This window comes from Hordeum vulgare, chromosome 5H (genome assembly GCF_904849725.1).
Source record: "Hordeum vulgare subsp. vulgare chromosome 5H, MorexV3_pseudomolecules_assembly, whole genome shotgun sequence".
Classification (NCBI taxonomy): Eukaryota; Viridiplantae; Streptophyta; class Magnoliopsida; order Poales; family Poaceae; genus Hordeum; species Hordeum vulgare.
The window spans coordinates 13,975,996-14,048,084 of NC_058522.1; the positions used below are offsets into that span (position 1 = coordinate 13,975,996).

Consider the following 72,089-nt stretch of genomic DNA (forward strand, 5'->3'; position numbering starts at 1 on the left):
CGATTTGAGTAGATATGGTTATGTCTACTTAATGAAACAACAAGTCTGAAACATTTGAAAAGTTCAAGCAATTTCAGAGTGAAGTTGAAAATCATCGTAACAAGAAGATCAAGTTCCTACGGTTTGATCGTGGGGGTGAATATCTGAGTTTTGAGTTTGGTGCTCACTTAAGACAATGTGGAATTGTTTCACAGTTGAAACCGCCTGGAACACCACAGCGTAATGGTGTGTCCGAACGTTGTAATCATACTTTACTAGAGATGGTGCGATCTATGATGTCTCTTACCGATTTGCCGTTATCGTTTTGGGGTTATGCATTAGAAACAGCTGGATTCACTTTAAATAGGGCACCATCAAAATCCGTTGAGACGACACCATACGAACTGTGGTATGGCAAAAGGCCAAAGTTGTCGTTTCTTAAAGTTTGGGGATGTGATGCTGATGTCAAAAAGCTTCAGCCTGAAAAGATGGAACCCAAAGCGGAAAAGTGCATCTTCATAGGTTACCCAAAAGAGATAGTTGGTTACAACTTCTATCTCAAATCCAAGGGCAAAGTGTTTGTTGCTAAAAACCGGAGCTTTTCTCAAGAAGGAGTTTCTCTCGAGAGAATTGAGTGGGAGGAAGATAGGACTTGATGAGGTTGTCGAACCTCTCATCCCTCTAGATGGTGGCGCAGGGCAAGGGGAAACCTCTGTCGTTGCGACGCCGGTTGAGGAGGAAGTTAATGATGATGATCATGAAACTCCGGTTCAAGTTTCTGTCAAACCACGCAGGTCGACGAGACCACGTGCTGCTCCAGAGTGGTACGGTAATCCCGTCTTGTCAATCATGTTGTTAGACAACGATGAACCTGCAAATTATGAAGAAGCAATGGTGGGCCCAGATTCCAACAAATGGCTAGAAGCCATGAAGTCCGAGATAGGATCCATGTATGAGAACAAAGTGTGGACTTTGGAAGTACTACCTGAGGGCCGCAAGGCTATTCATGACAAATGGATCTTTAAGAGGAAGACGGACGCTGACGGCAATGTGACCGTTTATAAAGCTCGACTTGTGGCAAAGGGTTTTTCACAAGTTCAAGGAGTTGACTACGATGAGACATTCTCACCCGTAGCGATGCTTAAGTCCGTCAGAATCATGTTAGCAATAGCTGCATTTTTCGATTATGAAATCTGGCAGATGCATGTCAAAACGGCGTTCCTTAACGGTTTCCTTAAGGAAGATTTGTATATGATGCAACCCGAAGGTTTTGTCGATCCTAAGAATGCTAACAAGGTGTGCAAGCTCCAGCGATCCATTTATGGACTGGTGCAAGCATCTCGGAGTTGGAACAAACGCTTTGATGAGGTGATCAAAGCATTTGGGTTTATACAAGTGGTTGGAGAATCTTGTATTTACAAGAAAGTGAGTGGGAGCTCTGTGGAGTTTCTAATATTATATGTGGATGACATATTGCTGATTGGAAACAACGTAGAGTTTTTGGAGAGCATAAAGGATTACTTGAATAAAAGTTTCTCTATGAAGGACCTAGGAGAAGCTGCTTACATTCTAGGCATTAAGATCTACAGGGATAGATCAAAACGCCTGATAGGACTTTCACAAAGCGCATACCGTGATAATGTTTTGAAGAGGTTCAAAATGGAACAGTCCAAGAAAGGGTTCTTGCCAGTTTTACAAGGTACAAGATTCAGTAAGACTCAGTGCCCAGCAACTGATGAGGATAGAGAGCATATGAGCACCGTCCCCTATGCTTCAGCCATAGGTTCTATCATGTATGCAATGTTGTGCACTAGACCGGACGTTAGCCTGGCCATAAGTATGGCAGGTAGGTTCCAGAGTAATCCAGGAGTGGATCACTGGACGGCAGTCAAGAATATCCTGAAGTACCTGAAAAGGACTAAGGAGATGTTTCTCATGTATGGAGGTGACAAAGAGCTCGCCGTAAAAGGTTACGTCGATGCAAGCTTTGACACAGATCCGGACGACTCTAAGTCGCAGACCGGATACGTATTTATTCTTAATGGGGGTGCGGTAAGCTGGTGCAGTTCCAAGCAGAGCGTCGTAGCAGATTCTACATGTGAAGCGGAGTACATGGCTGCCTCGGAGGCGGCTAAGGAGGGTGTCTGGATGAAGCAGTTCATGACAGATCTTGGAGTGGTGCCAAGCGCACTGAATCCAATAACCTTGTTCTGTGACAACACGTGTGCCATTGCCCTAGCAAAGGAACCACGGTTTCACAAGAACTCCAGACACATCAAACGACGCTTCAACCTCATCCGTGACTACGTCGAAGGGGAGGACGTAAATATATGCAAAGTGCACACGGATCTGAATGTAGTAGACCTACTGACTAAACCTCTTCCACGGGCAAAGCATGATCAACACCAGAACTCTATGGGTGTTAGATTTATTACAATGTAATTCACATGATGATGTGGTGGCTACATTATTGACTCTAGTGCAAGTGGGAGACTGTTGGAATTATACCCTACAGGCAATAATAAATATAGTTATTATTATAATTCCTGTATCAAGATAATCGTTTATTATCCATGCTATAATTGTATTGAATGAAGACTTATATACATGTGTGGATACATAGACAAAACACTGTCCCTAGCAAGCCTCTAGTTGGCTAGCCAGTTGATCAAAGATAGTCAGTGTCTTCTGATTATGAACAAGGTGTTGTTGCTTGATAACTGGATCACGTCATTAGGAGAATCACGTGATGGACTAGACCCAAACTAATAGACGTAGCATGTTGATCGTGTCATTTTGTTGCTACTGTTTTCTGCGTGTCAAGTATTTGTTCCTATGACCATGAGATCATATAACTCACTAACACCGGAGGAATACTTTGTGTGTATCAAACGTCGCAACGTAACTGGGTGACTATAAAGATGCTCTACAGGTATCTCCGAAGGTGTTCGTTGAGTTAGTATGGATCGAGACTGGGATTTGTCACTCCGTGTGACGGAGAGGTATCTCGGGGCCCACTCGGTAATACAACATCACACACAAGCCTTGCAAGCAATGTGACTTAGTGTAAGTTCCGGGATCTTGTATTACGGAACGAGTAAAGAGACTTGCCGGTAAAGGAGATTGAAATAGGTATGCGGATACTGACGATCGAATCCCGGGCAAGTAACATACCGAAGGACAAAGGGAATGACATACGGGATTATATGAATCCTTGGCACTGAGGTTCAAACGATAAGATCTTCGTAGAATATGTAGGATCCAATATGGGCATCCACGTCCCGCTATTGGATATTGACCGAGGAGTCTCTCGGGTCATGTCTACATAGTTCTCGAACCCGCAGGGTCTGCACACTTAAGGTTAGATGTTGTTTTATGCGTATTTGAGTTATATGGTTGGTTACCGAATGTTGTTCGGAGTCCCGGATGATATCACGGACGTCACGAGGCTTTCCGGAATGGTCCGGAAACGAAGATTGATATATACGATGACCTCATTTGATTACCGGAAGGTTTTCGGAGTTACCGGGAATGTACCGGGAATGACGAATGGGTTCCGGGTGTTCACCGGGGGGGGCAACCCACCCCGGGGAAGCCCATAGGCCTTGGGGGTGGCGCACCAGCCCTTAGTGGACTGGTGGGACAGCCCAAGAAGGCCCTATGCGCCATAGGAAGAAAATCAAAGAGAAAAGAAAATCAAAGAGGAGGTGGGAAAAGGGGGAAGGACTCCTCCTTCCAAACCTAGTTGGACTTGGTTTGGAAGGGGAGGGTTGCCCCCCTTGGCTCGGCCGAAGTCCTTGGGGGTCCTTGGACCCCAAGGCAAGGCTCCCCCTCTTCCCCCTATATATACGGAGGTTTTAGGGCTGATTTGAAACAACTTTGCCACGGCAGCCCGACCACATATCTCCACGGTTTTACCTCTAGATCGCGTTTTTGCGGAGCTCGGGCGGAGCCCTGCTGAGATAAGATCACCACCAACCTCCAGAGCGCCGTCACGTTGCCGGAGAACTCATCTACCTCTCCGTCTCTCTTGCTGGATCAAGAAGGCCGAGATCATCGTCGAGCTGTACGTGTGCTGAACGCGGAGGTGCCGTCCGTTCGGCACTAGATCGTGGGACTGATCGCGGGACGGTTTGCGGGGCGGATCGAGGGACGTGAGGACGTTCCATTACATCAACCGCGTTTCTTAACGCTTCTGTTGTGCGGTCTACAAGGGTGCGTAGATCGAACATCCCCTCTCGTAGATGGACATCACCATGATAGGTCTTCGTGCGCATAGGAAAATTCATGTTTCCCATGCGACGTTCCCCAACAACTGTCCCTAGTGAGCCTCTAGTTGACTAGTTCGTTGATCAAAGATGGTCAAGATTTCCTGGCCATAGGCAAGTGTTGTCACTTGATAACGGGATCACATCATTAGGAGAAACGATGTGATGGACAAGACCCAAACTATAAACGTAGCATATGATCGTGTCAGTTTATTGCTACTGTTTTCTGCATGTCAATGTATCTGTTCCTATGACCATGAGATCATGCAACTCCCGGACACTGGAGGAATACCTTGTGTGTATCAAACGTTGCAACGTAACTGGGTGACTATAAAGGTGCTCTACAGGTATCTCCGAAGGTGTCTGTTGGGTTGGCATGGATCAAGACTAGGATTTGTCACTCCGTGTGACGGAGAGGTATCTCGGGGCCCACTCGATAATACAACATCACAACAAGCCTTGCAAGCAATGTGACTAATGAGTTAGTTACGGGATCTTGTATTACGTAACGAGTAAAGAGACTCGCCAGTAACGAGATTGAACTAGGTATGAAGATACCGACGATCGAATCTCGGGTAGGTAACATACCAAAGGACAAAGGGAACATCATATGGGATTAACTGAATCCTTGACATAGAGGTTCAACCGATAAGATCTTCATAGAATATGTAGGATACAGTATGGGCATCCAGGTCCCGCTATTGGATATTGATCGAAGAGTGTCTCAGGTCATGTCTGCATAGTTCTCGAACCCGCAGGGTCTGCACACTTAAGGTTCGATGACGTTTCGGTATAGTTGAGTTATAGGTGTTGGTAACCGAAAGTTGTTTGGAGTCCCGGATGAGATCTAGGACGTCACGAGGAGCTCCGGAATGGTCCGGAGGTAAAGATTAATATATAGGAAGTTCTGTTTTGGGCACCGGAAAAGTTTCGGGCTCATCGGTAGTGTACCGGGAGTGCCGGGAGGGGTGCCGAGGACCATCGGGAGGGGTGTCACGCCCCAAGGAGTCTCATGGGCTATGGGAAGAGGTAAACCAGCCCCTAGTGGGCTGGAATAAGTTCCCACTAAGGCCCATAAGGTTTGAGAAGGAAAAAACACAAGGTGGAAAGAGTTTCCAAGTGGGAAGGTGGAATCCTACTCCAAGTAGGATTGGAGTAGGACTCCTCCACCTCCAATTTCGGCCAAACCATGAGGTTTTGAGGCTGCCTCGTCCCCTCCCTCCCTCCTATATATAGTTGTGATTTAGGGCTGATTTGAGACAACTTTTTGCCACGTGCAACTCAGATCTAGACACCATAGTTCTTCCTCTAGATCGTATTTCTGCGGAGCTCGGGCGGAGCCCTGCAGGATTAGATCGTCACCACCACCGGAGTATCGTCACGCTGCCGCAGAAATCTACTACCTCTCCGCCCCCTCTTGTTTGATCAAGAAGGTGGAGATCGTCATCGAGTTGTACGTGTGCTGAATGCGGAGGTGCCGTCCGTTCGGCACTAGATCGGAACGGATCATGAGATGGATCGCGATACGGTTCGTGGAATGGATCGCGAGACGGATCGTGGGACGGATCGCGGGACGGTTCGTGGGACGGTTCGTGGGGCGGTTCGAGGGACGTGAAGACGTTCCACTACATCAACCACGTTTCTTAACGCTTCCTGCTACGCGATCTACAAGGGTACGTAGATCCAAATCTCCTCTCGTAGATGGACATCACCGTGATAGGTCTTCGTGTGCGTAGGAGATTTTTTGTTTCCCATGGAACGTTCCCCACAGTGGCATCATGAGCTAGTTTCATGCGTAGATGTTTCTCGAGTAGAAAACAAAGGGTTTTGTGGACGGTGATGTTAGATTTGCTGCCCTCCTTAGTATTTTCTCGATTCGGTGCTATTGTTGGATTGAAGCGGCCCGGACCGACATTATTCGTACGCTTACAAAAGACTGGTTTCATCGATTGACATGCAACCTCGTTGCATAAAGATGACTGGCGGGTGTCGGTTTCTTCAACTTTAGTTGAATTTGTTTTGACCGAGGCGGTCCTTGGAGAGGTTAAATAGCAATTTGCACATCTGCGTTGTGGTTTTTGTGTAAGTAACATGCGATCATACTAGATACCCATAGCAGCCACGTAAAACATGCAACAACAAATTAGAGGACGTCTAACTTGTTTTTGCAGGGTATGCTTGTGATATGATATGGCCAATGACGTGATGTAATATATTGTATGTATGATATGATCATGTTGTAATAGTTAATATCGACTTGCACGTCGATGGTACGGCAACCGGCAGGAGCCATAGGGTTGTCTTTAAACTAACGTTTGTGTTTGGAGATGCTTTTACTATATTGCTAGAACGTAGCTTTAGTAGTAATAGCATAAGTAGCACGACAACCTCGATGGCGACACGTTGATGGAGATCATGATGATGGAGATCATGGTGTGGCGTCGGTGACAAGAAGATCGTGTCGGTGCTTTGGTGATGGAGATCAAGAAGCGCATGATGATGGCCATATCATGTCACTTATGAATTGCATGTCATGTTAATCCTTTTATGCACCTTATTTTGCTTAGAACGATGGTAGCATTATGAGGTGATCTCTCACTAAAATTTCAAGACGAAATTGTGTTCTCCCCGACTGTGCACCATTGCTACAGTTCGTCGTTTCGAGACACCACGTGATGATCGGGTGTGATAGACTCAACGTTCACATACAACGGGTGCAAAACAGTTGCGCACGCGGAACACTCGGGTTAAGCTTGACGAGCCTAGCATGTGCAGACATGGCCTCGGAACACATGAGACCGAAAGTTCGAGCATGAATCATATAGTTGATATGATTAGCATAGAGATGCTTACCAGTGAAACTATTCTCAACTCACGTGATGATCGGACTTGAGGTAGTGGATTTGGATCATGTACCACTCAAATGACTAGAGAGATGTACTTTTTGAGTGGGAGTTCTTAAGTAATATGATTAATTGAACTAATTATCATGAACATAGTCTAGTGGTCTTTGCGAATTATGATGTAGCTTGCGTTATAGCTCTACTGTGTTTATATGTTCCTAGAGAAAATTTAGTTCAAAGTTGATAGTAGCAACTTTGCGGACTGAGTCCGTAAAACTGAGGATTGTCCTCATTGTTGCGCAGAAGGCTTATGTCCTTAATGCACCACTCGGTGTGCTGCACCTCGAGCGTCGTCTGTGGATGTTGCGAACATCTGACATACACGTTTTTGATGACTACATGATAGTTCAGTGCGTAATACTTAATGGCTTAGAAGCAAGGCGCTGAAGACTTTTTGAAACGTCGTGGAACATAAGAGATGTTCTAAGAGATGAAATTGAGATTTCATGCTTGTGCCCTTGTTGAGAGGTATGAGACCTCCTACAAGATTCTTTGTCTACAAAGTAAAGGAGAAAAGCTCAAATCGTTGAGCATATTCTCATATTGTGTGAGTACAAAAATCGCTTGAATCAAGTGGGAGTTAATCTTCCAGATGAGATAGTGATGGTTCTCCAAAGTCACTACCACTAAATCTACTAGAGCTTCATGATGAACTATAACATATCAAGGATAGATATGATGACCCTTGAGCGATTCGCAATGTTTGACACTGCGAAAGTAGAAATCAAGAAGGAGCATCAATTGTTGATGGTTAGTAAAACCACTAGTTTCGAGAAGGGCAAGCGCTAGAAGGGATACTTCATGAAACGGCAAACCAGTTCCTGTTCTAATGAAGAAACCCAGGATTGAACCCAAACCCAAGACTAAGTGCTTCCGTTATGAGGGGAACGGTCACTGAGGCGGAGCTACCCTAGATGCTTGGTAGATAAGAAGGCTGGCAAAATCGACAGAAGTATATTTGATATACATGAAATTGATGTGTACTTTACTAGAACTCCTAGTAGCATGAGGGTATTGGATACCGGTTCGGTTGCTAAGTGATTAGTAACTCGAAATGAAAGCTACGGTATAAATGGAGACTAGCTAAAGGCGAGGTGACGATAAGTGTTGGAAGTGTTTCCAAGGTTGATGTGATCAAACATCGCACGCTCCCTCTATCATCGGGATTGGTGGTAAAACCTAAATAATTGTTATTTGGTGCTTGCGTTGAGCATGAACATGATTGGGTCGTATTTATTGCAATATGATTATTCATTCAAAGAGAATAATAGTTGTTCTATTTGCTTGAATAATTACCCTTCAATGGTTTATTGAATATCGATCGTAGTGCTACACATGTTCATTATACTGGTGCCAAAAGATATGAAGTAATAATGATAGTACCACTTACTTGTGGCACTGCCACTTGAGTCATGTTGGTATAAATGCATGAAGAAGCTCCATAGAGATGGATCATTTGGACTCACTTGATTTTGAATCACTTGAGACATGCAAATCATGCCACATGAAACAAGAGAGTAACTTGTTGGGAGCAATACATTTTTGATGTGTGCAGTCCAATGAGTGCTGAGGCACGCAGTGGGTATCGTTATGTTCTTACTTCACTGACGATTTGAGTAGATACAGGAGTATTTACTTCATGAATCACAAGTCTGAAATATTGAAAAGTTCAAAGCTATTTCAGAGTGAAGATCGTCGTGTCAAGAGGATAAACTGTCTACGATATGATCATAGAGATGAATATATGAGTTGCGAGTTTTGGTACACAGTTAAGACAATGTGGAAATTGTTTCGCAATACATGCCACCTAGAACACCATAGTGTGATGGTGTGTCCGAACGTCATAGCCACACCCTATTTTGATATGTTGCATACTATGATGTCTCTTATCGAATTGCCACTATCGTTTATGGGTTATGCATTAGAGACAACCGCATTCACTTTAAATAGGGCACCGCGTATTTCCGTTGAGATGACACAGTATAGAATATGGTTTGGAGAAACCTGAGCTGTCGTTTCTTGAAAGTTTGGGGCTGCGACGCTTATGTGACGAAGTTTCAGTCTGATAAGCTCGAACCCAAAGCGGATAAATGCATCTTCATAGGATATCCAAAACAATTGGATACATCTCCTATCTGAGATCCGGAAGAAAAGTGTTTGTTTCTAGAAATGGGTCCTTTCTAGAGGAACGGTTTCTCTCGAAAGAATTGAGTGGGAGGGTGGTAGAACTTGATGAGGTTAGTGAACCATCACTTCAACCAGTGTGTAGCAAGGCGCAGGAAGATGTTCGTGTGGCGCCTACACCAATTGAAGTGGAAGCTGATGATAGTGATCATTAGAGCTTAGGATCAAGTTACTACAAACCTCGTAGGTCGACGAAGGTCGCGTACTACTACAGAGTGGTACAGTAACCCTGTCTTGGAGGTCATGTTGTTGAACAACAATGCACCTACGAGTTATGGAGAAGCAATGGTGGGCCCGGATTCCGACAAATGGCTGGAGGCCATGAAATCCAAGAGAGGATCCATGTATAAAACAAAGTGTAGACTTTGGAAGAACTACTTGATGGTAGTAAGACTATTAAGTAAATAAGGATCTTTAAAAGGAAGATAGGCGATGATGGTGATAAGTCACTATTAAGAAAAGCTCGACTTGTCGCAAAGATGTTTTCGACAAGATCAAAGAGTTGACTATAATGTGACTTTCTCACTCGTAGCGATGCTAAAAGTCTGTTGGAATTATCTTAGTAGTTGATGCATTATTTGTGAAATATTGCACATAGGAAGTCAAAACATTGTTTCCTCGACGGTTTCCTTGAGGAAAGATTGTATGTGATACAATCAAAAGGTTTTGTCGATCCTAAGGATACTAACAAATATGCAAGCTCCAGTGATCCTTTTATGGACTGGTGCAAGCATCTCGGAGTTGGAATATACGCTTTGATGAGATGATCAAAGCTTTTAGGTTTGTACAAGGTTTATGAGAAACTTATATTTCCAAAGAAGTGAGTGGGAGCACTATAGTATTTCTGATAAAGTATATGTGGTTGACATATTGTTGATCGGAAGTAAATGTAGAATTTCTGTAAAGCATAAAGGTTGTTTGAAAGGGGTTTTTCAAAGGACAACCTGGATTGAGATACTTGAACATTGAGCATCAAGATCTATGGAGATAGATCAAAACGCTTAATAGAAGTTTCAACAAAATGCATGCCTTGACAAGTTTTTGAAGGAGTTCAAAATAGATCAGCAAAGAAGGAGTTCTTGGCTGTGTTGTGAGGTGTGAATTTGAGTAAGACTCAAAAGCGCGACCACGGCAGAAGAAAGAGAAAGGACGAAGGTCATCCCCTATGCCTTAGCCGTAGACTCTACAGTATGCCATGATGTGTACCGCACCTGATGTGTGCCTTATCACAAGTCTGTTAAGAGGTACAGAGAGTGATCCAGGATTGAATCACTGAACAGCGGTCAAAGTTATCCTTAGTAACTAATAGACTAAGGAATTTATCTCGATTATGGAGGTGGTTAAAGAGTTCGTCGTAAAGGGTTACGTTGATGCAAGCTTTGACACTCATCCGAATAACTATGAGTAGTAAAACGGATTCGTATAGTAGAGCGGATATTTGGAGTATTTCCGAATAGCACGTAGTAGCAGCATCTATATGATGACATAAAGATTTGTAAAGCACACACGGATCTGAAAGATTCAGAACCGTTGACTAAAACCTCTCTCACGAGCAAGACGTGATCAGACACCTGAACTATATGGGTGTTGGGTTCGTTGAAATCACATGGTGATGTGAACTAGATTATTGACTCTAGTGAAAGTGGGTGACTGCTGGAAATATGCCCTAGAGGCAATAATAAATTGGTTATTATTATATTTCCTTGTTCATAATAATCATTTATTATTCATGCTAGAATTGTATTGATTGGAAACTCAAATACATGTGTGGATACATAGACAACACACTGTCCCTAGTGAGCCTCTAGTTGACTAGTTCGTTGATCAAAGATGGTCAAGATTTCCAGCCCATAGGCAAGCATTGTCACTTGATAATGGGATCACATCATTAGGAGAATGATGTGATGGACAACACTCAAACTATAAACGTAACATATGATCGTGTCAGTTTATTGCTACTGTTTTCTGCATGTCAATGTATCTGTTCCTGTGACCATGAGATCATGCAACTCCCGAACACTGGAGGAATACCTTGTGTGTATCAAACATCGCAACGTAACTGGGTGACTATAAAGGTGCTCTACAGGTATCTCCGAAGGTGTCTGTTGGGTTGGCATGGATCAAGACTAGGATTTGTCACTCCGTGTGACGGAGAGGTATCTCGGGGCCCACTCGATAATACAACATCACAACAAGCCTTGCAAGCAATGTGACTAATGAGTTAGTTACGGGATCTTGTATTACGTAACGAGTAAAGAGACTCGCCAGTAACGAGATTGAACTAGGTATGAAGATACCGACGATCGAATCTCGGGTAGGTAACATACCAAAGGACAAAGGGAACATCATATGGGATTAACTAAATCCTTGACATAGAGGTTCAACCGATAAGATCTTCATAGAATATGTAGGATACAGTATGGGCATCCAGGTCCCGCTATTGGATATTGATCGAAGAGTGTCTCAGGTCATGTCTGCATAGTTCTCGAACCCGCAGGGTCTGCACACTTAAGGTTCGATGACGTTTCGGTATAGTTGAGTTATAGGTGTTGGTAACCGAAAGTTGTTCGGAGTCCCGGATGAGATCTAGGACGTCACGAGGAGCTCCGGAATGGTACGTAGGTAAAGATTAATATATAGGAAGTCCTGTTTTGGTCACCGGAAAAGTTTCGGGCTCATCGGTAGTGTACCGGGAGTGCCGGGAGGGGTGCCGGGGACCATAGGGAGGGGTGTCACGCCCTGAGGAGTCTCATGGGCTATGGGAAGAGGTGAACCAGCCCCTAGTGGGCTGGAATAAGTTCCCACTAAGGCCCATAAGGTTTGAGAAGGAAAAGACACAAGGTGGAAAGAGTTTCCAAGTGGAAAGGTGGAATCCTACTCCAAGTAGGATTGGAGTAGGACTCCTCCACCTCCAATTTCGGCCAAACCATGAGGTTTTGAGGCTGCCTCGTCCCCTCCCTCCCTCCTATATATAGTTGTGATTTAGGGCTGATTTGAGACAACTTTTTTCCACGTGCAACTCAGATCTAGACACCATAGTTCTTCCTCTAGATCGTATTTCTGCGGAGCTCGGGCGGAGCCCTGCTGGATTAGATCGTCACCACCACCGGAGTATCGTCACGCTTCCGGAGAAATCTTCTACCTCTCCGCCCCCTCTTGCTTAATCAAGAAGGTGGAGATCGTCATCGAACTGTACGTGTGCTGAACGCGGAGGTGCCGTCCATTCGGCACTAGATCGGAACGGATCATGAGAAGGATCGTGAGACGGTTCGTGGAACGGATCGCGGGACGGATCGTGGGACGGATCGCGGGACGGTTCGTGGGACAGTTCGTGGGGCAGTTCGTGGGACGTGAAGACGTTCCACTACATCAACCGCGTTTCTTAACGCTTCCTGTTGCACGATCTACAAGGGTACGTAGATCCAAATCTCCTCTGGTAGATGGACATCACCATGATAGGTCTTCGTGTGCGTAGGAGAATTTTTGTTTCCCATGCAACGTTCCCCAACAGAAGGTGGAAGCCACGAAAATAGGACCAAAGTTGCAGAAATTCGTGGAAGTGCGCAACCGAGAAGTCTGCGGTCATCTTGATCTTGGAAATCCATGCATCACCATCTAGAGCCTCCATGATATTCCATTTCTTCCTTATCGAGGCCTTGTAAATACGTGGGGCAATGTCCTTAGGCTTCTGGTTTTGCACCCATGGTGCATCCCAAAATAAGGTGCGAGCGTCGTTGCCAATGATGATGTTGGGAGTTTAACTTTAGACAAACCTAATATGGGGAGTAAATAAAAATGGAGGGAGTACATGCTAAGGTGCTAGATGATGCCTACCATTGATAGATGATTTGGTACCTTTCACAGGTTTTGTTGTTGTTGAGAAAGTGCAAAAGCGTTTGCGTTTCATTTCATTGAACAAGAAGAGAACAACAGTACACGTACAACCTCCCAGGAGGAGGGACACACGCACACACATCATCGTCCTCACCAAACAAGCAAGTGAGGAGGTGCTGCCAACTACAGAACGCAACAACGTAAGGTCATGCCTTGTCCATCCTCCAACCATGAATGGCGAGGTAGCTAGAATCAGAGCCTCAAGGCCGCGTCACAGCCGTTGCCAGGCGCCTCCGAAGAAGACCGCATCTCCAGGGCCGTTTGGGCCAACGTACCTTCCACCCATATGTGCCTAGGAGATGACAGGTGGATGGCAGGACCCAGTCAGAAGTAGCGAAGTCATCGTCTTGGACATGCCGGCGCCGGCGTACATTGCGCCCTGGACGCCCACGCTCTATGCTGCAACCCTCATCACATCATCACAATACCAGCAAGCCTCGCTGGAAAGACCGGAGAGGCCACCATCTCCAGCTGCAGCGTCGAGGACTCCAAATGCGACCCAAGCAGTGCCTTCAAGAAGGGAACGACGCTGAGACCCCGCCGCTGCCTTGTCTAGTGAAGGACCAAGGGTTTCCCCCGATGCTCGAGAAGAGCGTCTAGTCAGGGCCATGACAGCGACTCCACGGAGGTAATTAATGGCACCCTCAGGCGTCGCCGTTGTAAGCGCATCCATCGCCGCGCAGGGACTTCGCCTCGGCCCAAGACCAGAACCCCAAATACCACCGAAGGAGAGCTGACAGGAGATGGGGGAGCAGATCACCGGAGAGGACCATCTATCATCATCGACGATGTAGGGAAGCACCGCCCAACGTAGTGTAGCAACCGCCGGATGACTGCTACACAAGGCCAAGCACCATAGGAGGCACGTCGAGCAAGGCTAGTGGCGCCGCCGAGGGGACCAACCACCTGCACCATGTTGTCACCGACCATGGCCGCCGTCGTGCTGGCCCGCGGCCTCCGCCACCCGAATCCATCCGGGCACAGCCAAGAAGCCGCAGCCGCCCCCAAATGATCGCACTGGGCCGCCCGCGTGCTTGCCATGCTAGATCCAGAGGCCCGACCCTCTAGATTTGGGGTTGTCGTCGCAAAACCCTAGGCCCAGAGAAGCACAGCTCTTTAGCCTCGTCGAGCCCCATGCTCGAGGGGTAAGGCCGCCTGGGAGAGAAGTCCCGCCGCCGCCAGATACGCCAGGGCTTTGCCCAGCGTGAAGCACCAGCGGCGGCAAGGGAAGGGGGAGGAGAAGGGGAGGGAGGGCTCGAGGGCTGCGTCGCCTCCCAGGTCGCCCGTGGGGAGCACGCGGGCGGGAAGGGGGGGTGACTCACCCAGGTTTCTTATTACCGCATGTACTAAACGAAGGCACTTTATTCCAGGGATGAAAGAGTTACATCATTTAGTACATGCAGGGGTTTCTGGAATAAAGTGCCAACAGGTTTACCCTCAAAAAAAATAGTATGAATTTTGTAGAAGATCAATGATATTTATTTTGGGACAAAGGGAGTAAAAGCTTAAGCAAAAAAATAGGACTTCAATACCTGGCGAACATTCATTGTGGAGGATGGCATTTGTGAACAATTTTTATCTTAATTTTAGTTATAGGGGTTGGCAATTCCTTCTTGGAGAAGGCATTTTCTTTTTTTGGCATCGTATGACCTCAATCAAATAGCTGCGAGGGTGTTCGCTCGGAGTTCCTTCAAAGCCCCATTTGACAAATTAGCATTACCTGATTTTTTATTCTAAAACAAAGCATTACCGGATTTGTTTTTATGTTGACTCGTCCACCTTCATATGTGGAAGACTAAAAAGGGTTGGGTGCTGTGCCAAACCTGGGTTGTTGATGGGCATCGATCGATTATATATTTTTATATATAAGCACGGTGCACGGAGCAGCTTACCAAGTGGAGGAGCAGTGTACGTATTAGTATTTTTTTTTGAGCGACTAACCAAAGGTAGCAGCCCATGTAGCTTTTTATATATTGGACCTGTGAGCAAATTAATCAAATAATCAGCATCTTGGTATATGGGCATCTACAGACAGCTATTGTGATGCTTTTGTTGGGTGCCATGAAAGAATTGGTAGAGTAGATAGCTATTGCCCCTGGTTGGTAACCTCTGCAATTTTCACCTCCTTTTCTGTTTTCTGCAGCCCTGTTTGAAATTTGACAAGTACGTACTTTGCAGGAATTTTGACAGTAGAAAGAATGTTTCACCAACGAAAAATCTTCTAATGCTAAATTGTACTGCAGCTTGTGATTCCAGCTAATTAACACTAGCAATAAAAATTATGGAAGGCGAGAAAGATTGATTTGAGCTCTTATATCATGTACACACATGATAAAACTGCATCTAATAACAATTCCACAATGGCAGCTCGCCTGTCATGCACTCTCATCAAAAGGAAAAATATATTGGTGGTGGATGAGATCAGTTCCCTGTCATGCACGCGAAAAGCAGGCGTTGACAGGGAGTGAGGGAGATGCTTGAGTTCTCACAAATCTTTGCACTGATGCTGATATAAAACCGCTAACTACCCAAGGTTACGGTCATGCACAAAAGTTGATCAACTCGGTTTGTAGTGTATTTTTATTCGACAATAGCATCAGAGATGATAAACAACTCTGTCATGCATACATAAGTCTCCTTGCAAATTATTAAGCCCGGACCCTTTGATTGATGCCTAGCTACTTCTCCGCGACCTCCTCGCCGTCCTCGGTGACCTCCGGCTCGTCCTCCTCGTAGCCCTGATCTCGTACTGGTCGATGAGGGCCCGCTCGTAGGTGAATATCTTCTTGATCGTCTTCTTCGATCGGTGGTACATGTCGCATAATTGCTTGGGATGCTTTGCGAGCTTGTCGTCTCGGATGTCATGTACGATGTCGCTGGGGCATTGCCGTCACGCTCTTGATGGCCAAGTGAGGCAGCCTCGTCTTTACCACCTTCGTCTGCTTCTTCTTCCCGACGATGGTCGGCTTGCCCTCCTCCAACAAGGGAATCATGCACAACAAGGAACCTCCAGGGTCTGCCATGATCGCCTTCTTCGCCTCCAGGATCGCAGCACCCTCCCACGCCACCACGCGCGCCATTTTGAACAAGTATATTTAAAATGTTAAACAAGTATTTTGAATGATGTTGAACAAATATTTTAAAAAATGTTGATCATGTATGTAAAATATTGAACAACTATTTTAATAATGTTGAACAAGTATTTAAAAATGTCAAATAAATTTAATAATATTGAAAAGTATTTCCCAATGTTGAATAAGTATTAAAAATATTGAACAAGTATTTGAAAATATTAAGAAAATGTTAAATGAGTATTTAAAAAATGTTGGATAAGTAGTAAAATATTAAAAAGTAATTCAAAATGTTGAAAAAGCGAATGAATAATGTTGAGTGTGTATACTACATTATTCGAAAATGGTTTTGACATATATGAAATTATAGAGTGAAACGAGAAAAGGATAAGAACAAAACAAAAAAAATAAAGAAGAAACCAAACAAAAAAAAAGAAACAAAATGCAAGAAACAAAAAAGACAAAACAAAATGCAAGAAAGAATAAAAAGAAAATAAAGAATAAAAAATATATGAAACAAAAGAAAACAGGAAAAAAACCTGGATAGAATAGCCTTAAATAGGACGCGTCCTATAGTTAGAACTTGTTTGGGACTACTCCACTCCAAGAAGATCCATCTTGAAGCAGTTTTATACTGTTTGGCTTTCATGTGACAGCCCGATGCCGACGTTCCAGAAGATTTCCCTTTCTTTCCATTTTCGTCGTGTGGGTATTTTCACTTGTCGCATCATCATCGCATCATGTGCATCATCAGCATTGCATCGACATCCCGTTGCCGCCAGTTTTCGAAAGTTGCATCCGTTGTTAGTTGCCGGTTCTTGTCGTTGTCCGTTATGAGCCCGTGTTGGAATTATGCCCTAGAGGCAATAATAAATGTATAGTTATTATTATAATTCCTGTATCAAGATAATAGTTTATTATCCATGCTATAATTGTATTGAATGAAGACTCATTTACATGTGTGGATACATAGACAAAACACCGTCCCTAGCATGCCTCTAGTTGGCTAGCCAGTTAGTCGATGATAGTCAGTGTCTTCTGATTATGAACAAGGTGTTGTTGCTTGATAACTGGATCACGTCATTGGGAGAATCACGTGATGGACTAGACCCAAACTAATAGACGTAGCATGTTGATCGTGTCATTTTGTTGCTACTGTTTTCTGCGTGTCAAGTATTTATTCCTATGACCATGAGATCATATAACTCACTGACACCGGAGGAATGCTTTGTGTGTATCAAACGTCGCAACGTAACTGGGTGACTATAAAGATGCTCTACAGGTATCTCCGAAGGTGCTAGTTGAGTTAGTATGGATCAAGACTGGAATTTGTCACTCCGTATGACGGAGAGGTATCTCGGGGCCCACTCGGTAATACAACATCACACACAAGCCTTGCAAGCAATGTAACTTAGTGTAAGTTGCGGGATCTTGTATTACGGAACGAGTAAAGAGACTTGCCGGTAAACGAGATTCAAATAGGTATGCGGATACTGACGATCGAATCTCGGGCAAGTAACATACCGAAGGACAAAGGGAATGACATACGGGATTATACGAATCCTTGGCACTGAGGTTCAAACGATAAGATCTTCGTAGAATATGTAGGATCTAATATGGGCATCCAGGTCCCGCTATTGGATATTGACCGAGGAGTCTCTCGGGTCATGTCTACATAGTTCTCGAACCCGCAGGGTCTGCACACTTAAGGTTCGACGTTGTTTTATGCGTATTTGAGTTATATGGTTGGTTACCGAATGTTGTTCGGAGTCCCGGATGAGATCACGGACGTCACGAGGGTTTCCGGAATGGTCCGGAAACGAAGATTGATATATAGGATGACCTCATTTGATTACCGGAAGGTTTTCGGAGTTACCGGGAATGTACCGGGAATGACGAATGGGTTCCGGGAGTTCACCGGGGGGGCAACCCACCCCGGGGAAGCCCATAGGCTTTGGGGAGACACACCAGCCCATAGTGGGCTGGTGGGACAGCCCCAAGGGGTCCTATGCGCCAAGAATAAAGAATCAAAGGAAAAGAAAAAAAAGAGGGAGGAAGTGGGAAGGGAGGGGGACTCCTCCCACCAAACCAAGTCCAACTCGGTTTGGGGGGGAGTCCTCCCCCCCTTGGCTCGGCCGACCCCTTGAGGGTCCCTTGGACCCCCAAGGCAAGGTCCCCCTCCCTCCTCCTATATATATGGAGCAATTAGGGCTGATTTGAGACGACTTTCTCACGGCTGCCCGACCACATATCTCCATAGTTTTTCCTCTAGATCGCGTTTCTGCGGAGCTCGGGCGGAGCCCTGCTGAGACAAGATCATCGCCAACCTCCGGAGCGCCGTCACGCTGCCGGAGAACTCATCTACCTCTCCGTCTCTCTTGCTGGATCGAGAAGGCCGAGATCATCGTCGAGCAGTACGTGTGCTGAACGCGGAGGTGCCGTCCGTTCGGTACTAGATCGTGGGACTGATCGCGGGATTGTTCGCGGGGCGGATCGAGGGACGTGAGGACGTTCCACTACATCAACGCGTTCTCTAACGCTTCTGTTGTACGATCTACAAGGGTACGTAGATCACTCATCCCCTCTCGTAGATGGACATCACCATGATAGGTCTTCGTGCGCGTAGGAAAATTTTTGTTTCCCATGCGACGTTCCCCAAAAGTGGCATGATGAGCTAGGTTCATGCGTAGATGTCTTCTCGAGTAGAACACAAAAGGTTTTGTGGGCGGTGATGTGCGTTTTGCTGCCCTCCTTAGTCTTTTCTTGATTCCGCGGTATTGTTGGATTGAAGTGGCTTGGACCGACATTACTCGTACGCTTACGAGAGACTGGTTTCTTCGTTACGAGTAACCCCCTTTGCTCAAAGATGACTGGCAAGTGACGGTTTCTCCAACTTTAGTTGAATCGGATTTGACCGAGGAGGTCCTTGGATGAGGTTAAATAGCAACTCATATATCTCCGTTGTGGTGTTTGCGTAAGTAAGATGCGATCCTACTAGATACCCTTGGTCACCACGTAAAACATGCAACAACAAAATTAGAGGACGTCTAACTTGTTTTTGCAGGGTATGATTGTGATGTGATATGGCCAACGATGTGATGTGATATATTGGATGTATGAGATGATCATGTTGTAATAGAAATATCGACTTGCACGTCGATGGTGCGGCAACCGGCAGGAGCCATAGGGTTGTCTTTATACTAACATATGTGCTTGCAGATGCGTTTACTATTTTGCTAGGATGTAGCTTTAGTAGTAATAGCATAAGTAGCACGACAACCCCGATGGCAACACGTTGATGGATGATCATGGTGTGGCGCCGGTGACAAGAAGATCGTGCCGGTGCTATGGTGATGGAGATCAAGAAGCACGTGATGATGGCCATATCATGTCACTTATGAATTGCATGTGATGTTAATCCTTTTATGCACCTTATTTTGCTTAGAACGACGGTAGCATTATGAGGTGATCTCTCACTAAAATTTCAAGACAAAATTGTGTTCTCCCCGACTATGCACCGTTGCTACAGTTCGTCGTTTCGAGACACCACGTGATGATCGGGTGTGATAGACTCAACGTTCACATACAACTGGTGCAAAACAGTTGTGCACGCGGAACACTCGGGTTAAGCTTGACGAGCCTAGCATGTGCAGACATGGCCTCGGAACACATGAGACCGAAAGGTCGATCATGAATCATATAGTTGATATGATTAGCATAGGGATGCTTACCACTCAAACTATACTCAACTCACGTGATGATCGGACTTGAGCTAGTGTAAGTGGATCATGAACCACTCAAATGACTAGAGAGATGTACTTTTTGAGTGGGAGTTTAGCAAATAATTTGATTAAGTTAAACTCTAATTATCTTGAACATAGTCTAAGTCCACTTTGAATATATTTGTGTTGTAGATCATGGCTCACGCGACTGTCAGCCTGAATTTTAATACGTTCCTAGAGAAATCTAAGTTGAAAGATGATGGAAGCAACTTTGTAGACTGGGCTCGTAATCTTAAGCTAATCTTACAAGCTGGGAAGAAGGATTATGTCCTTAATGCTGCGCTAGGAGATGAACCACCCACTACGGCTGATCAGGATGTTAAGAACGCTTGGTTAGCACGTAAGGAGGACTACTCAATAGTTCAATGTGCAGTCTTGTATGGCTTAGAATCGGGACTTCAACGTCGCTTTGAGCATCATGGAGCATTTGAGATGTTCCAGGAGTTGAAGTTTATCTTTCAGAAGAACGCCCGGATCGAGAGGTATGAGACCTCCGATAAATTCTATGCTTGCAAGATGGAGGAAAACTCGTCTGTCAGTGAACATGTGCTCAAAATGTCTGGGTACTCAAACCGTCTAGCTGAACTGGGGATTGAACTCCCGCAAGAGGCTATCACTGACAGAATCCTTCAATCACTGCCGCCAAGCTATAAAGGCTTTGTGTTGAACTACAACACGCAAGGGATGAACAAGTCTCCCGGCGAGTTGTTTGCGATGCTGAAAGTCGCAGAGTCTGAACTCCGTAAAGAGCATCAAGTGTTGATGGTGAGCAAGACCACTAGTTTCAAGAGAAACGGCAAAGGCAAGAAGGGCAATTCGAAGAAGAGCGGCAAGCCTGTTGCCAATCCACCGAAGAAACCCAAGGCTGGACCTAAGCCTGAAACAGAGTGCTTCTATTGCAAGGGTATGGGTCACTGGAAGCGCAATTGCCCCAAGTATCTGGCAGATAAGAAGGCGGGCAAAGAAAAATCAGGTATATTTGATATACATGTTATTGATGTGTACTTAACCGGCTCTCGTAGTAGTGCCTGGGTATTCGATACCGGTTCTGTTGCTCACATTTGCAACTCGAAACAGGAACTGCGGAATAGACGAAGGCTGGCGAAAGACGAAGTGACGATGCGCGTAGGAAATGGTTCCAAGGTTGATGCAATCGCCGTCGGCACAGTGTCACTTCAGCTACCATCGGGATTAGTGATGAACTTAAATCATTGTTACTTAGTGCCTGCGTTGAGCATGAACATTATATCTGGATCTTGTTTATTGCGAGACGGTTACTCTTTTAAGTCTGAGAATAATGGTTGTTCTATTTCTATGAGTAACACCTTTTTTGGTCATGCACCGAATGTGAGAGGATTGTTCATATTGAATCTTGATAGCGATACGCATATACATAACATTGAGACCAAAAGAGTTAGAGTAAACAATGATAGAGCCATATTTTTGTGGCACTGCCGTTTAGGTCATATTGGTGTAAAGCGCATGAAGAAACTCCATGCTGATGGACTTTTGGAGTCACTTGACTTTGATTCACTTGACGCGTGCGAACCATGCCTCATGGGCAAGATGACTAAAACTCCGTTCTCCGGAACAATGGAGCGTGCAAGTGACTTGTTGGGAATCATACATACCGATGTGTGTGGTCCAATGAGCGTAGAGGCACGCGGCGGATATCGTTATTTTCTCACCTTCACCGACGATTTAAGTAGATATGGTTATGTCTACTTGACGAAGCACAAGTCTGAAACATTTGAAATGTTCAAGCAATTTCAGAGTGAAGTGGAAAATCATCGTAACAAGAAGATCAAGTTCCTACGGTCTGATCGTGGGGGTGAATATCTGAGTTTCGAGTTTGGTGCTCACTTAAGACAATGTGGAATTGTTTCACAGTTAACACCGCCTGGAACACCACAGCGTAATGGTGTGTCCGAACGTCGTAATCGTACTTTATTAGAGATGGTGCGATCTATGATGTCTCTTACTGATTTGCCGTTATCATTTTGAGGCTATGCATTAGAAACAGCTTCATTCACTTTAAATAGGGCACCATCTAAATCCGTTGAGACGACACCATACGAACTGTGGTATGGCAAGAGGCCAAAGTTGTCGTTTCTTAAAGTTTGGGGATGTGATGCTTATGTCAAAAAGCTTCAGCCTGAAAAACTGGAACCCAAAGCGGAAAAATGCGTCTTCATAGGCTACCCAAAAGAGACAGTTGGGTACACCTTCTATCTCAAATCCGAGGGCAAAGTGTTTGTTGCTAAGAACGGAACTTTTCTCGAGAAGGAGTTTCTCTCGAGAGAATTGAGTGGGAGGAAGATAGAACTTGACGAGGTTGTCGAACCTCTCATCCCTCTGGATGGTGGCGCAGGGCAAGGGGAAACCTCTGTCATTGCGATGCCGGTTGAGGAGGAAGTTAATGATGATGATCATGAAACTCCAGTTCAAGTTTCTGTCGAACCACGCAGGTCGACGAGACCATGTGCTGCTCCAGAGTGGTACGGTAATCCCGTCTTATCAATCATGTTGTTAGACAACAATGAACCTGCGAATTATGAAGAAGCAATGGTGGGCCCAGATTCCAACAAATGGCTGGAAGCCATGAAGTCCGAGATAGGATCCATGTATGAGAACAAAGTGTGGACTTTGGAGGTACTGCCTGAGGGCCGCAAGTTTATTCAGAACAAATGGATCTTTAAGAGGAAGACGGACGCTGACGGTAATGTGACCGTTTATAAAGCTCGACTTGTGGCAAAGGGTTTTCACAAGTTCAAGGGATTGACTACGATGAGACTTTCTCACCCGTAGCGATGCTTAAGTCCGTCAGAATCATGTTAGCAATAGCTGCATTTTTCGATTATGAAATCTGGCAGATGGATGTCAAAACGGCGTTCCTTAACGGTTTCCTTAAGGAAGAGTTGTATATGATGCAACCCGAAGGTTTTGTCGATCCTAAAAATGCTGACAAAGTGTGCAAGCTCCAGCGATCCATTGATGGACTGGTGCAAGCATCTCGGAGTTGGAACAAACGCTTTGATGAGGTGATCAAAGCATTTGGGTTTATACAAGTGATTGGAGAATCTTGTATTTACAAGAAAGTGAGTGGGAGTTCTGTGGCGTTTCTAATATTATATGTGGATGACATATTACTGATTGGAAACAACGTAGAGCTTTTGGAGAGCATAAAAGGTTACTTGAATAAAAGTTTCTCTATGAAGGACCTAGGAGAAGCTGCTTACATTCTAGGCATTAAGATCTATAGGGATAGATCAAAACGCCTGATAGGACTTTCACAAAGCACATACCTTGATAAAGTTTTGAAGAGGTTCAAAATGGAACAGTCCAAGAAAGGGTTCTTGCCAGTGTTACAAGGTACCAGACTGAGTAAGACTCAGTGCCCAGCAACTGATGAAGATAGAGAGCATATGCGCTCCGTCCCCTATGCTTTAGCCATAGGTTCTATCATGTATGCGATGCTGTGCACTAGACCGGATGTTAGCCTGGCCATAAGTATGACAGGTAGGTTCCAGAGTAATCTAGGAGTGGATCACTGGACAGCGGTCAAGAATATCCTGAAGTACCTGAAAAGGACTAAGGAGATGTTTCTCGTGTATGGAGGTGACGAAGAGCTCGCCGTAAAAGGTTACGTCGACGCAAGCTTTGACACAGATCCGGACGACTCTAAGTCGCAAACCGGATATGTATTTATTCTTAATGGGGGTGCAGTAAGCTGGTGCAGTTCCAAGCAAAGCGTCGTAGCAGATTCTACATGTGAAGCGGAGTACATGGCTGCCTCGGAGGCAGCTAAGGAGGGTGTCTGGATGAAGCAGTTCATGACGGATCTTGGAGTGGTGCCAAGTGCAGTGGATCCAATAACCTTGTTTTGTGACAACACTGGTGCCATTGCCTTAGCAAAGGAGCCAAGGTTTCACAAGAAGACCAGACACATCAAACGACGCTTCAACCTCATCCGCGACTACGTCGAGGAGGAGGACGTAAATATATGCAAAGTGCACACGGATCTGAATGTAGCAGACCCGCTGACTAAACCTCTTCCACGGCCAAAACATGATCGACACCAGAACTGTATGGGTGTTAGATTTATTACAATATAATTCACATGGTGATGTGAGGGCTAGATTATTGACTCTAGTGCAAGTGGGAGACTGTTGGAATTATGCCCTAGAGGCAATAATAAATGTATAGTTATTATTATAATTCCTGTATCAAGATAATAGTTTATTATCCATGCTATAATTGTATTGAATGAAGACTCATTTACATGTGTGGATACATAGACAAAACACCGTCCCTAGCATGCCTCTAGTTGGCTAGCCAGTTAGTCGATGATAGTCAGTGTCTTCTGATTATGAACAAGGTGTTGTTGCTTGATAACTGGATCACGTCATTGGGAGAATCACGTGATGGACTAGACCCAAACTAATAGACGTAGCATGTTGATCGTGTCATTTTGTTGCTACTGTTTTCTGCGTGTCAAGTATTTATTCCTATGACCATGAGATCATATAACTCACTGACACCGGAGGAATGCTTTGTGTGTATCAAACGTTGCAACGTAACTGGGTGACTATAAAGATGCTCTACAGGTATCTCCGAAGGTGCTAGTTGAGTTAGTATGGATCAAGACTGGAATTTGTCACTCCGTATGACGGAGAGGTATCTCGGGGCCCACTCGGTAATACAACATCACACACAAGCCTTGCAAGCATTGTAACTTAGTGTAAGTTGCGGGATCTTGTATTACGGAACGAGTTAAGAGACTTGCCGGTAAACGAGATTCAAATAGGTATGCGGATACTGACGATCGAATCTCATGCAAGTAACATACCGAAGGACAAAGGGAATGACATACGGGATTATACGAATCCTTGGCACTGAGGTTCAAACGATAAGATCTTCGTAGAATATGTAGGATCCAATATGGGCATCCAGGTCCCGCTATTGGATATTGACCGAGGAGTCTCTCGGGTCATGTCTACATAGTTCTCGAACCCGCAGGGTCTGCACACTTAAGGTTCGACGTTGTTTTATGCGTATTTGAGTTACATGGTTGGTTACCGAATGTTGTTCGGAGTCCCGGATGAGATCACGGACGTCACGAGGGTTTCCGGAATGGTCCGGAAACGAAGATTGATATATAGGATGACCTCATTTGATTACCGGAAGGTTTTCGGAGTTACCGGGAATGTACCGGGAATGACGAATGGGTTCCGGGAGTTCATCGGGGGGGGCAACCCACCCCGGGGAAGCCCATAGGCTTTGGGGAGACACACCAGCCCTTAGTGGGCTGGTGGGACAGCCCCAAGGGGGCCTATGCGCCAAGAATAAAGAATCAAAGGAAAATAAAAAAAAAAAGAGGGAGGAAGTGGGAAGGGAGGGGGACTCCTCCCACCAAACCAAGTCCAACTCGGTTTGGGGGGGGGGGGGGGGTCCTCCCCCCCTTGGCTCGGCCGACCCCTTGAGGGTCCCTTGGACCCCAAGGCAAAGTCCCCCTCCCTCCTCCTATATATACGGAGCAATTAGGGCTGATTTGAGACGACTTTCTCACGGCTGCCCGACCACATATCTCCATAGTTTTTCCTCTAGATCGCGTTTCTGCGGAGCTCGGGCGGAGCCCTGCTGAGACAAGATCATCACCAACCTCCAGAGTGCCGTCACGCTGCCGGAGAACTCATCTACCTCTCCGTCTCTCTTGCTGGATCAAGAAGGCCGAGATCATCGTCGAGTTGTACGTGTGCTGAACGCGGAGGTGCCGTCCGTTCGGTACTAGATCGTGGGACTGATCGCGGGATTGTTCGCGGGGCAGATCGAGGGACGTGAGGACGTTCCACTACATCAACCGCGTTCTCTAACGCTTCTGCTGTACGATCTACAAGGGTACGTAGATCACTCATCCCCTCTCGTAGATGGACATCACCATGATAGGTCTTCGTGCGCGTAGGAAATTTTTTGTTTCCCATGCGACGTTCCCCAACAGCCCGACCACACACGCACGTGCTCGCGGCATCGTCAAGTCTTGTTTTCAAAAGTGTGCGTAAAACTTTCTCTTATCGGGGTGAAACTTGGTATGCGGTCGTGATTAGTTATAGCTAGGCCGCCTGTCGAATTTCGTCGCGATCGGAGTTCGTCTGGTACCCGAACGGTCGACCGTAGCGGCTCCGTATTCGGTCTACCGTCGGACGTTTGTCGGTGTTTTAAAACTTGTTGCGCGCCGCTCGTTTTCCCTCTCATCTCCGGCTAGCCACTCTACATAGCTCACAACCCACCTAACCCTAACCTCCTCTAATCGAAGCCACCCGATCATGATCTGATGGTCAAAAGTTTGTCCCTCTTCCTGTTTAAAAGGCCCCTTGTTAAATCTGAGACCAAAACCCTAAAATTCAGGGTCAGGGACAATTTCCCCTGTCCCATCCACCCACCGCCGCCACTCTCCACCCAGTCTCCTCGGGATCATCCCGGATATATTTCCTCCAACCAGCAGCGCTCCCCCGATTCTCCCCTGGATCCAGCCGCAGCCAGCCCATGGACGCGTGCACCCCTCCCACAGCTGAGAACCCCTCCTCCGTGCCTTCGTCGTATGCCCAAGAAGAGCCTGCGGTCGTTCGATGCCAAAACACCGTGCCGCCAGCAGCCGGTCAGCTGACCGTGAGGGTATGATGCGCCGCCTCTCCTCGCCTTGCCTCCTCCCGCGCTCGTGCGTGAGTACGCAACCGAGGCGAGCAGGAGAGCCCTACCACAAGCTGCAGCCTCGTCCGGCCAGCACCTCGCCGGAGGTCGGAGCCGGCGGCCCCGCACCGTTAGGAGCCACTCAAGGCCGAGCCTCTCCCGTCCCCATCTCCTTCCTCCTCCCTCCCCCTCGTTAGTGCTCTCCCTCTCTCTAATGTTGCTCAGCAGTGTCCTCTTGTTCTTTTCTTCTGGGAAACAACCATGGAGAGGACCTGCAGCCGGTCGCTCGATCTCCGCGTTCGTGCCGCCCCAAGCCACCTCGTCGCCGGGAATGGAGCCCCCAGTCCTGGATCCGGCCGTTTCCCGCGTCTCCAGCCGGTTTTGGACACCCGATCCTCAGCTCCGACCACCTAGCGCTGCTGCACGCACAGCCAGGGCCAAACCAGTTTCAGACAGGTTCAGACATACTGCCGTTTCAGTTTCAATTCGTTTAGGATCAGGTTCAGAGTATGGCATGCTCATTTAGGGAGGAATCCAATTTAATGACAAGAGACCACCTAGCCCAGCTGATACACCATGTGAACCAAGACGCTCAGGTCTGGGGTTCGAATCCCACCCGTGGCTATATATCTTTTGCTCTGGTGCCGCTACTTCATTTTGGAAGAATCCTGTGCTATATCAAAACAGAGTGCTAGCAAAGTTGGCTAGCGCAGCTGCTCTAGTTGCAAGGGGTCTTGGGTTCAAATCCTAGTTGCCCCATATTGTTGTTTTTTTTTTGTATTTTTTTTCTTTTAATGCTGTCACGCTTGGGCCTGACATGTTGCACTGTGTCTTCAGATTTGGCCCAGTTCTTTTTTTATCTACGCTAGGAATTTTGCTATTTCAGGATATAGGATATAGGTTTTTCTTTTAATGATGTCACGTTTGGGCCTGACCTGTTGCACTGTGTCTTCAGATTTGGCCCAGTTCTTTTTTTATCTACGCTAGGAATTTTGCTATTTCAGGATATAGGATATAGGTATATTTTCAAACGTCCGTAGATTCTATTCCGTGCGTCGGTTTTCGACGAGTTAGATATGTAACTTGGCTAGAATTTCGTGTAGATTAATGATTTCCGACTTTCATGCATGATAAAATTACATAAACGTGTTGTTTGCTTCGATTTGCGTGTCGATATGTTAGAAGCGATTTAGGACGTAACTATTTGTCCGTAGCTCCGTTGAAGTTGTGCCATATATGTAAATGGACCAGCACGTCGCGTAGCATCACGTGAACCACTTTGTTTTGTTGTTTAAAAAACTTAAAATATGATTAGGACAAATCTGGACAGAATTAGAATTTAACACGTGGGGTCATTTCGGAGATGCTATATGTCATTTCCGGCCTCATTTAAAATGCCTAGCTAGGTAGATTAATTTGTGCTTCACCCTCTTGCCATGTTTAACCACAATTAATATTGCCGTGTATCAAATCGGGATAGAACTAAATAATTAACGTGGAGTTTCGTCAATATGCAACTCGTTGCATATTGAACTTCACTTAATGTGTAGTGTTTGATTGTGTGAATTGTCATGCCGTGACTTGCATGTATTCAGATGCTCATGCACCATATGTGTTGTGCTTCGTGTGGTGAATTCCGTGTGTTGATTTGTGTTTCCGGTTTGCTTCGTCTCGTTAGAGTTCTGCAGCGTGCCGGATTGTGAGGGCCCGTTCGACTACGTCGGTTCGTCTGCTTCACGGAGGCATTCTTCTTCCAAGCGGGATCTCAGGCAAGATGACCATTTCCCCAGATACCATTACTATCATTGCCATGCTAGATATTTCGATGCTATCGATTATGTCTCGTTGCCTACCACATGTTAAATATGAGCCTCCCAATAATGCCATGAAAACCATCAACCTGTTCAACCTAGCAAACCACTGATTGGCTATGTTACTGCTTGCTTAACCCTATGTTAGCGTTGCTAGTTGCAGGTGCAGTTGCTTCCATGTGGAAACATGGGTTCCTTGTTATATCACCATATTTAAATGCTATTTAATTTAATGCACCTATATACTTGGTAAAAGGTGGAAGGCTCGGCCTTTCTAGCCTGGTGTTTTGTTCCACCTTTGCCCCCTTAGTTTCCGGCTACCGGTGTTATGTTCCATAATTGAGCGCTCCTAACACGATCAGGGTTGTTATGGGGACCCCCTTGATAATTCGTTTTAGATTAAAGCTGGTCTGGCAAGGCCCAACATTGGTACTACATTTGCCTAATAACCTAAAAAAATTGCATAGGGACTTTCTGGACCCCGAGGATAATTTAATCAACCCCCGGGGCCAGTGCTCCGCATGAGTGTTGGTCCACCCACCTAGCAGTCGGCGGTGCCACCTCGGGGCAACTCGAGGTTTGGCTACCATCCACTATGCATAGACGGTGTGTCCTGAGAACGAGATACGCGGCTCCTATTGGGTTCGTCGACACACCGGGTGGCCTTGCTGGATTAGTTTTACCTTTGACAAGATATCTTGTGCATCGGGATTCCGATGATGCTTTGGGTAATCTCAGAGTTGAGGTTTTCCACTAGGGAATCCGACGAGATCACGAGCTTCGTGATGGAGGATTTCTATGCGGCTTGTGGTAATTTATGATGGACTAGTTGGAGCACCCCTGCAGGGTTAAATCTTTTCAAAAAGCCGTGCCCGCGGTTATGTGGCAACGTGGAAACTTTGTTTAACACTGGTTCTAGATAACTTGAAGTTAACTTAATTAAAATCTGCCAACTGTGTGCGTAATCGTGACTGTCTCTTTCATGAGTTCCTTCTCCGACCGAGGACACGGTGGGGTTATGTCTGACGTAGGTAGGTGTTCAGGATCATTCATTTGATCATCAGTAGTTCACGTCCGCTATGCGTAGATCTTCCCCCTCTTATTTCTGGTATTCGTAAGTTAGCCACCAAATATATGCTTAGTCGCTGCTGCAACCTCACCACTTAACCATGCCTCACCCATTAAGCTTTGCTAGTCTTGATACCTTTGGAAATGAGATTGCTGAGTCCCCTGTGGCTCACAGATTACTACAACACCAGTTGCAGGTATAGGTAAAGGTTACTTGACGCGAGCGCGTTGATTGTTCATTTGGAGTTGTTTCTTCTTCTTCTTCATCATCGATCTAGGATGGGTTCCAGGCCGGCAGCCTGGGATAGCAAGGATGGACGTCGTTCTTATTTTCTCGTTTGTTTTCGTCCGTAGTCGGACCCTACTCTTTCTCTTGATGAATATGTAATGTACTGATGTGACTCTGATCTAGCTTGTGGCGAGTGTAAGCCAACTCTGTTATATACCTCTTCTTTTCAGTACATGTAGTTGTAACGATATCCACTCTCGCGACACGACGAGATGCGCTTCTATCCCTGACGAGGCCTTCATGCCCAATTGAGGGTCACATCTTGGGCGTGACATTTCAGGTAGCTCTAACTTTAAAAAACAGAAATATTTAGTGGGTAAAATCTATTCTATCCCTATTTTTTATGCATGATGTACTCATGATTTCAGTGTTGTACGCATGAACATGTCGTTCAATTAAAAATATGTAAAATGATGTGAACTATTACTAGCGACATATAATTTAACATAAATGTCCATCGATATGTAGTTTAAAGTTCAACATAAATATCCACCGATATATAATTTAAAGACCATGACAGTGTATTGTAGAAACAAATCATCTATAACAAACACAACTGAAAAATGGTATACTTGCTGTTCCTTAATTGGGGCTGGACGTTTCTTCGTCGGGGCGCTGGTCTGGCTGTTGTTTGTGCGGTGGTGTGCATAGCATCCATGGCGGCCGCTACCTCCTAGCTTGCAGCAGCGGATGCGGTATGGGTCCTCCCACGGCATGTCGGCATCGTCCCAGAAGAGGCGAACGCCACACCTGCCGGAGCGTGGAGGACTGGCCCGGCCGGGAAAGGCCGATCCTCATCACCGGGGCCATGGCCGTCCTCGACATTACGGGACCTGGATGGTGGAGAAGAACATAGTGTCGTCATGATGGAATTGGTACTGAATCCTGAAAAGAGGTCCAAGGCGATGGAGCATAGCACCATGCATAGGAGGGTAGGTCCACCCCGTGAAAACAAAATTCCAAGGTTGGGGGGCGATACCCACCTCCTCTCATTGGCATAGACATAACTCCACCATTGTTAAAGGGTGAGATATAGAACATGTAATAGAAGTCGATGAATAAGGCAATACCCGTGATCATGATTGCGATGGAATGGTACCGTTGCGTATTGGTAAACACTTCTGGCCGGTGCACCGGCCGGTTTGCCGGCCCCACGCGACCGCTCGGGCATTTGCTGACTTGGCATGCAACTTTCTTCGCCTAAAATTGTTGCAACCGGCGTCATACTTGCTGCAAGCGTTTTGTTTTGCTACATCTGTCCGCTAAAAAAGCTGCATCCACGGTTGGTTGCAACTCCAATTCGTCGGATTTTCGTTACAATCGCTGTTTTTTACTTTTGCTACAACCGTGTTAATTTTTGCTACAACCGACATCATTTTTTGCTGCAACCGTTCACTAAAAAAGTTGCATCCACGTCACGTAGATATTTGCTACAACCGGTGTTTGAATTTTGCTACCACGCATCATCAGCTTCGTTTTTTTGCTACGATCACGTAGATATTTTTTTTGTTATAGATTTTGTTTTTTGTTGCAACCGTTGAAAAAATTGCTACATCGCGTCGAAATTTGTTGTATCGGAGAGAAAAATGTTGCATGGAAGATCCAACGGTGCGGACGACGCGGGGTTGATGGATCCTGCGGCTCACGCGCGGCCGACCGAAAGTTTTGGCCGGTGCGCCGGCGCAGATCAATCCCCTTGCGTATTGGCCTGAGACAACAAATCAATATTTTATTTATCTGGTAATGTAGATACATGTTGATGTCTTTTAAATGACTTTGGTCAATAAAGAATAGTGGCATTTAATAATAATACACCTTATTTTTTGAATTAATAGGGGGAGTAGGCGAACTAAACCCTATGATGGGGTTTGCATGATGGTGCTAGATTTTCCCGGATCCGAGACTTTCAGCAATGTGGTAATGAAGGTAGACTGCCTAGAGGTTGTGCACCTCTGTAATTCTTGCCGTGACTCCACTCACTGTGGTTTCATTCCTTGTGGAAATTTGAGACTTGCCTTTTTTAGTTCCTTAATTATTAAACATGTAAATGGAGAGTTGAGTTGATTTCAAACCATGTTAAGAATATGACCCTCCTTGTCACTCATTCAATCAGCTACCGTACGTTGGTGCTAAGCGTGTGGTTTCCTTGTTAACCACTGATAGTTGAAATATTTTTGAATCTTCTTTCCTCATTAGGCTTCGTTCGGTTAATCCCGCACTCGTCGAGATTGGGGTCAAAACCCTATGGATCGACAAGGATTGTCGCGACCGGACATATATCCTGGTATGTTTTATATTGTTCATTCGTTTATGCCCCGATGGGGATAGAAACCCGGTCAAATCCCCTCGCAACCTTGCGGTTTTCATGGGGAAAACAACCTCACCTCTATATAAGTGGAATTAATCCCGTTGTTGCTGTAGGAATTGGGTGAAGGGATGGGTCAATACAACACCATCGTGGATTTCTTTTGTTTTTTTGCGAGATAAGACACTCGTGGATTTGATCCTATATGGGTCAAATGTCTAGTACTCCCTCCGTCTCGCTTTATAAGTCATCTTAAGTTGTGCACCGCGATGAAGACGAAGATGAAAAAAAATGTTAATTTGCTAATTAATACAATTACATGCAATGAATTGACCACTGCATGTCGTGCTAGTTAGTCTCAAGTCATTAAAAACATACACGTCTTACATCTCTCATTGATTGATTCCTTTATTCATGTCAAAAAAACAAGAAACAAGATAAAAGTTAATGCACCGTGCCTTGATATTTTGGAATTATTTGGTTTTTATACGATGGTTTATAAACCAAGACGAGGGAGTAACCAACATAGCCTTAGCCATCAATAATGGGGATGCGCTTTTGTTGAATTGAATTGAATAAATAAATATCTCCAAATTTCATGCAGTTAATAATACGAGTAATTAAATCAGTTTATTTATGGAAGAAAAAATGACACGATCTAGAAAGCCCTACGGAGCCCAATTACAAAGCCTCATATAACACGATCTAGAAAGCCCTACAAAAGAACGAAGTTCCTCTCTCGAGAAAAAAAGGGGATCTTTGCCGGCGCCGCCTCCTCCCGTCCGTCGCCGCCTCCTCCTCATGCACTCGTTGCCCGCCGTGCAGTTTTGGTCCGCCGGCGCGCTTGCCTTCCAGCCCGCCCCCCTCCATCGAGATCCAGCCCTCATCGCCGTTGACGTTCAGAGCCGCTTCCCTCGTGCAGAGGTACCTCCCTCCCCGTCCGGTTCCCTTCTCCGCCTCCCTCCCCTGTTCAACACCTCCGGTGCCGAGCCTAGCTTGGACGAACATCAGCAGAAGCTGCAGAAGGGATCCTGATTGGATTGGTTTAATACGGAAAAAAAAACAAGACAAGTAGAGATGTAGAAATTTTTCAGAGGTGTCAAATCCCCAGCAGAGTTTTTCAAAAGGGTGTTTTGGAGAGCTATTGTACATAATTGTGATGGCTTGGATCGTGGAGCTTAATTAATTAGATTGTAATGTTCGCAATCTAAAAAAACCTAAGGTGGTGTTTCTTTCCCAGGGACTAGACTTTTTTTATAGAGAGAGAGAGAGAGAGAGATTATTTTAATAGATGGAGGCAGAGGTGATGCGATGCTCTCTGTATTACTTCATAAAACAAAATATTTGACACAAATATTTTGGTGAACAATGCATGCAAGCAAAAAAATTATGCAATAAATAATAGAAACATGAAAATGAATCAAATTATTTAGGACAAGTAAAAGAGTAAAACCATTTTTTTGAAATTAAAACAAGTCAAATCTAGGCAGGTGGGTTTGTTTTCTCTTTGGGCCTGGTTTGTCAGCCAAACATCAATTAGGCAGTTCAGATTTTTTTTTTCGCGTAACTGCACTCTTTGGGCCTGTTTATTTCTCAACTTCAGCGTTATGGTCCAACATCTATTCGCTAGCCCACGAATATAAATTTTTTTCTACTGAAACTGAACTTTGGTCTCACACTTGCTAACTGAAGAACTCGAAATGCATATTCAAATTTCAAATTAGCCACTTCACTGAAGAACTTAAGTAATTTCTTCTTACACTCAGTACATGAAACTAGCACGGCGCACAGATCGCGTCCTCTGCCTAGCTAACTGAAATTTAGTTGCTTACGCTTTTGTCCATTCTAACGACCGATGAACAAGAGGTAAAGAAAGAACAGAGCAATGATACAAGAATAGAATGCTCCTGCCATGAGATTTGCTTGCTTCTGCAAATCCATCATATGCTTTAAAAAGCTTCTTTACCTTCTTCAATTCCTCGTTTACTTCGGCCTCCGCGGGTAGTTCAGCAAGGGCAGCCCGTTCAGCAATGCGCGTAATCCTCGCCGTCGGCATGGGTCTCTCCGCCCGCGCTCCTCTGTCCGAGCTGAAATTGGGTCTCTCCACAGCAATCGGCGGCAAAATTAGATCCCGGGTTGCGGCGTCATTGTCACCAATGACACTGTTGTCATCGTGTGTGTGTGTGTGTGTGTGTGTGTGTGTGTGTGTGTGTGTGTGTGTGTGAGAGAGAGAGAGAGAGAGAGAGAGGGAGAGAGGGAGGGAGGGAGAGAGAGAGAGGGAGAGAGAGGGAGAATGTTCATCGGATTCAAACTTTGTTCATTGAAAACCAAATAATGTTCATCATAGTTGAAAAATACTCATAAAAATGTTCATCGAAATCATGTTTTTTTTCATTGGGATTTCAAAAATAGTCATCAAAATTCATAAATTGTTCATCAAAAAATTAAAAATGTGTTCATCAAATTCTAAATTTATTCATCGCTTTAAAAATATGTTCATAAAATTTGAACTTTGTATACTGGTTTCCAAAAAAATCCATCACATTCAAATTATATTAATCAAATTCAAAATTTGTTCATCCATTTTTTTTTAAGTATCCATCTAAATGAAAAAAATTAATGTGCGTGCATTTATAACAAAATTTGCATGCATTGTATTTACTCGATGTTATGCTGGTATCTGCAAAAAATATTCTGCAAGCATTTATGAAAATATATTCTAAGACATGTGCATGCATTGATCCATGCATGATGACACATGATCTCTCTCAGATATACTAACTTGGGCATGGGCAGCCGGGCCCGTTGGTCAGATCAGGCTTGGGCTCCAGATTTAAGCTTGATGGCCTGGCCCAAAAGCCTGAATTATCTCATAAACAGAGTTTAATTAAATTACAGGAATAATGCTCAAAAATAATTAAAACAATTTTATTCAATGAAAAAGTGCACATTCTAATTGTTTGTAACCGGGTTCGGGTTTTGGCGGTCGGGCTTTATTTAGCCCTCCCAAGTAATGTCTTGGTTTAGTTGAACAGATGATTCCAAAAGTCTTGGTTTAGGCTCCCACTCGGTAGTAAGAGGTGGTCACGTACCAAAGCAAGTTAGAAATAGTGTATTGTCTTTTTTTCATATGTACATTATGATTTTTGGTATTGGCTAGAAATTTCAAATAATTTATTTTGAGTCATGATATATTTACGATACTTCATATCCGAATTTTATGCTACACATCAAGTGAATCATTGGATCAAATCAATTTTCTAATCTATGTGGTTGATAATAGCATTGTACCCAAATCGCGCCTACCATTTTCTAATATATTATGTGTATTTTACATATATTTTTGGAAAATAAAATTTAGTTGAAATACTTTTGAAAATCAAAATAATTCTTTGAGAGACTATTTCCAAAAGAGAAAACAAAAAATCAATATATATGAAAAACAATTCAAAAGATTATCCAAAAAATATATTTCAAAATGTTTTATTGCAGTGAGTTTTCAAATATTTATGATACACATATTTTAATGTGAGTAACAATTTCAATAATCTGAAAAATAAATATCACATGAGTTTCAAATATTTCATTATTTTAGAGACAACTTTTCAACAATTTCAATTAGTGCACTGATATTAGAAACAATGATTTTGATAATTTTACCTATTTTCACATATCACAGTCCAAAATTTTACAAATCACACTTATCACTAACCATATTTTGCAAGCGGCACTAACTCCTAAGACATATTACAAAATTTCAGAACTCAGAAAGTTGATTAATTTCACACATTTCACATACCGAAGCTGGTATCTCAATATCGAAGTTGTGCCTCATCTTGAGCTTGTCGTTCCTTATATCAACACTAGCAAAATGTATGTCGATGCGAAGGAAGTCCATGAGTTCTGGACAATGCTTGTTACTACTGCAACAACAACAAATTAAAATAGAACAAATGTTACATACTGCTGCAACAAGGAAAATTATTTCACTACAACTAAAGAGAAATTGATCTTTAAGATTCAAACGGAACATATTAATTGCTATCCTATGCAATTTTCTTATCGTATGAATTGATCAATAAACCCTAAATAAACTATGAGACACACACACACACACACACACACACACACACACACATGTGTGTGTGTGTGTGTGTGTGTTCTCCCACAGATTTGCCAATATGCAAGAAGGAAAATTGTTTCACTACAACTTAAGAGAAATTGATCTTTAGGATTCAAATGGAACATATTGCTATCCTATGTAATTTTCATATCCTATGAATTGATCAAGAAACTCTAAATTAACTATGACACACACACACACACACACATATATATATATATATATATATATATATATATATATATATATATATATATATATATATATATATATATATATATGTTCTCCCACGGTTTTGCCAATATGCAACAAGAAAAATTGTTTCACTACAACTAAAGAGAAATTGATCTTTAGGATTCCAATGAAACATATTGCTATCCTATGCAATTTTCATGTCTTATGAATTGATCAAGAAACCCTCAGTTAATTATGACATATTTATAAAAGTTCTCCCACGGTTTTGTCAATATGCAACAAGGAAAATTGTTTCACTACAACTTAAGAGAAATTGATCTTTAGGTTTCTAATGGAACATATTGCTATCATATATGGTTTCTAGGGTGCATATTGTTATCCAATGAAACCTAGATCACTAATTGCAATTGCTATCCAATGGAACATAGAAACTGCATATTGCTATCCAATGTAACCTAGATCACTATATGAAATTTTCATAACCTTGGATCAAAGAAAGCCTCAAAACATACCTCGCCCATTGGAAGACCATGATATTTCTCTTGAAACATAGTTGGATGACGGCAACACCTTGTTGATTGGCCGCGTACTCCAGATCAAGCCCCATGAAATTCTCATTCTCCTCCGCCTCTTGAAGCCGTTCCTCGAAATAGGAAAGAAAACGCGGCACCATGGTGTTGTCGTTCGTGTACACCACATCGAGTTCGGTCGTGCCATGTGCGAGAACCTCTCCTAGCGAGTGGTTGGCATGATGGAAGAAGAGAGGGGAAGAAGAGAGGAGACGAAACAGAGAAATGGCGAAACTCTGCTTTGGTTCGTGCTTTTCATCGCTCGAAACGATGCGGGAGGCGGACCGTTTGGACCTTTAGTCCCGGGTTGAGCCACCAACCGGGACTAAAGGGGGATATGAACGGTTGCCACCACCGCGGCACGCCGCTGTCAGTCGCTGGATCTTTAGTCCCAGTTTTTGGCACGAACCGGGACTAATGCATCGAACCAAACCAGGACTATTGTCCCGCGAGGCCTTGGCAGCTCGAACCGGGACCAATGCCTGACATTGGTCTCGGTTTTACTTGGACACGAGGCTAATGGGATTTGGGGCTCCGGCCGAAAGCCTCATTTTCTACTAGTGAACGTTCGTCACGTGCCTCCGGCACCACCACAACAACCACCGAAGAAAAGTATGACAGATCACCTCCTCAACCGAGATCGGCGCGGCTCCATCGTTAATATGCAGCTTTACGGACTTTTAAGGTGGCTCACCAAAAGTGAAGCTTTTGCCGTTGAAAGAATCAAACCAGGAGAACGCCCAAGACACATCATCGAACTCCAGATCTGACATTCCAGCACGACTAAGACGTCATGGTAGAAAATCCTACCTACCATACTATCCACAAACCACAAACCCAGCACACGTTTTGTCTTCCAGATATCGTCGACACACACACAATCTGCATTCGCTCCTGGACTAGCTCCAAGCTCCGCTCCGATGTTGGAGCAAACGCCGTCGCACTGACGAAACCCGAGGACATAGGTCTACCATAAAGATGCCGTCGCCGACATGCCATCAATAGGAATGCGTAGTTGAATTGGCTCAGGTCCGTACCGGTCCCGGTATAATTGCCAAACTAGAAAGTTATTAAGAAATATACACTCCTTAAAATGTAGAAATTGGCGAACGGAGGCTAATGATATCATTTAGTTTTTAAACCATCTTTTTTTCTATATTAACAAAACAAATGTACCCACAGATACAAATTGGACCCTAAACAAAGGGGAGATTACAACAGTGAGACATGAACGGTAACATGGCCACAACGATGTACTCCCGCCGTTCCTAAATATAAGTCTTTTAAAATATTTCACTAAGAGTCTACATACGAAGTAAAATGAGTGAACCTACACTCTAAAAAATGTCTATATACATCCGTATGTAGTCTACTAATGAAATCTCTTTAAAGACTTGTATTTAGGAACGGAGGGAGTAGTAGGTACCTATGTAGTACTCCTACTAAATTAAAAAAAAAAGGTATGTAGGAGTACTACTCTGCTAGCTCTCTTCATCCCTTGGCTGCACACTGACGCCATGGCCGGCGGTACAGGAATTCTTCGCCGCGGTGGACTGCGGCGATGTGCGGCAGAGCGGGCAGCTGGGCCGCTGGCGCAGCCACTCGTCGACGCACTGTCGGTGGAACGCGTGCCGGCACCCCGGCAGCCGCCGGAGCTCGTCGCCGTCCGCGTACTCCGCTAGGCACACCACGCACGTCGTGTCGTCCAGCGCTGGATCGCTGTCGCCGGTCGAAGGCGCGGCGGCAGGCTGAAGAACATCGTCGTCGTCTGCACGTGCCGGCGAGGAGTATAGCATCGTCGGGTACGCGGTCAGGACGGCCTCGTCGATCCCCGCGGTGGCGCACCGGCAGCCGAGCTCGACGTCGACGACGCTCGGGTGCGACGACGACGATGAGGAGCCGTGACCCCTACGCCGCCGGCTGGAGCAGAAGAAGGTGAGGACGGAGAGCACGACGAGGCCGGCCACGGAAACGCAGATCAGCACGGTATCTCTAGACATGGTGATCATACCGTCGCAGCGACCGTGCAACCACGTATATATATAGTCTACGCGTCAACACTCTCAATGAGCTACCCCCAACTATAATTAACGCGCCAATGACCAAATCTACCAACACGTCTTGTTGCCGTTTCTTGGTCAACAAATTATTTGCCTTGTGCATGAACTATTCCTGTAGCTTTGATTGATTTATATTATTGAGACCTTTTAGCTTTAATTAATGCATTTGTAGAGAAAGAAAGAGCCTGCACATTTGCACCCGTACATGAAGAACGAGATATCTTTGTCCCTAACTTGATCTGACAGGAATGCACATTGACTCATTAATTAAGGACAAGAAAACTGTTCTAGGGAGGAGAGAATTTTGGTCGGCGGCCGTCCAACGCGGGAAGGAACTGGATTAATGGATGGCTAATTCTGTATTGGCCACGTGCTGTTCTTCGTTGTATGTTGTCCTGTGTCGTACATCCCCCAATCTCCTCCCGCAGCCGTCGCAAGCCCTCTTCCTTTCCTCCTCCCTACCTCCTCGACATCTCCCCTATCGTCGCTACTTCACTTCAGCCCCGACCTTTCACACGTGTTGCTGGGCCACGCCGCCACGTACCGGGTCATTTGGTTCCTATACGCAACTTGCTTCGCCCCGGCCATCCTCCGCGTACATGAGGGGTGTCTATCCGAAGCATCGGGAGTGCATCTGGATCGGCTATGTCGTGGTGACCATCGACAAGAGAAAGCCCGTGCATCTACCAAGAACAAGGACACGCAAGAGACAAGGTAATCTTGTAAATACGATGAAGGTACGTACTATCACGTACGTGGTACACATGGTTCAATGTTAAACTCACTTGCAGCTACATGCTCATGCAACCATGGATGTCAGATGTGGATTGAGGTAATACATTATATGCAAGGTAACAGATAACTCTTTTAGAAGATCTTTGTAAAAAAAAATTAAAAGATCGAGCGTGTGAACACAAGATCGAATATGGCAGGACCAATGAGGGAATTGCGTACCTTCATATTAAATATTTATTACATTCTTTCCTTCTTCAATTTTCCATAGATTACGTGGATTAGGTTTCTTCAAGTGTCTACAGACTAAAAATGTAAGTTTCTCATATTGTATTGAAAGTTTCTACATATTGTGTGTCATACTATGTCTTACGTATAGGCGTTCGTGGACGCGGTCCATTATATTTGTTGATAGACATACAAAGAGTTTGACATGCTACCTTCTAAATTCAAATGTGTTCATTCAAATGTCAAGAATTTCGTTAACAAAGTATGTCATACAATACTCGATCGTTGTTATCATCGTTCATAGAAGCCATTCATACAAAAATATTTTAGAAATCAAGCACGTTCACGAAATCATTAATTGGTAGTTGCTCGGTCGGCTTGATTGTAGTGATTAATTGGTGAATCATCCTATTAACTGGATTAACCAGTCGATCATTAATCAATAGATTAAGTAGGAACATCGCAACTTATATCTAGATTTTTTATGTATCACACCGTACTTCCATGCACCTAGCTACGTAATATACCAAAATATTCTATTGTTGGAATTTAAAAAATTAGACAAGTGATAAAATCAATTATCGTTATGCATCCAGACCTACAAAATCTTAGAATTTCAAATTATCAATTAAACGTTTAAACTTGTTCATATACTTGCTAACATATATCACACAATATACTACAAATAACAAACAAAACTAACAGTTTCATCCACTAATCTACAAAATTGTAATATACAATCCACTAATATATGATTTATGGGTTCTCCACTAAGATAGTGGAAGAAGATGGTAGTATCTTGCCTTCTGGTGACACCATGGAGGAAGCGATTGGAGAGCATTCCACGGTCAGGCGGTGGGAAGCCGACCATCGGAGGGGATGAAGAGTAGCCAATGGGCTGTCGAGGGGGGGAGCAAGCAGGCGACCGGAGTGGTGGAGCAGCCGGATCTTGGAGCTGTAGTATGGTGGCTGCCATCGGGAGGACCTGGCTAGACAACAGGTAGCTTAGGGGGGGTGAAAGGAGCATGAGGGGGCGGGAGGAGGGCCAAACCCTATCTTTTTAGTAGTAATAGGGGTGGGAGGGGTTATTGGCCAAAATTTTGGGATTTGTGTGCCCACCAGTTATCGAGCCAATAGCGAGTAATCGGTCTGCTAAGTGATTAATCAAAATGAAAATTGATTAATCGGTCTAACATGCCAATTAATCGGTCTGTCAAGTTAATGTGATGAATATGTGCTATTCGATTCGGCCAGCCTACGCGTAGTGATTACCTCATAAGTTAACTGATTAATCGGATGAAGTCTTGAACAATGACTATATCAATTTGAAAATCAAACCTTCAATGCAATTTATTAGCTAGAAATTTAATTAGATGTGCAATTAATTAGGTCCATTTAAATAGGAATGAGAAAGAAGAAGATGAGGCATTGATGACGACCAAACTAATGTTGATGTGATGCTGGTTGGCACCAATGAAACTCGTTAACGAATAAGATAGGAATAGAAGATGTAGGGTAGGACGAGTAAAAGAAGAACCATAATTACCCCTTCTAGCAATGAATGGTATGTGGGATGGGGGTGAAACTTAATGATGACTATACGAATACGTTCAAGTTTTCAATCACTTCCAATGTCGAAGTGTGTTTTCAATGTTGGTGACGATAATTATTTCATGTTGTCAATATTATGTATTATTTTAACCCACTCTATTATATTGTTAGCATGAAAAAAAATTATCGTTGTTGCAAACTTGCAATGCACGACGAATATGAGGTGGACGTCCTTTGATTATAGAGGAGGTGTCTCCAGCGAGAACTGTATCGCTACGGCGAAAAACTGAGCGGGAGGGGGAGGTTCTAACAGAAAAAGGGAAGGTGCGTCATGGGATGGTTGTTCTATGTTGAGGTCGGATGTTAGAGATAACCTGCTGCATAACCTGTAGCAACGAACGGGCGTTCTACTAGTATTTAAGTAGGGAAAAAGTTGTACAAAACATTGTCTATTTCGTGTAAAGAAAGGAACATATATGTAGACACTTGCATGCTTATTGTACATGAGTTGGAACTTGGAAGCATGAAACATATGATACCGAAGGACATGTACGGTACTAAAAGCAATGGAAGTGCATACACGGTCACTAGAAAACTTAATATGCATTTCCTTGAAGCATTGTGTATATTACAAGAATTACAACAATCACACTATCTAAAGCATGGGGCCGTTCACTTTGAGGAATCAGAGACGAAGCCACTGGATCACGGTCACCACACCACACCCTGAGCGCCGCCATTGACCACATTGGGAAGGCGGTTAGATCACTCTAGAAAGATATAAGAGATGTAACATGTCGTCATGATAAAAGAAGTGGTAGTTAGCACGATGACAAGGAACTAAAGGTGGTGTCGGTAGGGTAGCATGTCGAGGGAGATGGAGCGTGGTAGCTGAGCAAGATCACCGAAACATTGCGCCTTGCTTCATTATCCTGGGTGAACTGAAAACATATGAAGTCAAGTAAATTAGGCGCTACAGCAAAAAAACATGGAAGTTCTCTTTGAAGCAAACGATGTAGGCCAGAGAAACAAATGCCATATGGGTACATGTCATATTACAATGTTGAAATCAGTGACCATATAAATCTATCTTTTGTTCGTAAGAAGCCAGAAGGGTTGAGGCAATCTATCTGAAGTGAAGTAAAATATGGGGTATAATTTAGATGCCCATGAGTAGGAAGCGCGGATTTGTCTTGATCACTAGTGGGGACAGGGTCTATAGTCCCGGCCCGTAAGGGGCTTTAGTCCCGGTTCATCAACTGGGACCAAAGAGGCGGGACTAAAGGCCTAACCTTTAGTTCAGGCCCTGTTTCAAGCCGGGACCAGAGGTGCTCCACGTGGGCGTCTCGGAACGCCCTCAGGGGCAGGGCCTTTAGTCCCGGTCCGTAATACGGACAGGGACTAAAGGATCCGTATGTTTATTTTGTTTGTTTGACCTAAAAAGGTACCTTATTTATTTATTTTTCAAATTTTATTTTTGAATATTCTTTGATTTTTTTATGTTTTATTTCAATTTTTAAATCTTTGATTTATTTGACAATTTAATCTGTAATGACCCATCCGCACTGCTCTAGCGTAGATTACTCATTTCAAATCGTCTAACTTCTCGGCCGGTCACCCATCCTTTCACTGCTTCAACCCGAACACGCTTAACTTCCTGGTTCTATCGCCCCTAGTTGCCAAGTATGCACTTGTTGTTCTCCTCACAATAGTAAGCTATCAATCCTAAGCAACCTAGGGTTTGATGTCATGTCACATGATTTAATTTTTTTAATTCAAACAATTATTAAAATAAACAAAATAAGTAATAATAATAGTGAATTTCAATGAAAACAACCTAAAGATTTTAAATAAATTTATTTTTTCTTATTTTTGTGGAAAAAACTTCTTTTTGCCATAACTTTTTTTACATTTGGAATTTTGAGCATCTGAGAAAACTTCACCGGGCAAGCCCCGGTGAAATCGATTCCCAATTTTTTCTATTTTTTTTATATATTAAACTTTTTTTTGACGTCGTATGCAAAAGTTATGGCCGTTTTACATTTTTCCCTTTTTTAAAAAAACGGTCAAAATTCATATCTCAAAATTTGTATACCAACTAGGCACTAAAACCTAACTACATCTCAAAGGATTTTATTTTTTTGAAGATTTTAGCATTTTTTTTATTTTCTACAAAACTAAAAAAGACGGTCCAGGGAGGGTAGAGTTTGAAAATTTCAGAATCCCCCTTTAGCCAAGAGTCAAATCATACCCGTCGACTACATTTGCTAGCACCGTCCCCGCCAGAATTACAACTAAGGTTAACCAAACCAGAGTTAACCCTTTCTAACTTTATTTGCTATGTTGAGCTAAATGACCCTGAAATTGAAAAGAACTATAATGAACTCTGAAAATGTTGAAACATGGCATGGTATCATCATTTCATCCACATAGCTTGTGCTAAAAAGTTGAGAGGGTTACGACAAAAATTGGATGCACTTCGTGTACAAACTGGACCATCTCCTTCGAAGTATCACGGTTTCGGACGAAAACCCATCTGCTAGAAAGATATTTTATTTTTTTACTTATTTCAACTTCAGACATTTTATGCATTTTGTGCATTCAATATAAACCATTCAAAACCACATCCTAAATTTCGACCCTTTATAACTTCATTTGCTATTTTTCATGCATTTAATGATTTTTTGACCTAAATGACCTTGAAATTGAAAAGCCCGACAAATGAACTCTGAAAAGGTTGAAAGTTGGCATGGTATCATAGTTTCACCCACATGGCATGTGCTAAAAAGTTGAGAGAGTTACAATAAAAACTGGATGCACTTCGTGTACAAACTGGATCATCCTTCGAAGTATCAAGGTTTCAGACGAAAACCCATCTGCTACAAAGGCATTTTATTAAAATGATTTTAATTCCAGACTTTTTATGCATTCAATATGCACCATACTATAACATGTTAAAATCTACAGAAAGCACTAACTAAAAATAATAAAAAAACAACAATTAAATGACTAAAACAACTATATAAGCAAAACAATATTGTTTTAATTAAAATCCAAATTTAAATTATTCTAAAAATAACCAAATAAATCTTACTGTGATAACAATCTAAAAACTATTTGTAAACTCAAGTTATTTGTAAACTATTTGTAAACTCAAGTTATTCACAATTTGGGTTTGAAGCAAATTTGAACAAATTCAAATTTAAACCATTCAAATTTAAAAAATAATTGCACAAACAGAAGCTAGACAAAATTTTGAATCTAATGCAAAAAGAATCACTCAAAAAAAATTAAATATCGTAAAAGATATAACCAATTTAAAACAGAAACTACAAACATAAATAAAATTTAAAAACAGAAAAAAATAAAAATACAAAACCCCTTTAGTCCCGGTTCGTGTCTCGAACCGGGACTAAAGGTCTACCCTTTAGTCCCGGTTAAAGACACGAACCAGGACTAAAGCCTCCAAACCCTTTAGTCCCGGTTCGAGACACGAACCGGGACTAAATGTCCCTTTTGAACCGGGACTAATGACCAACCGGCGCCCTTGCCGTTCGAACCGGGACTAATGCTAACATTAGTCCCGGTTCGTAATGGAACCGGAACTAATGTGTAAATTAAGCTGGGACGGAAGCCCCTTTTTCTACTAGTGGATTGGAAGTACTAAAGTTGAAACAGAAATAAACCAAGATTCACACCAATATGGAGATGCATGTTTCTGCCACCTACAAGCCAGATTCACAAAATAAAATGTAGAATTGTAGAAGCAAACTATCTAGGTACTAGAATCATGTAAACTACTTGTGGGAAGCTCTATATGAAGGAAGCATGATAATATGTTAAGTGGAAGGATGTGAATTTGAAAATAGAAATTAACCAAAATAGCTGCCACCATGGCTATGCAAGTTTGTGTTATCCAAAAACCAATACATAAACTGGTTGATACTTTACTGACTAATAAATACATAATGGATAGAACAAATTAATGCCCAGCATGTAGGTGTCAAAAACACGACGCACATTGGACCTTTGGACACTGATTTGCAGGAGAGGCGTCAAAGAGGTGGAAAATAAAAGGACCATTGGCACTCCTTCTCCGGGCAGCATGATGAAGCACAAACAACGCTGAAAAGGACGTGGATGTCGCCTAGAGGGGGGGTGAATAGGCGCTTTAAAATAGTTAAGGTTTAGGCTTGAACAAATGCGGAATAAAACTAGCGTTTAATATGTCAAGCACAAAACCTACAAACAACTAGGCTCACCTATGTGCACCAACAACTTATGCTAAGCAAGATAAACAACTAAGTGATAGCAAGATATATTACAATAAACAATATGTCTATCACAAAGTAAAGTGCATAAGTAAAGGGTTTGGGTAAGAGATAACCGAGGCACGGGAGACGATGATGTATCCCGAAGTTCACACCCTTGCGGATGCTAATCTCCGTTAGAGCGGTGTGGAGGCACAATGCTCCCCAAGATGCCACTAAGGCCACCGTAATCTCCTCACGCTCTCGCACAATGCAAGATGCCGTGATTCCACTAAGGGACCCTTGAGGGCGGTCACCGAACCCGTACAAATGGCAACCCTTGGGGGCGGTCACCAAACCCGTACACGTGGCAACCCTTGGGGGCGGTTACCGGTACCCGTACAAATTGCTCGGGGCAATCTCCACAACCTAATTGGAGACCCCGACGCTTCCCGGAGCGTCACACCACAATGATTGAGCTCCGAGACACCACCAAGCTTCTAGGACGCCAAAGCATCCAGGAAGAACAATATCAAGGGTACTAAGTACCAAAGGTAGTAAGCTTCTCAACTTCTCACTCCCACGTATCACCGTGGAGAACTCAAACCGATGCAACTAATGCAATGGCAAGAACACACGAAGTGGTCAAGTCCCTCACACTCAAATCCCTCCACAACAACAAAAGCTATGGAGAAATATGAGAGGAAGAACAAGGAGCTCACAAAGAACTCCAAGATCAAGATCCAAGGGGTTCCCCTCACATAGAGGAGAAAGTGATTGGTGGAGATGTGGATCTAGATCTCCTCTCTCTTTTCCCTCAAGAACAAGCAAGAATCATTGGAGGGATAGAGAGTAATCAAGCTCTAAGAATGTCAACAATGGAGGTAGAACAAGAGCTCAATGGATGGATAAGACCAAGGGGGAAGAAGACCCCCTTTATATAGTGGGGGAAGGAATCAGACCATTACCCCCACTTTCTGCCCGAGCTCCAGCGGTACTACCGCTGGCTTCAGCGGTAGTACCGTTGGCTGCAGCGGTACTACCGCTGGGCCCAGCGGTACTACCGCTGGGCCCCTGGTAGTGCAACGACACTACCACCGCCAAGAAAGTCTTCGCAAAAAGGTCCGTCCACGAACAATCGCTAGGCAGGCGGTACTAAGCTCCTGGAGCGGTACTACCGCTGACCAGGGGCGGTACTACCGCGAGCCAGCGGTACTACCGCTAGGGCCAGCGGTACTACCGCCAACTCCAGCGGTACTACCGCTAGGTCCAGCGGTACTACCGCTCGCCACTGAAACAACCATAACTTTCGCATACGAGCTCCGAATCGAGCAAACCCAAGCTTGTTGGATTCAGGACGACAAGGGCTATCCAAACAGCGAATATATCCAAACTTAAGACCATGCAGATATGAAAATGCCAATGATATAGAGATGTGAGTCCTCTATGAATGAAGAACCGGCAAAAACTCCAACATCGAAAACATCATAGTAGATGCATATGGACTCCGTTTTCGATGAACTCGAGCTTGTCACGAAGATGACCATAAGCTCTAAAACTCACAAAGAGAAACACCAAACAAGAACCAAGAAGTATGATGCAAGGATGCAAATGGTTTGAGCTCTCAACGAACGATACGATCAAGCTACTCACTTGAGAGCCCCCCCTTGATAGAACAGCAATATATCCTAACCAGAAAACCTATCAAGGGCAAACCTATACCTTGCACCTCGTCCTCTTGAGCTAGATGATGATGATCTTGGCTTCCTCAAGATGGACCACCTTTCTTGATTGTGTTGGCTTGATGAAGACTAGTTGATTGCTCCCCCATACTCACTATGGGTGAGCCACTCTTCAGCATATCTTCACAAGTCCATTGCCACCACAATGGACGGCAAGCTTCAAGCATGCTATCTTCGTGCTGATCCACTTGAACTTGCACATCGCAATCTTGATGACGATCACAACTTGATGTCATACACCATGGGTTGTATGAGATCTTCCCTTTGACGCACGCCCATGGAAACACACCTAACCCCCACATAGAACTCTCACGAAGACCATGGGTTAGTACACAAACACGTAATGGACAATGCTTACCATACCATGGGATCACTTGATCCCTCTCGGTACATCTTGTACGCTTTGTGTGTTGATCATCTTGATTTACTCTTTGTCTGAGATCTTGATCAACCATGTGTCTCTATGACCATTCTTTGGATAATACCTTGAATACCATCTTGGTCATCATATAAACTCCTTGAACCCAACAGATGGACTTCAAGAAGTGCCTATGGACAAATCCTACAAATGTAACTTAAGGCAACCATTAGTCCATAGGAATTGTCATCAAGTACCAAAACCACATATGGAGATATATGCTCCAACAAACGTGTTGATCATACCTGCCACGGATACCTATCATCAGGAAGGTGTATCAGTGACAAAAATTAGCTTCTAAATATGGACCGTGGGATTAGGAGGGTGTTTGGTTGGGCTGTGGGCTGTGGAGAAGCTTCTGTGAACTGTGGGCTGTGGGAAAGCTGTTGTGTCAAGAAAGATACTGTGAGCAGTGTTGTCGTTTGGTAAACTGGCTGTCTGAGCTGTGGCTTTCGAATAAATGTCTGGAATACCCTGAGACGGTGTATATGTACTGAGATTATGGTAATAATCTATTTTTTGACGTGTTTCACTAATTTTTAGTTGATGCATGTATTTTGGAGGTAATTAAAATGTGATAATTGCTAACATTGTTCATATATAACATTAGTTGTTCATACATCATCATGAACATTGTTCATATATCACTGTCCACATATTTATACCAAAATATACTTCCTATTTCCGACATCTACACCAAAAGACATTACTTGTTCATACATCATCAGTCAAATATGTATACCAAAAGACATCACTGGCTCTCCCATAAGATAGTTATCCTCCTCTCGCAGCAAACAAAGAGTCGGCAATGTTATCACGAAGATCATTCATGTTTACCGCATCAAGTAAAGATGAGGCACTATCGCCTTGTAGTGGTATAGTTTGTCGCAAAACATGTGGCATGTAGTCCTCATCCGCGTCACACTTATCGAACTCTTTGTCACGTAACTTGGTGTCCCGAATATAATTGTGAAGTGCCATACAAGCAACAATAATCTTCTTTTGTCTTCTAGGCTTGAATTTTGGCACCTTTTTCAAGATGCGCCACTTTTCCTTGAGCACACCAAATGTGCGTTCTACCACATTGCGAAGTGAAGAGTGAGCATGATTGTATACCTCATACTTCCCCGTCATTTCTCTCCGCCTATTGCGAAACTCTGGTATATGATAGGTTTGGCCTTTGTATGGAGCAAGGTATCCACTTCGGTTTGGATAGCCTGAATCGACAAGGTAGTATTTGCCTAAAAATTACAACAAAGTTAGCATTACAAAAAGAAAACTTGAAACTAAATTGCTTTGAATATGAGTATTGTTTTGTAGTACCATGTGGAGGAAGAGGGAACTTATGTGCATACTTCTCCATGGTATGATTCAAAATCCTTGTGTCATGTGCCGAGCCCGGCCACCCAACAACGACGAAAGTAAACCTCATGTCAAAGTAACAAATGACCATCACATTTTGAGAAGTAAATCCATGACGCCCGGTGTGGGTAATGACATCTAATGCCGGAACTAAAACTGGTATGTGACATCCATCTATTGCTCCAATAGCACCCTCAAAATGTGGCCAAAATCGATCATCTTTAATTCTTTCATGAGGAGTTGAGAAAGAATAATCATTGGGCTTTATGTTGTTGGATGATAACTTGCACAGACAATCCAACACTTCTTTGAACTTTCGATGAATTGTTTCAGTTGATCTTGCAAAATGATTTTCAACTTGAGAGAAAGATTGTGGGGCTCCAACCATCCATAAGAACATAGCTAATGATTCCAACGATGTCATGCCTCTACTTGATTGCAATCCATAATCATCAACTAGAAGATCATGCAATGACATAAAACATATGAGATGCACATCAGCCCAAAAAATGGCAGCAAACATCACATATGAGATATAAAACATATGAGATGCACATCAGCCCAAAAATGGCAGCAAACATATGAGTGAACATATTTCATTACAATTGAAATAGTTCACATTCAAACTGAAGTAGTTCCAAAAAGACAACAACATTTGGAAACATGTTTTTGATACAACTTGCTACTTGCACATTGCTTCGTGCTCCCTCGTAAGCCAGTCAAACCTGCCCTCCTTGGTTTTAATCAACATAAACAACTCACGATACTCCGGCTTCATCACAATCTTGGTCGCGGTGTGGAACAAAGGAGTCCCTTCCTCGGCCCCACACTCCACCATCAAATTAAGTACTTCTGTCATGGTTGGAGTATTAACTTTGGGAACATGGTTAGCTGATCCTTCACAACTCACTCTTGAATTTATGTTTTCCAAGGTTTGCTTATACGCACGAAGAAAAATGTAAAAGAAAACAGAAAAGGGAAACAAAAAAGAAAAATAAAAGAAGAAACACGAAAAAGAAAAGGAAACAAAAAAATATCTTTATATTTTCAAATTAGTTTGATAAATATCTTATTTTTTTTATTGTTTTAAATGACATTTAGACAATTTTTACACAAAATATCAGAAAATATAAATATGTTTTTATAAATATTTGATTTTACAAAAGCTTTTTGAGTCTACTTTGATTTTATAAATAAATGTAAAAGAAAACAGAAAAGGGAAAAAAAAGAAAAAAAAAGAAGAAACAGGAAAAAGAAAAAGGAAACAAAAAGAAAAAGAAAACAGGAAACAGAAACTGGAAAAAAGGAAAAAAGGAAAAAGAAAAAAGGAAAAAAGAAAAAGGAAAAAAACCTTTAGGACCGGTTTTTAACAACAACCGGTCCTAAAGGTGGGTTCGCTCGCGCGCCCAATTTTTGGACCTTTAGTACCGGTTTGTGTTAACAACCGGTGCTAAAGGGTCTTTAGGACCGGTTGTCAACACAAACCGGTGCTAAAGGCTCCTAGACCTCTCCGGTGCCGCCAACTTCTCGCCTTCCCGCGCGTCTTCTCTCCTCGCCGCCTCTCTCCTCGCCTTCTCTCCTCGCCGACTCGACCTCCTCGCCGCCTCCTCGCCGCCCCACGCCGCCTCCTCGCCGCCCCACGCCGTCGCCTCCTCGCCGCCGCCGCCTCGTCGCCTCGTCGCCGCCTCCTCGCCGCCTCCTCGCCTCCTCGCCGCCTCCTCGCCGCCTCCTCGCCTCCTCCTCGCCTCCTCGCCTCCTCGTCGCCTCGTCGCCGCCTCCTCGCCGCCCCACGCCCTCCGGAACAAACTCTGCCAATGTATATCTCAAGTCACTGTTGACGCAACAATTAATTTGTATTGCACTTACTAACGAATCATTATTTTCCCGTTTAGGCGCCCTCCGGAACAGCTAGCGCAAGTACTGAGACAAAGTCGAAACGAGGCCCGGCCGCAAGGTTGAAAGATACTGCAAGGTACTCGATCGATAAAGTTGCTGCTGATGGAAAACCACTGGAACCCCCAGAAACTTATCGCAAATTTGTAAATCAGTGCGGAGTTGTTGTAAGAGACCTGGTCCCGATCAACTTAATAGAATGGAATAAGCCGAAGACCGGCGCCAACGTTGGAGCTACTTATGTCGATGATAGATTGAAAAGAGTGCTTTGCGACACGGTCTGGCTAAATTTCACCGTAGCGGAAGATAAGAAGAAGAAAGTCGAGGAGTGGGCTTTGAAGAAGATGGCCACACAATTCCAGAGGTGGAAGAAAGACTTGTGGAAGAAATATAAGGACGAAGATCCAGTTTTCACTGGGCACCTAGTGAAGATAAGAGACGCTTGGCCTGATTTTAAGGCGTACAAGAAATCGGGTGACTTTACATCCCGACCAGCCACAAATACAGAGAATGCGAAGAAGAAGAAATATCACCATATTTTGGGGTCAGGTGGCTACATGACTGCCCTGCCTAGGTGGCGACGCTATGAAGATGCGCTTCTGAAAAGAAATATCATTCCACAGACACATGACTGGCCCGATAGGTCCAAGTTCTGGTTGTTCGCGCATGGGGCAACGTTGGACGCTGAGACTGGGATGATTGTTGCGGAGGGACCATGGTCGGAAAAAATAACACAAGTCGTATCAAATCTAGAGAAGGCAATAGAAGATGTTCGAAAAGGAACTTTTGTTCCCGATAGAGAGAACGACGAGTTGACGAAGGCACTCGGGAACCCCGAAAAGTGGGGACGAACACGAGGCTTTGGAGCCACTACCCCGTGGAACCAAGGGTTTCCGGCGGACCTTGGCACTTACAGAAGCCGTGGTAGAAGCAAGAGGAAGGCGCTGGAACGGATATCGACATTAGAAGAAAAGGTGGCGTTTCTCTTGAAGAAAGGGGGACACCCTGTACCTGACACTGAAGAGGAGGAAGAAGATCCTGCACCTGACGCTGATCAGCAGCAATTAGAAGACGATCGTGTAGCAGATGCCGTCCCATCTCAGCATAGAAGCAGCGTGGGTTCCACGCAGCTGCAGCTAGAAGACGGTCCTGCAGTCGAACCGTCGGCGCCTCACTACCCCGTGGATGATGTCACGGAGAAGACAAACTGTGAGATACATATGCCAATGGGGAACATATCCTTCATGGTGGCGTCAGGCTATGCTTTACCGAATCAACCTGGAGCAACCTACCATGGTGGTCAGATTCCAGCATCCCATGCTCGTGTCGGGTTGTCAACAATTACGCCGGGATGCCAGTCAATTGAGCTTGATATTCCTGGAGGTGAAGGCGAGAAGACACTGGGAGAAATGGAGCTTGGTATCATCTTGTGGAAGAAGAAACACATCGTGTTTCCTAACGCAACGCCAAGGCCACCGACTCCTCCAGGTACAAATGCACCACCTCCAACAATTACTGAATGTTGCACCACATGTAAGCCTATTTTTAATAGTTTTTTCACTTTCGTACAGAGAATGCACGACCTCCAAGTCCACCCCCCAACGCACCTCCAAGTCCACCCCACAACGAAGATTGGGAGCCCGAGGCCGAGAGTCCATCGCTCGTGCACTCCAGTGAGCCGACGGATGCGCCCACTACGGGTACGGCAAAACGGAAGCTGCAGTTCAGAAGAAACGGGACTCCTCCCAAGAAGAGAGAAAGGAAACCCAATAAAGTCAAGACTCCCCCGAAGTTACCAGGCCTGATGACTCCGGAGGAACTAGACGAGGCCGTGAAAGCCAAAAACAAAGCATGGTTCGCACGGTTTCCCCTGAAGCCCCCTCCAGACATCTGGAAGGAAACTCTAAAGAACGTACCAAAGTGGAAAATTGAGCGCACCATCGACAACTTATATTATCCTGAACCGCCGCCCCTTTCAGACTATGAACGGTACATTGAAAAGATGCACACCGCACAGATGAAGCAGCGGAGCAGATGAAGCAGGCGGAGCAGACGAAATGCGGGAAACAAGTTCCCCAGCTCGGACAACAAGAAGCACAGTCAATTGCCCCGCTCAAGGTGTTATCTGACCAGGCTTCAGTGTCCGGTCCACGCATGGGTGACGTAGGTTACGCTATTGCTGATGTGGTATATAAATATAAGCCCGAGCACCCTCTGGTCGAAAATCCTAGTGCTCTAACAACCTAACTATGGAATTTACATGTTTGGTACTTGGAGGCCGCAAGGCAAAAGAGAGACTGTATCATGGCGGCAGTTCAGGATCAACACTACTTCGGAGAGTACGGTGTGGAGGTTGGGTTCGATGATTTTTTCCAGATGTACAATCAACGTGCCCTCGACAAAGCTATCGTCAGCTGCTACTGTTTGTAAGTGATTTATTTGTGTAATTTAATTATTTAGTTAAGCTCGCGTTCATTGCCCGTATAATTATCACTCACGAGACATTCTTTTTGTACGCTACTATGCAGAATGAAGATTTGTGAATGCAGGCTGGCAGGAATCTGGGACATTGGGTTCATTGACCCGTATTCGTTTCATCAAGAGACAATAGAAAAGTTCAACAAGGATACACCAGATGATTTGCTAAGGTTTTTGAAGCGACAAAGTACCAAAAAAGAAATACTTTGGCCCTACGGATTCAAGTGAGTGTTACTGTCTTATACACATTCCATTTTGCTTACCTGATGTTAAGTGTAATTGATGACTACGCATGACTGCGTGTGTACACGTGCGCAGGTCCCACTTCATATTGTTCATCATTAGAATCGATCAAGGACAAGTTGAAGTCTGAGACCCGTTAACCTGGGACGCTGACACATGGAAGAGCGCGCGTCAGATGCTTCAAAGGTATATATATATCGGCCTCTTTCGCTCATCGGCCTCTTTTTCGTTCATTTCCTGATATCAAGTAAGTAATAATTAACTCTTGTATTCATTTTTCTTTGTCGGACAGGGTTTGGCAAATGTTCATCAAGGAAGAACCCGGTACATGGGCAGACAAGCTCCACTTTCAGATTAACAAAGTAAGTAGTACTACGTACCCTGGTTTCAATACCATTACCATTCTCTTGATTATTATTAATTTGACTGAATTATGTTCTCGTATATAGGGCGTCCTGCAACAACCACACGGCACTGATTATTGTGGATACTACGTTTGCGAGTACATTCACAGGATTATCAATGAGAAATCCCGTACTTCCAGAAATCTAGAGGTACGTAACCGGATCTTCACAACTTTATTTATGTTGCCATCAATTATGTTTAGTTTTGTTCATAACTTAATTGTTTTCATCTACTTCTTTTAAAGCTGCAACGAAAGCGGGCGATGCTCAGACCAATCCAACGTTGCAAGGCAGTTGCAGAGGAATTGGCAGGATTTCTCCTCACGCAAGTCATAGATGAAGGCGGAGAATTTTTCCATCCTATGAACCAATAGCCAGCTCCCTTCTCTATGCAAGTATACAACTATAGGAAACGAACTTCAAATTATGTAATGATAATCGGTCCAGTACTTCGTGTTACATGTATATATGTACTTTTATTTGGTGCATCAACATTTAACCGCAAAAACGGAATCGGAAACACTTAACCGCAAACACGGAATCCGTGTTTCCGGATACGTGTTTCCGATTCCGTGTTCGTAAAAAACGGAACACGGACACACGGAATCGGGAACACGGAATCAGAAAGACGTAAACGGAAATACGGAACCGGAAACACGTAAACGAAAACCCTGAAAATACGGAACACGGAAACACCGAAATACGGAATCGGAAACCCTGAAAAGAAAAGGAAAAAAAAAAGAAAAAAAAAGCATTAGGACCGGTTGGTGTTACCAACCGGTTCTAAAGGTCCTCCGCCTGCGCGCACTCTTCGGCGCCCACGTGGAGGCCTTTAGCACCGGTTTGTAAGAGACCAGTGCTAAAGGGGGGGCCTTTAGTCCCGGATACGTAACACCGGATGTGTATCCGGGTCCAAAGGCCCTTACCAACCGGTTCTAATACCCCTTTCTCCACTAGTGGGGGGACGTGCGTTGGGAGCAGGCGGGCGACGCGAGGGCGGCGGTCTCCTGCGGCGGGCGATGCGAGGGCCGGCCCTCTCCGGTGGCGAGCGAGGCAACACGGGCGAGGACCGTCCGTCTCCGGTGGCGAGCGAGGCGAACACAGGCGAGGGCCGGCCGTCTCTGGGGACGAGCGATGTGAGGAGCACGGGCAAGGGAGGGCGGGCGCCGGCGGGCGCGGTCTCCGGCGACGGACGCGGCTGGTCGCGAGAAACCCTAGCGCCGCCCTTGCTCCATCCCCTGTCTGTTGTGGGGGATAATGGATGGGGAAAAAACAGAACGAGGGATTTGCACGTTTATATGGAAGGGGTAGTTTTTCTGTAATTACAGCAAAGTGCCAGGGGTAGGATGGGTGTGGGATTGATCCACCGCGGGGGAAAGCTGTCGAAGCTGCTTGGGACCAGCTTCTCCGCTCGCATGTAAAAAATCTGAGCTGCGGTCAAAATTCTTAGGAAAGCTGGCTATTTGGTTGGGCTGCCGGCTTCAAAACTGGAAAAGCTGGTAGAAAGCCCAACCAAACACTCTCTAGAGAAGAATAAAGGACGCCGAGAGTCGTGTGAGGAAAAATTCCTGATAAGAAGGGTTTCCCAAACATGCCACGACAACCCTTCTTGACTGCTGACTTTCTTTCGCTCTCGGTTTCATTCGACGACATAAGGCTGGTCGTAATGGGGGTATCATAAGTAGTATCATGCATGCCAATTAGGCATATTTGATGAGGTGGCATAGAATTAAATGAAGAAAGAGAGGATTGAGTATCATATTGTGATACCGTATCATATTAAATGTTGTGTTACTATGTGTCATGCATGACAATAAATGAACTGTTTTATGATACTACTACAAGATACTATATATTAGGGATGTAGTATCATATATACAACCAGCCTTGGTAGTACTAGAAGCACATTCGAGAGTCTCCAGGGCAGGGGGGCTTCAAGGGAAGCTAGCCAACAGGTTACGAACAACACGGAAACTAAGCACACGAAGCTACGCTTTCTGGCAAACTTACTCCTCACGCGAAAAGGCACTATTATTAAAATAATGGCACGTGAACCATCGACGCATGAAACAAAAGCAATCATAAAAGAGTATTACTCCGACGAGAAACTGCCGGTAATTCCGTAATAGTCAAACGTACGTGATGCCTAATTAGCTTGCCAATTTGGACCGGGCTAATTCCTTGACAGTGAGTGTGTGTATATATATATATATATATATATATATATATATATATATATATATATATATATATATATATTTTGGAGAAGGAGGATCGCAACCATCCTCTGCATCTGAGAGATCCATACAGTCATTTTATTAATTATTTATAAAAGACTTTACAAAAAATACAACAATAAATTTGAAGCCACTGTCCAAGCGACAACTGTCGCTACTCCTATCCATCTGACGAAGAGATGCCGATAGTCCGGGCCTAATATCACAGACCTCGCACACAAGTCGAACACTTGAGGCCCCAACTAAGCCACTTGCCGGGTATGGGGCACCCACCGGTCCGACGCGTTCTCAGATGCCGCCGCCGCCAACTGCCACTACTCCATCTTCAGAGTTGTACTGATGCATCATCCTTTCCAGGTCTAGCTGCCGTCAACGCCACCACAACGCCCAACGACACCACCACACTGCGCGCAAACTGTTGAGCACGTCGCGGTCGCCGCTGATACACCTCAACCCCATGCCGTCAAGTACCACCAGCCGACGCAGCTTGAAGACTTTGGAAGATTTGTCGTGCATAGCACCTGCCGACCAGGCATGACAAACCGTAACACATGTCGGCCATGCATGACTTGGCATCTCCACCAAAGCTCCATGCAAGACGAAGCCGCTCCACCTCCTGCCTCTGACCACCAGCACCGCTCCACATACAATGCTCCCAAGAGAGAAACGCCATCGCAGTGCCGTCATCGTCTGATATGGAAGACCAGATCCTAGGGTTTCCCCGAGAGCAGTACGAGTGGGTCGACATAAGTCACACAACGATGCCTTCATCAAGGTAACGACGTAGAACGCCGCCATCGCTCGTCGTCGGCTCGGTTTTCACCGGCAACTATGTCTCCTGACTCGCAGCCAGTATTGGATCACAGATCCGGAGATCCGAACACCCAGCATCCGGCCGACCACCTCCGATGGAAGAGATGACCACCACCGCTGGTCGCATCAGTCAGAACATATCTGACCGGATGTGCTGCCGACGAGACTACGAGGCCCTTCACGCCGTCGTTGCCGATCTGATGGCAGTTTGCACGTCACCGCAGCCTAGCTGGTTGCCGCCGACGCCCGAAAAGGCCGGCCACTGCGCCCGCAGCCCACGCCGTCGTCCGTGACTGGGCCACATGCCGCTCCTAGCTGCCGTCGTCCGAGGATGGGCCGGCCACCCACCACCTCCCGCAGCCATCCGCCGCGCCGCAGAATCCAGATCGGCCGCGCCACTACACGCCTAGGGCCCCCGCCTCAACCCGGAGACGCATGAGGGAGGAGATCCCCCGCCACCGCCGTCGGCCCCCGGGCTTAGCCCGGCGGCATCCCCCGGCAGCGACGGAGGGAGAGGAGGAGGGAGTGCTTGGTGGCGGCGGCTAGGTTTCTCGGCTCCGTCCGAGTCACCCTAGGGGGAGGGCGACGCGAGGGTTGGTTTGATTAATCACATACTTCATAACAACTTCAAAGGGTGAAGACTAGATTGTTAACATAAGAAACCACTTCATGTAATGGTTAATTATACATTTGCTTTTATGTGTTATTGTCTAACAATGCCCTACCTCGATAAAAAAAATGTATTTGAAAGAATGTCAGATAGCAAAAATCGTGTTAGGAGGGCCAATTAATGAAGAGAAAATGATATTGTGTCGCGGTTTACTTTCCCGTAGTAGTAATATAAACATGCATGTTATGTTCGGAAACTATGGATACATATAATCAAGTATATAGGCCTTCGCCCGCAGCAGAAGAGAGCTCCGCCATCATTGTCGCATGATCTCCTGCCTCTGGCCACCTCCTTCACAACAAAGACTAGATCTGAAACCCTCTCCTCACCCTATCCTCGTCCATTCTGAAGTCCAGCGCTATCGGAGGACTCGGGGGCGACCCCCTCCCGCCGCCGACATAGCCACCTCCCTTCCCTCCCTCCCTCACCGCCGCATGAGGCTGGCGCACGGCAAGCCCGTGGGGAAACCGGGGACTGCTACAGCAGGGCCCTTGCTACTCCGCCTTGCGCAGTAGAGCGATTGGATTTGGGACGGCGGGCCTTCCGGCGAGGCCCCTTCGTGTTGCGGTGAGCGGCGGCGCTGGCGTGGTGCCGGTGGTTTGGTCGGACGGCTGACGGATCTTCGGTGGACCAGGGCCTGGCGTGGCTGCTCTTGCGGCTGGCGGCGCCTGATCTGGCCGTTGTCCTTCGGCCCTGATCGGGTACTTCTCTCCTGTGAGTTCCTGGCGGTGCCTGCATGGCTTGCCGGGACCATCACCAATGGCCGTGGTGAAGTTGGTGGAGGAGATCCTGATTGGGGGAAGCCCCTTGGTCGGCCCCGGCCGGCCGCACCAACGACGACGCTCAAGGGCGCCACTTTTCTTTTTGGAGACGTCGGTCTTCGTATGTTACTCCACTTCCCCCGTACATGCCTCTCGGTTGAAACCCCTAACTCCGGTGGGCGGCGGCAGCATCTTTGATGTCGTGACCTTCCTGAAGGCGTTGCCTTGAAGGCCGAGTGGTGGTGGGAACTGTGTGGGTCCTTGACAGTTGCTGGTGGTGGGCACTACTTTGGGGGAAATCCTAGGATCCGGTCTTCCAGATCGGATGACGACGGTACTTTAGTGTCGTTTCTCTCTTGGGATCATCGTTTGTGGAGCAGCGATGGATGATAGATGCTGGAGGTGGAGCGGCTTCGTCTTGCATGGAGCTTTGCTGGAGCTGTCAAGTCATGCGTGGCCGATGGTGCTACCTGAGTCATGCCTGGTTGGCAGGTGCTACGCATGACATTTCTTCCGGAGTATTCGCGTGTGGATTGATGAGCGTAGGACGGTGGCGCCGTTGGGCACCGTGGTGGCGTCGACGGGTGTCCGGACTGGCAAGGATGATGCAGATCTCTCTCCTCAAGAAGGGTCGGTGGTCCGATGATGATGGCGTCTTCTAAAACGTGTGCATGCCGTGTGCGTTTTAGGTTAGTTGCACCGACTATTGGTCCTGATACGTTACGTGGATGGATTGGTGACAACACCGGTTTTAGATATGGAGAATGATAGCACTCTACATTATCGAGTTTGTAGGTGTAAGTGATGACTTCAGGTGGATTGATGTATATTCTTGTCAGACTTTTATGAAATAATTAATAAAGATGGTTGCATGCATCCATGGATGAAGAGGCCAGAGGTTTAACCTCCTTTTCTAAAAAAAATATTATAATCAAGTACAAAATTTTGTTTCATAGCTCGAACTCCATGAAGCCTGTTTAATGGAAGTTTCAGAAATTATTTTTTCAAGTCTTAATAAAAATCAGAAAAAAAAATCAGATGTTATATATATAGTAGTATTCATTTTTGAAACGACATTTATGTATTCCACACGTGTCTAGTTTTTTATAATGTACTTACGATTCGATATGTGAGCTCAAAGCAAGTATAATAACGTCTAGTAAGGTGACTACAGGCCGTTCCACCTCAGACAAAATTCAGCTGGAAGAAAGCAGAGTGCAATTGACATGGCATCAACATAGAGCCCGCAACCGGCTCTTCTATTAACCATGTTCTAAGCATGCCACGGCAACCCTTCTTGACTGCTGCAATTCTTTGGCTCATGGTTTCATTTCACGAGACAACACACAGAGTCTCCAAAAAAAATGAGTATTCTTAAGAAAGAAGAGTCTCCAAGCGCAGCTAGCCAACAAGTTACGAAGAACAGAGAAAGTCAGAAACTAAGCACGTGAATCATCGACGCATGCAACAAGCAAACGTAAAAAGAGTATTACTTTGACGAGTAAACTGCCGTAATTAACTAATTCCTCGTCAATTACAACTGCCGCGTTAATTTGGATTTGGACCGGGCTAATTCCTTGTCAGTGAGTATATATACATACACCAGAGATCTGATTTGATCTCGACCGTGACGTGGCCGGCAGCTCGACGCACGCACGGACAAAACCAATCATATACATACATAGAAGTTGCACGGCGACCAGGTTGCAGCATATGCTCCTGTGTCCACCATGACCGGCTCCACCGTGCTGCTTATCGGCGCCTCCATGGCCGCCCTCCTCGTCATCTCCCTCTTCACCTTCCTCTGCTCCAACCGGCGCCAGGCGCACCGCGCGCCGCCGTCGCCGTCACAGCGGAGCGTCGTGGACGACGTCGAGATCGGCCACGGCTGTTCCGCCGTAGGGATCGACGAGGCCGTCCTGGCCGCATACACGACCACGGTGTACTCTTCGGCGTCGGCCATGCGACGGGGCGAAGGCCAGATGGCTGGTGCCGAAGCGTCGGCCGACGGTGACCAGCCGCCCGACGACACTGACACGCACACGTCGTGCGCGGTGTGCTTGGCAGAGTACGCGGACGGCGACGAGCTCCGTTGGCTGCCCGGCTGCAAGCACGCCTTTCACCGGCTGTGCGTCGACGAGTGGCTCCGACGGCGACCGAGCTGCCCGCTCTGCCGCCACGTCGCCTCCCGCCACGCACGCGCCGCCTGAAGGCTGAAGCCGCCGCCGACTCTTGAACCGCCACGGCGTCAGGTAGCATGTCGGGAACCATGCACGCATGCCGTTGCCGTACAGGGGCGAAACCGTCGTACGAACCCAAATGTTGCCGTTGCCATGACGACACAAATGTTGTACTCTAAGATCATAGTCCAGGCCGTAGATTGTCCCGTTCCTTGCGTGTAACTAAGACAGAGCTAAAACTAGTCCATACGGATGTATACAGATTTTCTTTTCTTTACTTTTCTTTTGTAAATAGATAGATATATAGATAGATGCATGTATCCTAGGTGCAATTATTTAATACGCTAAATCTGAGCAGGGAGGGCAGCTATGAGCAATTCCACCATGCATAGATCTACTCTTACTCTATCTATCTACTAACAAGCATATAATATAAGGTCAACTCCAGTCGCGCCACCCCATCCAAACGTCCATTTGATCTAGATTTTGTCTGTTTGGAGCAGCTCCAAACAATACAATCGTGTATGGGTCTATTCTAAGATGCGGTGACCGTGCACTCAACATGTAGACACATTATTCGACCGCATCCTCCGTATGTACACGTACGTACAGTATGAGACACGACACGACAGGCAATCTATCTAGGCATTAGCTATGCAGTTTGCTTTGCACGCTGAATACATATGACTATATGAGCCAAGGGATAGCCTGCTAATTAAATCAATGGGAAAATATACAGGGATTTCTGAAACTATACATTTACTGAGACAATTCAAAACAGTTAACTGAAACTGTCCAAAATAGTTAAGTGCCTATAACTGAACTTTTTTGCAAGCATTAATTCTAACTGATTTTTTTTGCAATCAAGATCTCTCTAATTCAGAATCAGATCACTATTTGCTGATCACTGCTCAACTTCTTGATCGCGCGCTAGTGAAAAACGGGCCTTTGGCCTGGACCCTTTAGTCCCGGCCTCCATCTGGGCCGGGACGAAAGGTCCGGCCACGTCGCCCCAAAATCGCAATGCCGCCCACGAGGCTTTGGTCCCGGCCCGTAAGGAGACTTTAGCCCCGGTTTGGACACAAACCGGGACTAAAGGGCTACGCGATGTGCAGCCCGCATGTGCGCCACCTTTAGTCCCAGTTTGTGTCTCAAACCGGGACTAAAGTCCTCTACCTATATATATTGGCCACAGCCCCCTCTCCCCTCTTCCTTGCATTTTTTTTTGGATGGAAGAGTGTGGGTGTGTGCTAGCTCTCCATTTTTCTTGAATGCACTAGAGGTGTTTGTTGAAATGTGTGTTAGAGCGATGCCGCTTCAGTTCACCGAACACAACTACGATATGAGATGCCCGAGCCACGCTTAAACCTCTTCCTCTTTATTTCTACTTATTCTAAAAGGTTAGCAACTATATTTCCTCGTTTAGACCGTGCGGTACTAATTTTTAGGATCGTGATTGTATTTGATATACTATCGTATAACGCAGATGAGTCATCCATGGATGTACGGTGATCGACGCACAACCGCTTACAGAAAAGGCATGCATTCTTTTCGAGATGTAGCCGATGCGAACAAGCATGGTGGTGGCTATATGTTTTGTCCATGTGTTGAATGTCGGAATGAGAAGGATTACACTTCCTCAAGAGTCATTCAGAGCCACCTGCTTCGGTCCGGTTTTATGTCGGGCTATAATGTTTGGACCAAGCACAGAGAAAGAGGGGTTATGACGGAAGACGACGATGAAGAAGAAGAGAACGATGATGACAACTACCGATCTATGTTCCCTGAGTATGCTGATGCCGCAATGGAAGACAATGAAGAAGAAGATCAGGATGAAGAACGGGAACCAGATGAGCCCGCTGATGATCTTGGTCGGGTCATTTCTGATGCACGGCGAGGTTGCGACACAGAAAAGGAGAGGTTGCAGTTCGAGCAGATGTTACGGGACCACAACAAATTGTTGTACCCAACTTGTGAAGATGGCCAGAAGAAGCTGGGTAGCACACTGGAATTGCTGAAGTGGAAGGCAGAGACCGGTGTGACTGACTCGTCATTCAAAAAGTTGCTGGTACTAATGAAGAAGATGCTTCCAAGAAAGAACGAATTGCCCGCCAGCACGTACGAAGCAAAGAAGATTGTCTGCCCTCTAGGATTAGACGTGCAGAAGATACATGCATGCCCTAATGACTGCATCCTCTACCGCGGTGAGAAGTACAAGAATATGGATAAATGCCCGGTATGCACTGCATTGCGGTATAAGATCAGAAAAGATGACCCTAGTGATATTGAGGGAGAGCCACCCAGGAAGAGGGTTCCTGCCAAGGTGATGTGGTATGCTCCTATAATACCACGGTTGAAACGTGTGTTCACAAATAAAGATCATGCGAAGTTGTTGGGATGGCACATGGAAGATCGTATGAAAGACGATAAGTTGAGGCACCCCGCTGATGGTCGGCAGTGGAGAAAAATCGAGAGAGAGTTCCCGAGATTTGTAGGTGACGCAAGGAACTTATGGTTTGGTCTGAGTACAGATGTCATGAATCCTTTTGGGGAGCAGAGTTGCAGTCACGACACCTGGCCCGTTACTCTATGTATCTACAACCTTCCTCCTTGGTTGTGCATGAAGCGGAAGTTCATTATGATGCCAGTGCTTATCCAAGGTCCAAAGCAACCCATCAACTATATTGATGTGTACCTAAGGCCATTAGTTGATGAACTTTTACAGTTGTGGGCCGAACCATGTGTATGTGTGTGGGACGAGCACAAACAAGAGGAATTTTACCTTCGAGCGTTGCTTTTCGTAACCATCAATGATTTCCTGCTCTTAGTAACATTTCAGGACATTCAAACAAGGGATACAATGCATGCACGCACTGTTTGGATCAGACAGAAAGTATATATCTGGACAAATGTAGGAAGAATGTGTACCCGTACAATCGTCGTTTTCTTCCGCCCAACCATCTCTTAAAGAAAAAAGGCAAGCATTTCAATGGCAAGGCAGAACCCCGGGGGAAGCCTGTCATCCGTACTGGTGCTGAAGTATTTGATATGGTCAAAGATTTAAAAGTAATCTTTGGAAAGGGTCCTGGTGTTGGAAATATGCCCTAGAGGCAATGATAAATTAGTTATTATTATATTTCATTGTTCATGATAATCGTTTATTATCCATGCTATAATTGTATTGATTGGAAACACAATACTTGTGTGGATACATAGACAAAACACTGTCCCTAGTAAGCCTCTAGTTGACTAGCTCGTTGATCAAAGATGACCAAGGTTTCCTGGCCATAGGCAAGTGTTGTTACTTGATAACGGGATCACATCATTAGGAGAATCATGTGATGGGCTAGACCCAAACTAATAGACGTAGCATGTTGATCGTGTCATTTTGTTGCTACTGTTTTCTGCGTGTCAAGTATTTATTCCTATGACCATGAGATCATAAAACTCACTGACACCGGAGGAATACTTTGTGTGTATCAAATGTCGCAACGTAACTGGGTGACTATAAAGATGCTCTACAGGTATCTCCGAAGGTGTTAGTTGAGTTAGTATGGATCAAGACTGGGATTTGTCACTCCGTGTGACGGAGAGGTATCTCGGGGCCCACTCGGTAATACAACATCACACACAAGCCTTGCAAGCAATGTGACTTAGCGTAAGTTGCGGGATCTTGTATTACGGAACGAGTAAAGAGACTTGCCGGTAAACGAGATTGAAATAGGTATGCGGATACTAACGATCGAATCTCGGGTAAGTAACCTACCGAAGGACAAAGGGAATGACATACGTGATTATATGAATCCTTGGCACTGAGGTTCAAACGATAAGATCTTCGTAGAATATGTAGGATCCAATATGAGCATCCAGGTCCCTCTATTGGATATTGACCGAGGAGTCTCTCGGGTCATGTCTACATAGTTCTCGAACCCGCAGGGTCTGCACACTTAAGGTTCGACGTTGTTTTATGCGTATTTGAGTTATATGGTTGGTTACCGAATGTTGTTCGGAGTCCCGGATGAGATCACGGACGTCACGAGGGTTTCCGGAATGGTTCGGAAACGAAGATTGATATATAGGATGACCTCATTTGATTACCGGAAGGTTTTCGGAGTTACCGGGAATGTACCGGGAATGACGAATGGGTTCCGGAAGTTCACCGGGGGGGGGGGCAACCCACCCCGGGGAAGCCCATAGGCTTTGGGGAGACAACCCCAAGGGGGCCTATGCGCCAAGAATAAAGAATCAAAGGAAAAGAAAAAAAAGAGGGAGGAAGTGGGAAGGGAGGGGGACTCCTCCCACCAAACCAAGTCCAACTCGGTTTGGGGGGGAGTCCTCCCCCCCTTGGCTCGGCCGACCCCTTGAGGGTCCCTTGGACCCCAAGACAAGGTCCCCCTCCCTCCTCCTATATATATGGAGCAATTAGGGCTGATTTGAGACGACTTTCTCACGGCTGCCCGACCACATACCTCCACGGTTTTTCCTCTAGATCGCGTTTCTGCGGAGCTCGCGCGGAGCCCTGCTGAGACAAGGTCATCACCAACCTCCGGAGCGCCGTCACGCTGCCGGAGAACTCTTCTACCTCTCCGTCTCTCTTGCTGGATCAAGAAGGCCGAGATCATCGTCGAGCTGTACGTGTGCTGAACGCGGAGATGCCGTCCGTTCGGTACTAGATCGTGGGACTGATCGCGGGATTGTTCGCGGGGCGGATCGAGGGACGTGAGGACGTTCCACTACATCAACCGCGTTCTCTAACGCTTCTGCTGTACGATCTACAAGGGTACGTAGATCACTCATCCCCTCTCGTAGATGGACATCACCATGATAGGTCTTCGTGCGCGTAGGAAATTTTTTGTTTCCCATGCGACGTTCCCCAACAGTGGTATCATGAGCTAGGTTCATGCGTAGATGTCTTCTCGAGTAGAACACAAAAGTTTTTGTGGGCGGTGATGTGCGTTTTGCTGCCCTCCTTAGTCTTTTCTTGATTCCGCGGTATTGTTGGATTGAAGCGGCTTGGACCGACATTACTCGTACGCTTACGAGAGACTGGTTTCATCGTTATGAGTAACCCCCTTTGCTCAAAGATGACTGGCAAGTGACGGTTTCTCCAACTTTAGTTGAATCGGATTTGACCGAGGAGGTCCTTGGATGAGGTTAAATAGCAACTCATATATCTCCGTTGTGGTGTTTGCGTAAGTAAGATGCGATCCTACTAGATACCCTTGGTCACCACGTAAAACATGCAACAACAAAATTAGAGGACGTCTAACTTGTTTTTGCACGGTATGATTGTGATGTGATATGGCCAATGATGTGATGTGATATATTGGATGTATGAGATGATCATGTTGTAATAGAAATATCGACTTGCACGTCGATGGTACGGCAACCGGGAGGAGCCATAGGGTTGTCTTTATACTAACGTTTGTGCTTGCAGATGCGTTTACTATTTTGCTAGGATGTAGCTTTAGTAGTAATAGCATAAGTAGCACGACAACCCCGATGGCAACACGTTGATGGATGATCATGGTGTAGCGCCGGTGACAAGAAGATCGTGCCGGTGCTTTGGTGATGGAGATCAAGAAGCACGTGATGATGGCCATATCATGTCACTTATGAATTGCATGTGATGTTAATCCTTTTATGCACCTTATTTTGCTTAGAACGACGGTAGCATTATGAGGTGATCTCTCACTAAAATTTCAATACGAAATTGTGTTCTCCCCGACTGTGCACCGTTGCTACAGTTCGTCGTTTCGAGACACCACGTGATGATCGGGTGTGATAGACTCAACGTTCACATACAACGGGTGCAAAACAGTTGCGCACGCGGAACACTCGGGTTAAGCTTGACGAGCCTAGCATGTGCAGACATGGCCTCGGAACACATGAGACCGAAAGGTCGAGCATGAATCGTATAGTTGATATGATTAGCATAGAGATGCTTACCACTGAAACTATTCTCGACTCACGTGATGATCGGACTTGAGATAGTGGATTTGGATCATGTACCACTCAAATGACTAGAGAGATGTACTTTTTGAGTGGGAGTTCTTAAGTAATATGATTAATTGAACTAATTGTCATGAACATAGTCTAATGGTCTTTGCGAATTACGATGTAGCTTGCGCTATAGCTCTACTGTTTTTATATGTTCCTAGAGAAAATTTAGTTGAAAATTGATAGTAGCAGAACTTTGCAGACTGGGTCTGTAAAACCGAGGATTGTCCTCGTTGCTGCGCAGAAGGCTTATGTCCTTAATGCACCACTCGGTGTGCTGCACCTCGAGCGTCGTCTGTGGATGCTGTGAACATCCGACATACACGTTTCTGATGACTACACGATGGTTCAGTGCAAAGTACTTAATGGCTTAGAAGCAAGGCGCCGAAAACGTTGTAAAACGTCACGGAACATAAGTGATGTTCTAAAGAGATGAAATTGTGATTTCATGCTTGTGCCCTTGTTAAGAGGTACGAGACCTCCAACAAGATTCTTTGTCCACAAAGTAAAGGAGAAAAGCTCAATCATTGAGCGTGTGCTCAGATTGTCTGAGTACGACAATCATTTGAATCAAGTGGGAGTTAATCTTCCAGATGAGATAGTGATGGTTCTCCAAAGTCACTGTCACCAAGCTGTGAGAGCTTCGTGATGAACTATAACATATCAAGGATAGATACAATGATCCTTGAGCAATTCGCGATGTTTGACACTGCGAAAGTAGAAATCAAGAAGGAGCATCAATAGTTGATGGTTTGTAAAACCACTAAGTTTCAAGAAAGGCAAGGGCTAGAAGGGATACTTCGTGAAATGGCAAAACAGTTGCTGCACTAATGAAGAGACCCAAGATTAAACCCAAACCCGAGACTAAGTGCTTCTGTAATGAGGGGAACAGTCACTGAGGCGGAGCAACTCTAGATACTTGGTAGATAAGAAGGCTGGCAAAAGTCGGAAGAAGTATATTTGATATACATGATGTTAATGTGTACTTTACTAGTACTCCTAGTAGCATGAGGGTATTGGATACCGATTCGGTTGCTAAAAGATTAGTAACACGAAATGAAAGCTACGGCATAAACGGAGACTAGCTAAAGGCGAGGTGACGATACGTGTTGGAAGTGTTTCCAAGGTTGATATGATCAAACGTCGCACGCTCCCTCTACCATCGAGATTGGTGTTAAACCTAAATAATTTTTATTTGGTGCTTGCGTTAAGCATGAACATGATTGGATCGTGTTTATTGCAATACGATTATTCATTTAAAGAGAATAATGGTTACTCTATTTTCTTGAATATTCACCTTCAATGGTTTATTGAATCTCGATCGTAGTGTTACACATGTTCATGATGTTGGTACCAAAAGTTACGAGTTGATGATGATAGTACCACTTACTTGTGGCACTGCCGCTTGAGTCATGTTAGTATAAATTGCATGAAGAGGCTCCATGCTGATGGATCTTTGTACTCACCTGATTTCAAATCACTAGTGACATGCAAATCATACCACATGAGCAAGGCCTTGTTTTCATTGAGATGAAATAAGATAGTAACTTGTTGGAAGTGATACATTTTGATGTATGCAGTCCAATGGGTGCTGAGGCACGTAGTGGATATCATTATGTTCTTACTTCACTGACAATTTGAGTAGATACAGGAGTATTTACTTAATGAATCACAAGTCTGAAATGTTGAAAAGTTCAATTCCGTTTCAGAGTGAAGTTCGTCATAACAAGAGGATAAACTGTCTACGATATGATCATGGAAATGAATATCTGAGTTACGAGTTTTGGTACACAGTTAAGACAATGTGGAAATTGTTTCTCAGTTCATGCCACCTGGAACATCATAGTGTGATGATGTGTCTGAACGTCATAGCCACGCACTATTTGGTATGGTGCATACTATGATGTCTCTTATCGAATTACCACTATCATTTATGGGTTATGCATTAGAGACAACCGCACTCACTTTAAATAGGGCACCGCATATTTCCGTTGAGATGACACAGTATAGACTGAGGTTTAGAGAAATCTAAACTGTCATTTCTTAAAAGTTTGGGGTTTCGACAGTTATGTGAAAAAGTTTCAGTCTGATAAGCTCGAACCCAGAGCGGATAAATGCATCTTCATAGGATATCCAAAACAGTTGGGTACATCTCCTATCTCAGATCCGAAAGCAAAGTGTTTGTTTCTAGAAACAGATCCTTTCTCGAGGAAAGGTTTCTCTCGAAAGAATTGAGTGGGAGGATAGTAGAACTTGATGAGGTTATTGAACCATCACTTCGACCAGTGTGTAGCAGGGAGCATGAAGTTGTTTATGTGGCGCCTACACCAATTGAAGTGGAAACTGATGATGATGATCATTGAGCTTCGAATCAAGTTACTACAAACCTCGTAGGTCGACAAGGTCGCGTACTGCTGCAGAGTAGTACGGTAACCCTGTCTTGGAGGTCATGTTGTTGAGCAACAGTGAACCTACGAGTTATGGAGAAAGCAATGGTGGGCCCAGATTCCGACAAATGGCTGGAAGCCATGAAATCCGAGAGAGGATCCATGTGTGAAAACAAAGTGTAGACTTTGGTAGAACTACTTGATGGTCATAGGACTATTGAGTAAAAATGGATCTTTAAAAGAAGACAGACAATGATGGTGATAAGTCACTATTAAGAAAAGCTCGACTTGTCGCAAAGATGTTTTCGACAAGATCAAACACTTGACTATGATGAGACTTTCTCACTCGTAGCGATGCTAAAGGTCTGTTGGAATTATGTTAGTAGTTGCTGCATTATTTATGAAATATTGCACATAGGATGTCAAAACATTGTTTCCTCGACGGTTTCCTTGAGCAAACATTGTATGAGATACAACCATGAGGTTTTGTCGATCCTAAGGATACTAACAAGAATGCAAACTCCAGCGATCCTTCAATGGACTGGTGCAAGCATCTCGGAGTTGGAATAAGCACTTTGATGAGATGATCAAAGATTTTGGGTGTGTACAAGGTTTATGAGAAACTTGTATTTCCAAAGAAGTGAGTGGGAGCACTATAGAATTTTTGATAAGTATATGTGGTTGACATATTGTGGATCAGAAGTAATGTAGAAATTCTGTAAAACATACAAGGTTGTTTGAAAGGAGTTTTCAAAGGAATACCTGGATTGAGCTACTTGAACGTTGAGCATCAAAAGATCTATGGAGATAGGTCGAAAGCGCTTAATGGAAGTTTCAACAAGATGCATGCCTTGACAAGTTTTTGAAGGAGTTCAAAATAGATCAGCAAAGAAGGAGTTCTTGGTTGCGTTGTGAGGTGTGAATTTGAGTAAGACTCAAAACCTGACCCCGGCAGAATAAAGAAAATAGATGAAGGTCGTCTTCTATGCCTTAGCCGTAGAATCTAAAGTATGCCATGCTGTGTACCGCACCTGATGTGTGCCTTGACTCAAGATATGTTGAGAGGTACAGAGAGTGATCCATGATTGAATCACTAGCAGCGGTCAAATTTTTTCCTTAGTAACTAATGGACTAAAGAATTTTTCTCGATTATGCAGGTGGTTAAAGAGTTCGTTGTAAAGGGTTACGTCGATGCAAGCTTTGACACTAATCCGAATAACTATGAGTAGTGAAACGGATTCGTATAGTAGAGTAGATATTTGGAGCATTTCCGAATAGCACGTAGTAGCAGCATCTATAAGATGACATAAAGATTTGTAAAGAACACACGGATCTGAAAGTTTCAGAACCGTTGACTAAAACCTCTCTCACGAGCAAGACGTGATCAGACCCCATAACTATATGGGTGTTGGATTCGTTGGAATCACATGGTGATGTGAACTAGATTATTGACTCTAGTGCAAGTGGGAGACTGTTGGAAATATGCCCTAGAGGCAATGATAAATTAGTTATTATTATATTTCATTGTTCATGATAATCGTTTATTATCCATGCTATAATTGTATTGATTGGAAACACAATACTTGTGTGGATACATAGACAAAACACTGTCCCTAGTAAGCCTCTAGTTGACTAGCTCGTTGATCAAAGATGACCAAGGTTTCCTAGCCATAGGCAAGTGTTGTTACTTGATAACGGGATCACATCATTAGGAGAATCATGTGATGGACTAGACCCAAACTAATAGACGTAGCATGTTGATCGTGTCATTTTGTTGCTACCGTTTTCTGCGTGTCAAGTATTTATTCCTATGACCATGAGATCATAAAACTCACTGACACCGGAGGAATACTTTGTGTGTATCAAACGTCGCAACGTAACTGGGTGACTATAAAGATGCTCTACAGGTATCTCCGAAGGTGTTAGTTGAGTTAGTATGGATCAAGACTGGGATTTGTCACTCCGTGTGACGGAGAGGTATCTCGGGGCCCACTCGGTAATACAACATCACACACAAGCCTTGCAAGCAATGTGACTTAGCGTAAGTTGCGGGATCTTGTATTACGGAACGAGTAAAGAGACTTGCCGGTAAACGAGATTGAAATAGGTATGCGGATACTAATGATCGAATCTCGGGTAAGTAACCTACCGAAGGACAAAGGGAATGACATACGGGATTATATGAATCCTTGGCACCGAGGTTCAAACGATAAGATCTTCGTAGAATATGTAGGATCCAATATGGGCATCCGGGTCCCGCTATTGGATATTGACCGAGGAGTCTCTCGGGTCATGTCTACATAGTTCTCGAACCCGCAGGGTGTGCACACTTAAGGTTCGACGTTGTTTTATGCGTATTTGAGTTATATGGTTGGTTACCGAATGTTGTTCGGAGTCCCGGATGAGATCACGGACGTCACGAGGGTTTCCGGAATGGTCCGGAAACGAAGATTGATATATAGGATGACCTCATTTGATTACCGGAAGGTTTTCGGAGTTACCGGGAATGTACCGGGAATGACGAATGGGTTCCGGGAGTTCACCGGGGGGGG

The 72,089-nt window shown here is 44.8% G+C and overlaps 1 protein-coding gene and 1 pseudogene across 1 annotated transcript; one reads left to right on the plus strand and one right to left on the minus strand.

The window, feature by feature from the left end:
- Positions 1–13,863: 13,863 nt before the first annotated feature.
- On the plus strand, positions 13,864–26,759 carry LOC123396195 (annotated as a pseudogene).
- An 11,727-nt stretch (positions 26,760–38,486) lies between these two features.
- On the minus strand, positions 38,487–39,130 carry LOC123398836 (RING-H2 finger protein ATL67-like). The gene has a single exon (XM_045093284.1). It carries the CDS (start codon positions 39,126–39,128, stop codon positions 38,610–38,612), a length of 519 nt encoding a protein of 172 aa, XP_044949219.1. The 5' UTR covers positions 39,129–39,130; the 3' UTR covers positions 38,487–38,609.
- Positions 39,131–72,089: the final 32,959 nt, after the last annotated feature.

Coding starts and splice junctions, on each gene's coding strand:
- LOC123398836 (XM_045093284.1), bottom strand. CDS start 39,128: ATGTCTAGAGATACCGTGCTGATCTGCGTTTCCGTGGCCGGCCTCGTC.